A 72,089-nucleotide genomic window follows, 5' to 3' on the forward strand; every position below is an offset into this window, starting at 1 on the left:
TTATAATATGTCACTGTTCCCCCTGTATGTGTGGGTAGCTCTATTAGATGCTTCAGGGAAAGAATACAGGAGCACATACATGCTGTTCGGCCAAGGACTTTGGATACCCACATTACAACTTAAAGCATGCAGACTAAGATGACATTAAGATCACTTGTCAAGTCCTGGGAATGTTGAAACTGCAGAACGTGGTGGCAACAGGGCAGCTTTGTTACGTCAAAAAGAAGCAAAGTGGATCAGATTAAGATGTTGACCATGGTCTTAATTTCAATAGGAAATTGCATGTTTTGTTGTCAGTTCATTCAGCTCTGTTTCTCTTCACAATTGTATTTCTATGGTGAAATCATTCAAATAGGATTTGTGCTTCTGCAGGGCTGAGTTAGTCGAAGAGCCAGATCCGCAGGTCTTTCTTCAACTCTTGAACTCTTGCAAAGTGAGCGATGTGCTGAAGTTGAGGCCGCTGCAGGATTTGGCTGTCAAGTGTGAGAAGACGCTGCCACCACCCCTGCTTCTGTGAATGTGGGGAGAGGGGACGAGGAAGAGGGATGAAGAGCTTAGCCTGGTAGGCTGGTGAAAATTTACCCTGTGGTCGAGGTAGACCGGGCCCTTGCTGTGAAGGGCTTCATACGTGTGTGAGCAGTTGGAAATGGCATCTTTTTGTGATGGGAAGCCAGAGTAGGGTTTTGAGGTGAGGAGAGATGTGGGTCCACCTCGGGAAATCGAGGATGAGCCTGGCTACTGCTATCTGGATGGTCTGGAATCCTAGAGGAAGCTGCCGTAGTCTAGGTGGCTGGTAATGAGGGCCTGGGTAACGGTGCGTCTGCTGTGGACATGGAGCCATTTGAAGATTTTTCTGAGCAGGCACAAGGTGAGAAAACAAGTGGATGAGACAGGATTGATCTGCTTCCTCATAGAGAGCTTGCTGTTTAGAATTATTCAAGGCGTCTTGTGTGTTCTGTAGATCTGGGTGCCGGGCCGAGGTCCTTTGGTCACCAGGAGTCATCTCATAGGGTTTTACTGTTTCCAAAGATGAGTATTTCAATTTTGTGTGAGTTGAGTTTGAGGCATCTGCTGTGATTCCAATTTGGTCATGCACCTGTGGAAGATGGCTTTAGAGTTGGGTCTGTGGAGAGTGATAAGACGAGCTGGGCGTCATCTGCGTAGGAGATTATGTTCATGCTATGGGATCTGACTATGTTGGCCAGAGGTGCCATGTACGTGTTGAAGAGATGGGTGGGCATAGAGAGGATCCTTGTTGTATGCCACAGATTGTGTTTTTTGGTCCTGAGGTGACAGGAGGGATGTGGTTGCTTTGGGCTTTACGGTAGAGGAAAGAAGAGACCCATTCTAGAGCTTTAACTTGGATACCCATTTGGTGAAGACATTGCAGGAGGGTGTGGTGGGACACAGCGTTGAATGCAGCGGCGAGATCAAGGAGGATTGAGTGCAGTCTCTCCCCTGTCTAGGAGGGTCCTGATGTCATCTGTGGCTGTGAGCAGGGTGGTCTTGGTGCTGTAGTTTGAGCAGAACTCAGATTGGGAAGGATCTGGAAGGCTGTTCTTCTCCATGTGAGCAGAAAGTTTGGAGGTTTATTGCCTTCTCTAGTACTTTTGCTGGGAAGTAAAGTGGGAAGATGGACCAATAATTTCTGAGGTCTTTGGAGTCTGCAGTTTGATCTCTGCATGTTTTCAGGCTTCAGGGAAGGAGGCAGATGTGATTGAGGTATTGATGATTGTGGTGTGCTCTTGGCTGATGGTGCTTTTTCCAAGGTTAAACATGCGGTGGGGGCAGGGATCCTTGATGGCTCCCGAGTGGATGGAACCCATGGTGGTGGTGGTTGTATTGACAGAGAGAGGCTCCCAAGTGTTTAGTGAGCTCTTGTGGGGTCAACATTTTTGAAAAGTCTGCTGAAACTGGACATGGGGATGTTGAGGTTTTCAAAGATGGTAGCGATTTTGATGTAAAAGGAAACTGTGAGGGAGTTGCAAAGCTCCTTCTAGGGGTTGACTGTGTTCTCAGTGGCTGTGGGGTTGGAGAATTATTTGATAATACAGAATAGTTCTTTGCTAATGTTTGAACTGGTGTCCAGGTGACATGCCAGGGCATTTTTTGGGCAGTTTTGTGTTGGTGGTGGTACCTGTTAGAAAATAGTTTTAACCCCTTCACTGCGGCGGCTATTCTGCCGCAGTGCTAAGGGGGTGGGGGGGCCGCGCGGCGGTCCCGTGCTCGTAACGGAACCGCTCCGTCACTGCACGCGGGTGAGCTGTGCTTGTGACGGAACCGTTCTGTCACGGCCCCGCCCACGCTAGAGAACGTTAGAACAGGCGCGGAATTCACGCTGCGCAGGCGCGGCGAGAGGGCCGTGACGGAACCATTCCATCACCAGCACAGCCCACACGAGGCTCGTGACGGAACAGTTCCGTCACGAGCATGGGAGGGGTTAAATTGTTGCGGTCATTGTTAGTTTTGCTGGTGCACCAGATCCTCTCAATTTGCTTACAAGAGCGCTTGTGGGATTTCAGCTCTGGTGTGAACCAGCTGTGATGTTTAGAGGATCTGATAGATTTGGTAGGTTTGAGGGTGGCGATATTGGCAGGCTCATGTGCTGATCCATGTGTTGAAAATCTCGACTGCCGCTTCAAGGTCAGTGGTGATGTTGTGAGGGGAGGCTTTGAAGGAGTTGTCCAGAGGTCTTCTGTTACTTTGATTCAGCTCCTGTTAGGGGTGTTAGGGGCAGTCAGTATGGAAGAGAGGGTTGTGATGTAGAAGTGGTTGATGGAGTGGTTGGACCAGGTGTTCTCAGTGACATGATTGTATCTGAATCTATTGATTGCTGAAAAAATTGGGTCAAGAGTTTGTCCAGCGATATGGGTGGAGTCAGTGACTGGTTGGGAGAGTCCCAGGATTTCCATGCTTTCAAGTAGTTTGGTTGTGTTGGTGTTGTTGCGGTCTTCCAGGTAGAAGTTGAGGTCACAGAGGATGAGGACATTTTTGGAGTGGAAGGCCAGAGGGGTGATGAATTCGGATATGGGCTCACAGAAGGCGGGACATGGTGCGGGTGGTCTGTAGTCAAGGGTGCCTCTGACCGTTGTTTTGCAGTTGGTGTTGATCTGGCAATTGAGGTGTTCCATTATGGGGCTGGAGTTGTCAGTGGTGGCTGTGCAGATGATGGACTATTTGTGAATAATTTCTATACCACCCTTGTTTGTTGTTGCGGTCACAGTGAATTCGCTTGTAACTGAGGTGTGGTGGTGGCAATGTCGGGTGCTGATGCTGGGTTGAGCTTTGGCTCCGTGAGAAGAGTGATGCCTGGCATGCAGGAGGTGATGTTGTCCTAGATTTTGTGGCGTGCTTGTTTAGTGATCAGGTGTTGATCAGTAGGCACTAGAGTTGATCTGTGAAGGAGGCATTGGGTGGGTATTCTTGGGCTGTTGGTTCTATGTGGAATGGGCAATAGAAAGGTCCTGCTGTTGTTCACAGGGAGGCAATTGCTGTTGATTTGACCAGGGTTGATGGCTAGAAGCTTGATGCATGTGTATCTGTGGATGGGGGACCAGGAGTACGGGTGCTGGGCATAGTCCAGGCATAGATGGGCTTGCATTTGGCATGCGGCCTGCATGCCTGATGCGCTTGGCCACTACAATGCCAGGCTGAAGCCTCCATTAATTAGGTTACCTGGGAGGGGATTGGGCCACAGAGTGGGGTTGAGTGGGGGGCAGGAAGTAAGTGATGGAACAGCTGGGAGGGAGAACGGGAACAGCCGGTGAAGCACTGAGAGGGAGAGCATGGAATAGGGCAGCAGGAACAAGAATCTGAGGAGAGGAAAGCACAATTTGGATGGGAATCGGTGGAAGAATTCAAAAGAATTAGATGGGATGCTGTTGAAGAAAACAAAAGATAAGAGGGGAATCAGTGAAAGAAAATGAAATAATCAGAGAGGGATCTGTGGAAGAATACACGCAATTAGAGGGGAATCTGTGGAAGAAAATTAAAGTTTATAGGGGACTCTGTGGAAGAAAACTAAAGAATTAGATGGGAACCTGTGAAAGAAAAAGAAAGAATTAGAGGGGAATCTGTGAAAGAAAGCAAACATCTACTCCAGATATAGTGAATACACCTTGCATCCATATTGTATTCATATTGCATTTAATTGTGCAACTGAGGACACTGTACTTTCTTTAATTTGCAAGTGCCTACTATTCCTTTGGCTATCTTTCTGTGACTATGGATCTGGCATTATTATGGAAGTTTACATCTTCCCTTTTCCTTAGCTGTATCCTTTAGATCTTATCATTCTGGTACTGGTCTTGTATGCCCCTTAATCAGATAGTTATGGGTGCATCTGTTCCTATTATGAATAAAAACCAACCAATACCACCCCATTATGGGCTAGAATCTATTCACACTTAATACCGACATTGCAGCTTTACACCTTCTCTTTTGCTAAATTGCGTCCTCAGATCTTATCGCTATGGTATTGGTCTCTCAGGTCAGGTGGTCATGGTCGTACTTCTTATTATAAATGGTCACCCTCTAATACCACCTAGATGTCTAACTCACTCAAGACTAATAGTAGCAGGTGACTACAGCAGCACTTTTGAGCCTCTTGTCGAAAAAGACCTAACAGGTTCCGAGACCGATGACCTTAAATGGGCTGTCTACTCCCTAGTCTTTCCCCCAGTTAAAAAATGGACACATATGGCGCTTCAAGTGAAGGCCTTTAATGATGAGTACGGCCTGAGGACTGTAAATGGAAGAACCCCTTCAGACAGTCCGGGTGATAATACATATAATAGAGCAGTTGTCCCTCTCATATCGACTACATCCTCCTTGATGTGAGTGTCTGGAGAAATCTGAACGATATGAATGTGGGTGTTACAGCAGACAGCGACCACAAGCCCCTCTGCCTCAGCATGAAGCCCCTGTGGGAAACCTCTTACTACTTGTTAGACCTGACACCCTTGTCGTGGTTTTTCCCCCATCTTTTTGCCTCTGCCTCCTGTATTTTTGATGCTGTGCTGGATTTTGTTTTTGCTGGTTTAGATGCTTTGGACACTCTGCCTCTGCTGATCAGTGCCAGAGTGTAAGTGCTCCCTATGTAAATTGTCATATTGATTGGGTATACCTGATTGGCATATTTGTATCACCATGAAGTCCATAGTAAAGTGCACTGTGTGTTCCAGGGCTGGTGATGACAGATGCTGCTAGTGGGCCTGCAGCGCACATTGCGCCACCCACATAAGTAGCCCTAAAATAGTGTCTCAGGCCTGCCAGCGCAGGGCCTGTGTGCAGTCAGTGGACTGCCATGTCTGTCTGGCCAGTGTCCCCTCTGGCTGGGCCTAACCCTTCCCTGTCTGTGCACATCAGTCACCCCTATGGAAGGCTCAAGGCACCCTCCTGGGCAGGGTGCAGTGCATGGGTAAGGTAGAGCATGTACTAGTGCAGGTAACATGCTTTGGTAGTGAGCAGCAGCCATGTTGTGTGCTCACTGCTGCAAGGTTATCTTGCTCCATAGATTACCATGGGGGAGGCTGGTCCCAATGGATACCAGCCTATCTTCCCATAGGAACAAGATGGGACATAGTGATTGATATCCCTGAACTCAGAATTTAATAACACATCTTTTAGGAAAGGTTGTTTTTAAATTCTGTGTTTGAGAATAGTACTTTTAGAAAGTGGCTGTTCTCTTGTCTAACCTTTCTGTGTGCCTGGGACTGTTTGTGGATTGACTGTGGTTTGAGGGTGATAGGGGCTGCAGAGCCCCCAGGAGGTTGTCTGAGTAAGCCCGTGGATGAAAGGCTGCATCTGCTGCCAAGGAAAAGGGAGGAGATAGCACCTGGGAGTGCCTAGGAATGTGCCTGCCTGACCACAATGCTGGCTCCAACTCCCGCTGGGGGACTGTCACCTCTGTCCCTGATACTGAAAGTCAGAAGGAAGACAGGAAAGCCCCAGTGCCCCAGCAACACCCAGAACTGGTTTAGACCGGGCTCAGGGCCCACTTGCACAAAGACTTCAAAGAACTTCAAAGACTTTTAGGGGTATAAGAGAAGGACGCCTGACAACAGAAAATCAGATTCTACAATCAATAGGAACCTCTGCTGGAAGAAGTACTGCTGGAGAACTGAAGGAAGATTGCCTTGCTGTGTGCTCTAAGGGCTGACCTGTTCTGCTGACCAACTGAAGCTGAGGAAAAGGGGGACTTTGATGTGTGCTGTGCCCCTTCTTACTTGAACTAAAGAGACTTTGCTGTGTGCTGTGTCTTCAACTTGAATCTCCAAGGGCCTGAGAAGAGCTGGCATCCAGTTCCTGAAACCCAGGGTTAAAAGGTTCCTAAAGAAACCCCAAGGCGCTTGAAAGATCGTGCTGTTTTGGCTGATTGCGGTATTTAATTCCAGCTGCTGATCGTGGGCAGAGATTGGTGTGCTCATCGGCACATACTCTATGAAAGGTGGGGGTCTGTGGTGCCTCCCTTCGTGAGCTCTGCCCTAAAGACGATCTTGTGGCCGTGAGGGCGGGCTTATTGTGACCTGTGCCCTCGTAAATCCCTTTGCCGCCTGTTCATCGCCGCGGCCCGTGGCCAGCAACACCTTCGAAAGTTTGCCGTTCTTAGCGGGAGCTGCGGGAACGGAGAACGAAGCCGCCGCGCTCCCATTGGCCAGGAGAAACGAGCCCCTCCAGTAATGCTGCGTCATCGCCGAGGCCGCACACTGGTTGGTTGCCGGCTCAGCATCATCAGGGGCTGGTCTAGGGAGCCGCACTGCCATTGGCTGACTCCCGGGTGCACACGGAGGCTCGTCGGAAGTGCCGCGACATCATTGGCTGGTCCGGGGAAGCCTGTTGAGGATCGGCGGAGCCGCACCCGAAGCGAGAAGAAGACCTGACCTCTAGACCCATCCTCGCCGCTGGAGCAACGCGAGTGCTGACTGCCCCTGGCCTGTGTCCCGAAGAGCTGTGCTAGCTCCCCGCCGCTCCAAGGAAGTGCTGAAAGCAGGTGGAGAGCAGAAGGGACCAGCCGGGGCAATAGCAATATACAAGCTTATACTATTAACAATACCCCTGAATTCATAGGGATTACTAGAAACTATAACTAATGGCTACGGAATTCTAAATTCTACATCACACTCATACCTTATAGTCTCGCTGCAACTCAGGCCCAGACTATGCTACCTTCCTCTTCATAGTGAAGGGGGCAGTTCTGATCACTTACCATTACACACCGACCTCAATCAGTGCTCACGCAAGCCGCAATCCTGCGGGTATACACATCGCTTCCTCCCGATGCTCTGACTACTGCCACAATCAGGTGGCGTTAAACACCGTATCCTCCCAGTGCTCGCGCTGCCGCCACAATCGTGTGACGATAAACACCGTATCACTCAGGTGCCCTCACATACGCCGCTACACAACGGCGATCACTGTCCTATTGATACCTTCAACTTTCTCTCTCTCTCTGTTGGGAAGTTTCTCTATATATCTAATATCTACTGGGGATGTCTCATACACAATATTATCCCTTATGTGGCAGATAGGAAGTCCAATCCTCTCACACGAGAATGGCCAAATTACAACATGCAAAGGTTATTCTCGGATTTAGGCGCTCCTTCTTCCCTTTATTTGGTTACCACTTACCTGGATGGGAAATGCATCCGTCCATATAGGAGCATCCGGCTAGAAGAAAGTTTAGTCTTATCATGAAAAACAACACCTGCACAGTGGTTCACTAAGAACTGGGGTCTCCTTATTACACAATAGCAAATTATAATAACGATATAACACTGCAATATGACATATAGCCTGAAAAGCAAAGGAAAGAATTAAGATATGGATGTGCGCGCTAATAAGAAAGGGTCGGCGTCACCTTATGAGTACGAAGTCTGGACTTAGTTGTCATCTGGGTTCCCTTCTCGTCTGTGCATTGGCTCATCCTAGGATCACCCCTGCAATCAAGGACACACATCTGCACCGTTATGCTCTGTCTCCTCTGCTCCCCTCCAAGTCACTGGAACCTCTCTCTTGTTCTCTGTTTCGTCTGTTTCACTCTCATCGTTCTGCACTACTCCTCTCTCCTCTCTGTCACGGACTATCTTCACCTTCCAGCTTCGATCTTATAATTCAGTTTCTGCCGCTCTAGTATTCGTACACTCCACTTACTTCTTCACTCTGCATGCTCTGATCTCAGTATCAAAGCTCACCAACTGCTCCAATTAAAGTAACTTCAATCTTTCTGGGAGATCATCAGCCTTCGGCCTTTTCAGACTTCAAAATGGCGACTGTCTGCTCCAAGTTGATTAACTGCAAAATGCTAAAGTCTAGCTGCCGTCTACTAACTGACTAAATGACCGCTCCTCCTCTCTATACTTTCGCTAATATAGAACCCTCTTCATGCATGGAAATTTCCAGCCAGTAACCTCCCGCCCACCAAATTCTTGTACCACCCCGTCCCAAGGACACGCTCTCAGCCGGCCGGCCTGATGTTGCGTCTTCGACACAGAGAAAAATACAGTCTTTCGATAAGGGCCAGCTCGAGCCGGTTCTCTCCAAGCGAATAACACCTTATAACTAAAACATCACATTTGACCTACAAGCATCTCAAGCAGCCGAGGCAGAAAGAAAGATGGAGTCTCTCTCGTTCGGGGCCTACAAGGCCTCAAAGTAAGCAGAAAGATGAATAACTCTATCAGAATATACTAATAACCTTATAAAAGGATGATATAATAGCAATACTAAGGAATCTATCCCCTAACATAAGCTTAAAGGCCGTAAAATAGAGAAAAGAATAGGGAATTATGTCAAGATCAATGGATTCATCTTGTAAATAGGCCAAATCTAAGGCTCTAATCACTCTATTAGAATGATAGTAGGCTAAAGTCACCATCACTCAAATATAGAACAAAAACCCGGTCAGAACACAGGCCCACTAGCAGCATCTGTCATCACCAGCCCTGGCACACACAGTGCACTTTACTAGGGACTTCATGGTGATACAAATATGCCAATCAGGTATACCCAATCAATATGACAATTTACATAGGGAGCACTTACGCTCTGCACTGGTCAGCAGTGGCAGAGTGTCCAAAGCATCTAAACCAGCAAAAACAAAATACAGCACAGCATCAAAAATACAGGAGGCAGAGGCAAAAAGATGGGGGAACAACCACACCAAGGGTGTCAGGTTTAACATGTGTCCCCTCCAGCTGAAAGTGGGGAGAACTACACAACCTCTTGGGAGTCCTCATCACTAATGCTGAAGAATCTGGACAGGCCATCAGCATTGGCGGGTTCTGTACCAGGGCGGTGCTCCACCGTAAAGTCCATCCCCTGTTGGGAAATGGACCACCTCAACAGTTTTGGATTCTCACCCCTCATCTGTATTAACCATCTGAGGGGCCTGTGGTCGGTCTGAACATGGAAGTGAGTCCCAAACAGGTAGGGCCTAGCTTCTTTAGGGCCCAGACCACAGCGAAAGCTTCCCTTTCAATCGCACTCCATCTCTGTTCCCTGGGGAGTAGCCTCCTACTAATGAAAGCCACTGGTTGGTCTCCACCCTCATCGTTGATCTGTGAGATCACTGCTCCCAAGCCTTGCTCTGAAGCGTCAGTTTGCACAATGAACTCACTGGAAAAGTCAGGTGCCTTAAGCACCGGTGCTGTGCACATGGCAGTTTTGAGGGCATCAAAAGAAGTTTGACAGGCCCGGTCCAATTCACTTTCCTGGGCTGATTTCTAGATGTCAGTTCTGTCAAAGGGGCTACAATGGTGCCATAACCTTTGACAAACCGTCTGTAATACCCGGTGAGACCTAGAAAGGCTCTCACCTCAGTCTGGGTTCCCAAGCCAGAATGGTATCAATCTTCGCCTGTAGGGGCGCCACCTGTCCACTCCCCACCTGGTGTCCCAAGTACACCACTATCCCTGCCCTATCTGGCATTTACTGGCCTTGATAGTGAGGCCTGCCTTCTGCAGAGCCTTCAACACTGCGCAGAGGTGTTGCAGGTGTTCCTCCCAAGTGGAGCTGAACACCGCAATGTCATCCAGGTACGCTGTGCTGAATTCCTCCAGCCCTGCTAATACCTGGTTGAGCAGTCTCTGGAATGTGGCAGGAGCATTTTTCAACCCAAAGGTCATGACACGAAACTGAAAATGCCACTCTGGCATTGATCTTCCCTTGTCCCCCTCAGTTAAGGCAATCTGCCAGTTACCTGAAGTCAAATCAAAGGTGCTCAGGTACTGGGCAACTCCCAACCGATCCACAAGCTCATCAGCTCTGGGGATGGGGTGCACGTCAGTCTTGGTGACCGCATTGAGCCCACGGTAGTCCACGCAGAAACGGAGTTCTGGGGTGCCACCAGGTGTTGCACCTTTCTTAGGCAGTAAGACCACTGGGCTAGCCCAGGGGCTGCTGGAGGGCTCAATTACCCCTTGCGATAACATCTTGGAAACTTCTTCTTTGATGCTAGCTCTGACCTTGTCAGCCACCCTGTAAAACTTCAGTTTCACAGGCAGACTATCTCCAGTGTCCACATCGTGGACGCACCAGTTGGTGACACCTGGGGTCAGGGAGAACAGGGGGGCGAACTGACCCAAGACCTGGCGACAGTCCTTCTGCTGCTCTGGGGTCAGGGTGGGTGAGAGTATCACACCATCCACTGACCCATCTTGCTCTTTGGTTGCCAGGAGGTCAGGGAGAGGATCACTATCCTCCTCCCCTCCAGCATCTGTAGCCATGAGTATATTCACTTCTGACATCTCAAAGTGGGGTTTGAGGCGGTTCACATGCAACACTCTCAGGGGCTGCCTGGGAGTCTTCAGGTTAACCAAGTAAGTAACCTCGCTCTTGCGCTCCACCACCTCATATGGCCCGGTCCACTTGTCACGGAGCGCACAAGTCTCCACGGGTGCCATCACCCACACTTTCTGACCAGGGTGGAACTCAAACAGAGAGGTGTTCTGGTCTTACCATCTCTTCATTTCCTCCTGGCTAGCCTCCAGGTTCTCTTGAGTGAGCTTCCTGAAGCGCTTGGTCTGGTTGCGGATGGCCAGCACATAGCTGAACACATCCTGAGGGGTTTTCCCACGGGATTTATCCCACCCCTCCTTCACCAGAGTGAGAGGCCCTCTGACAGGGTGGCCATACAGCAATTCAAAGGGACTGAACCCTAAGGATTTCTGAGGCACCTCCCTGTATGCAAACCACAGGCATGGTAACATCGTAACAAGATGCCCCACTTCCTCCTCATGGGCTCCTCTTGGCCCATAATCATGCCCTTCAGTGTGCGGTTGAATCTTTCAACCAACCCGTTTCCTTGAGGGTGGTAAGGAGTGGTGATCTGATATGTCACTCCACACTCCTCCCACAGAGACTTCATGTCCCTAGAAATGAAGTTTGTACCCCTGTCAGAGACCACCTCTCTGGGGAATCCCACACGGGACAAGATCCCCATTAAGGCCCGGCCCACCACGGGGGCTGTGACTGTCCTGAGAGGGACTGCTTCAGGGTACCGGGGGCATGGTCCACCAAGACCAGTATAAACCTGTTGCCTTAGGGTGTCTTGGGGTCCAGGGGCCCCACGATGTCAATGCCCACCCGCTCAAAAGGGGTGCTCACCACAGGAAAGGGTTGGGTGTGACGGGCTGATTCTTAGGCTAAGAACACGCTGGCATTACTGGGGCCATTCATTTAAAGAGCTGATTGGGGATAAGTCTGTAGTGTTACTTTTACTACTGATTATAAAGAGACTTGAGACTATTTTTGTGAATAAAATCTTCCTATTTACAAGTGCAACCACTAAGATTACGTGCAACCTTTCTACAAAGAAGCAACCATTGTGTATTGTTTTATTTTTCTTGCTGAAACTAGATAAAGATATATTTTTATAAATATACTTACCTGTGTGGTCTCAGTGTGTGGTGGATGGGGGATCATTGCTTGTGTTAAGTGCATCTATTATACATATTGCCTTGGGGATAAGCCTGCCTGCTCGCGCCAAGCTACCTAGAAGGGGATCAGGGGTTATCTACTGTGTGTATTCCTTCACCCTGACTAGAAGCAAGGGTCCCTACTTGGTCTAAGGTACTTACCTCTGCCAATTAGAGACCCCCAGATCTAACACTACTCTAAGAGCAATTTACTCACAAATTACTCCAAGGAGATCTATCCCTCCAATGACAGGTGATCTCTCAAATGGCGAAATGTAGTTTTACAAGACAATAAAGGGGAGGGCATATAACACAATCTGACAGTAGGCACCCTTGAGCTTCAGTCCTTGGCCAAAAGTATAAACGGAGTGGCTGATGTAGTCATGGCCCACATGCGAACATTTGACCAACTTAGGGCCATATGCATGAACACATTTTTCCATGGACATAGAAAGGGCAAAACCCTGTGATGCATCTGGCCCTTAGTTCATATTTTGTAGCTCCAAAGCTTGATCGAAAGCCTAGCATCTCATCAGGAGGAGTGTACTCATGGTTATGTTGCAAATAATACGAGAAAACCACACACCCAGGTATTTAATGTTGGAAGGGCACAATGAAAAGTTATTATTTGCAAACATATATTTATGACAGAAGAAATTTAGTGGTAACATTTCAATTTTGGAAAAGTTGAGTTTGTATCCAGAAATGTTAGAGTATTAATTGGTACCTTGTAAAAAAGGGTTTAAGGAGGACAGGGGATTCGAAATGAAAATAGGAACATTATCAGCATAAGCTGAGAGCTTAGTCTCAAGGAAATTGTGTTTAAACCTGCAGATAAGTGTGTTAAAGCTAATGCACTCAATGAAGGATTCTAGGCAAAGAATAAAAGTAAAGGGGACAACCTTGCCTGGTGCTTCTATGTAAAGTAAAATAGGGAGAAAAATGACCATTAACAAACACTGGCATGAGGGTCAGACTATAATATTTTTATGTATGAAATACATTTATGGCCAAAGCCGAATCAATGGATAGTAGTAAACATAAATTGCCAATTGATGCGGTCAAATGCATTTTCAGCATCGAGAGATAAGGCTGCAAGAGTGGTATGATGTTTCTTAGCCCATGCAAGAATATTAGAAAACATTCTGACATTGTCTGCCAATTCTACGCTTAATGAAACCAGATTGATCAGGTTTGACAAGGAGAGGCACAAACGTTTCTAGGCAAGATTCTAGGATTTTGGCAAATCTTTTTGCAATCATAGTTAATCAATGAGATGAGTTGATCCTTTTTACAAATGGTGGAGGGATAATAACAATCAGGGATTCCAGAAAAGAGCCACTTACCATCAAATTCAAATGAAAAGAGTTCAAAACCTTTAATAATTTTGGGGCAACACGATGAAAAGGAGGACATTAGTTCAATAGAAAATCCGTCTGGGTCAGGAGCTTCAGTTTTTTTTTAGGGATTTGATGGCATCTATAAGTTCTTGAATAGTTATGTCAGCTTCTAATGCTTTAAAGGTGTCAATTATAGGAGGAGGATTAGGGAGACCTATAAAAATGTTTTTTTATCAGGTTCTAAGAGGATGGTATCTTCCGTATATAATGATTTGTAGTAAGCTTGAAAAACATTGAAAATATCAGAAGTCACAGCAGTGTTAGTGAGTTAATTGTGAATGGGTCCAATATTTTTACACTCTTATTTAATTTTTAAATAATTTTAAGTAAATAAAATGGCATTTTACTGGATCTGTGGTAGCAAGTTTATTGAGGTAAGATGTGGTTCTAATTAATTCATGTCAATGAAGTAAGATTTAGAGAAGAAGTAAATATGATCAAATGTTTTAATTTGCTGAAGTGATCTAAGGTATTAAGAATTTAGGACCTCATTTAGGGGCCTCTTCTGGCACTTTTGCACAGCTGGTACATCACTTTTCCGAGAAATCGTAAACCTGGGAATGCGTCAGAATCTAAGATCATTCAATGTATAGCATTAGGGAGGAGCAACGAGAGAAATGTATTCATTTCTCCTCTTTTATTCCTTTTTCTATGTGTGCTGCATTCTGCCATATCATATAGATAGAAACCATTTTTGCTCTTTTGTTTTGACACAGGGCAGCGCGGCAGGATTCCTTGCAATTCTGACCTGTGCCAAAACCTCATAAATTAGGACCTTCATTTTTTTCCTTTCAGCTGAATAAGCTATAGTAAACGCCCGAAAGGAGGATGTGAAAGCATCCCAATTATTAAAAATGGAAGTGTCAATGGATGATTGATTTGAAAATATTCTATAATAAAAGCAGTGACTTCTGTAATAAAGTTATGATCCGATACAATGAGGTATTGAATCTTCAACAACCAGATTTGGAGGTATGGAGGGATAAATCAAAGAAAGATAAAACCGGGGCATGATCTGAAATAAAAATGTAACCAATTTCTGAGGATTCAATAGAAGACAGTAAGTACTTAGTAGCTAAAATATAGACAATTCTGGACATGGTATGGTGTACATTGGAAAAAAGTTAAACTCACATGTATCAGGGTTACAAGTCTTCAAGACATAAAATAATGAATGAGTGGTAATGGCTGATTTAAATGCCTTATTGGACTTATAAGGATTGAATTTGTTTTAGATTTCCTGTCAGTCAAGGGTTTAACCATTGATAGATTAAAATCACCTACAATAATGTTAGGATTATCAATGGTAGCAAGGTTTATTTTAATGTTATGCCAGCAATCAGGATCAGGCTTGACAGGTCCGTAGATATTGAATAAAGATATGTTTTTATTATTAATATTGTCTGTAACTAATACCCTCTGTCCATTAGTATCGCATTCAATTGGTAATCCTGTCAGTTAGTGTTTTCTGCCATAGAATCGCCACACCACCCTTCCGATCAATGGCTGGACAAAAAACAACCTGGCCAACATTTTGGTGTTTCAATTTAAGTGATTCTACATAATTACAATGGGTTTCCGTTAAAAATTAGTGAATACAATTTTGACAAATGAGAGCGTACGTTTTGTTTTTTGGCTGGATGTCCCAGACCACAAACATTCCATGAGACAATGTTAAACATATTGGGGAATATGAATACGCAAAGAGGCACATGGGTGACAGGCTGCAAACATAAAAAGGGAGACAACATTACACCATTTATGAACAACAACCTAATGTGTAAGCAATGAAAACATCGTAGTAAGTAAAGACATGCAAGCACTCACATGATCACAAGAAAAAGAATGAAGGAACAGACCCAGGATAGAGACCCAGATCTCAAGAGAAGCGCATGAAAGATGAGCATGAGATGTGTCAGCACCAGAGCAAGAATAACAGCAGGGAGATTAAAAGTAAAGTATAATGAAGAAGTCTTTTACTCAAGAAAATAAGGAAGAAACTGAAAAGACATTCTTAAGAATTTTGAACATTAGCATCTCTAGATGAAATTAATTATTCTGAATAAAAAAATGAAATTCATCAAGTCCATCAAAGGATCGAGAAGCGCTTTCATAGGTCATTTTGCATAAACATTAGTGTAGATGACAAAACAAAGGATGTATGACGTTAAAACGCATACTTTTACATCGCATGCCATTACAGCGCGATTATTACAACGCAGGATCCTTTACAACGCATGCCTTTACAATGTATGTCATTACATAGCAGATGCTATTACAACGCATGCCATTACAACATAAGTATAGGTAAGTATATCTTTTTTTAAAAAATTGTAATTAATAAATATTTAATTAATTTAATTTAATTAATTTAATTTAATTTATTTAAAGTAGTTTTATAAAAAACTTAACCCTAAAAATACCCCTGTACCCCATAACCCAAACCTAGCCCTGAACCCTAAAAATACCCCTGTACCCCAAAACCCAAACCTAGCCCTGAACCCTAAAAATACCCCTGTACCCCATAACCCAAACCTAGCCCTGAACTCTATAAATACCACTGTACCCCAAAACCCAAACATAGCCCTGAACCCTAAAAATACCCCTGTACCCCAAAACCCAAATTAAATAAATGTTTTAAAAAAGATAAACTTACCTATACGTACATTGTAATGGCATGCGTTGTAATAGCATCTGCTATGTAATGTCATGCGTTGTAAAGGCATGCGTTGTAAAGGATCCTGCGTTGTAGTAGTTGCGTTGTAAAAGTAGTTCATTGTAACAGTTGCGTTGTAACTGTTGTTTCCCCAAAACAAATATTGAACTGTCTCATTTGATGTCTCAGGGCAAGGAACACCTTTCTTCTGGTATTTGTTGCATTAGAGAGGTATTGAGAGATACAAGGTGTGTGGCCAGACAAACTGAGATGATGCTTTTCTTTGACGGCTTTCAAGACACGTAAACAATCAGTAAATTAAAAAAACAGCATGATGATACCTCAAGGTCTACAAGAATGAGGTTGAGGATGACCAAAATGGTGTGACCTTTGAATGTTAAGAGGAGTAGTATTCAGAAGACCAATAAGACCAGGTAGAAATTTCCTAGGAAGACCAAAAGGTCAGGACGCTCAAGGTTCTCCTGTAATCTGTATATGCAAAGATTATTCTATTTCTTTTTTCACAGTCCTCAGTATGCAGTCTAAGTTTTTGGGTTTCGTGTTCAAGAAAAGAAATTTTAGTGACCACATCTTTAGCATTGGCAACACTTTGCTGCATTTCAAACATTTTACTCTCCATACTCATCTTCTATTTGTTGAGATTTTTCATAAATAGCACACATGAAAGGTTTTAGACCCCTCCCCTCATCGAAGATAGTGTCCAAGACAGGATTGTGAGAAGACATAATAGGTGATAAAGGATTATTTTGCACCCTTTTAGGTTTTGTGCCAGAAGAAGTCAGTTTAGCAATCGAAAGAAGATCACTAGCCATGTTGATGTAGTGTATAGAATGATGTGGAATCTTCTGGAATGGCCTTGTCCTACCCTTACGAAGTGAAGTTGGCGTAAACAGAAAGTGCAGTCAATAAAACGTAGCTCAGCAACCTCAAAAAGTGTGTAACAGCATTAAAACAGAATTCAATAATCCAATTGGAATGGTGCACTGGGGAGAGTATTTTCATCCAAAATGTTTCCCAACAATATTTATAAACAGTACTCTTGATTTATTTTATCCTTCCTTTGAAATCCATAAATGTACATATATCATCCAGCCAACGCATTTCGTTCAAAACGTCTCTTTTAAACTTCATCAGGGCTCATACATATCATATTAAAGAATATTCTTATCCCATATTCAAAGGACTCTTATGTTATTCCTGTTAATATAAATGCTGTTACTTGATTCAATTCCGTCTAGAAATGGCTCATATTGGTTCCAAAAGCACTTTCCAGCACCTTTGTCCGTCACTGTGGGAACGAGAATTACGCACCTGTCACTGATACCTCAATATGTCTCATATCCCACCTCAGGCTTCAACCAGCCCCCGAGGAGGGAATATGAATGCAGTGTCAACATATACATATTGGCTGGATGATGCTTTTTACATGAGCCCCAGTTGCATTACACAAGGACACATTCATTTTTGTTAGGCATTGGTAGATTAAGTCATTTGCCCAGAGTCACGGATGTTGAGCGCCCTTGCCGAGACTCGAACCCAGTTCCCCAGATTTGAGATTGACCACCCTAGCCGTTAGGCCACAAACTCTCCCTTTAGATTGGAGTTAATAATAAAAATATATAAACTCAATTTAACAACATTTTTGTAAACAATATTTAAGACTTTGCATTTTAATACTCTGGTAAATCTCATCTGCTCCAAAGACATTTTTCTACATGTATGTCAATAACACTTGGCATATGTTTAAGCTAGAAACAACTTTCGACAGATACACAATTTAATATGCATGAGTGTTCTGGGGTAGAATGGGGAGCGTATGGCAGAAGATATATGCAGATCTAACTGGTTTGATGATGATAAACATGAGATATGACCTCTAGAGATAATCCCACCGGCCCATGCAGGTTGGAATATTTCCGATTTCCGATTTCCGAAAGCACAGTTCACAATTTGTCTTTAACCATTCAGCGATTTCTCACATTTCAGTCTTCATTACATGTTCGTTTTACATGTGCAATCTGAAACGGGCTGCCCCTTTATTCAACGGCAAAGTGAAAAGACATGCGTTTTCACTTAGCACAGGCTCACATCTAGATTATCCTACTTCCCTATATCTTGACCTGCCTAGTTAACTTTTACTCTGTATCCATTGCTTCGAAATGAAGTAATCAGGTTAGTGACAAAGGCAGGTCATCTTCCATCCTCTTTTCAGTACCTTACAACAGCTTCCAATAAAGATCAGTTATCCTTCAAAGTACTTTGTACCGACAGTAGGCACTATTCAGATGTTCCTTTACATTCATTCACAAGATCATTGTTGCTTATTTACGTGGACACCATGACAATCTGACTCATTTCATTTGCTGACTTTACCTTAGTTCAGATGCGTTTGCTTGGGAGATCAGAGTCTTTGTTTAAGTAGCAACCATAAGGATGCAACTACCTGCTGGGGTAGTAATATCCCCTACAAAGTGTACAGGTGTGTTCTTCTGCCGTTAGTGCCCTACGAAGTGTACCTGATAATCTTTTAAATGTTGACCCTGGTGTCACACTAATCTAGCGTGTGCACAGAGGCCTAGGCGTGTTCTTTGACATGAGTAAGTGCTAGTTTTGTCTTACGAACTCGTTGGGCACACCATGCTTGCCCTCATTAACTGACAGGGGGCTACTGTTATTGTCCTCGTTTAACACAAAAACAGATTTGGTGGCATACTACATTTTGGGAATCCATATTTCTGATCCGATCTTTTTATCTGTGTACTTGGAGCAGAGATCTACTGGCCCATAAATGTAAAGTTCTGCTTTGATTTACTTTCTTAGTTCATTGCACTAACATATAGAGTATATGTTGTGAGTGTGAAAGTGTCCAGCCTGTGTGGTACATGATACTGTTCGAGTGAGCCGGAGGAATGGCGGCCTGTACGATACATTTGGATACTCATGATCTGGCATTTGCTCAAGGTGGAGAAGGTGTCATTTTTCAAACAGTGGAAGTCTTGATATTCATCAAGGTGAAGGAGGAGACCTAGGCACTGTGAAAGAAGAGATGATGCTTCTTTAGATATTCAATAAGGCCTTTTGCTAAGCAAGGAGCTGCTGGTTTATCTACCTGAACAGCATCCTTTGATCGATGGTAAGGGCAAGGGAATGGTGGTGGGAATGCAGGCTTTATTTTCTCAAGGTAAGTAATCTTTTAGATAAGGTCTGCCCTTGATTTTCCCTGACCATTCCTCCAGTTTGCTATTGAATGCCACGAGCAATAACCTCACACCTGTTCCTCTGTTGAGTGTGCTCCAGGTTGGGGACATGCTTGTTTTGAGGACCACAAGTTGTGGTCCACAACTCTACACAAAGCTCTGCTTGGTAGCAGCTAGGAAAGTACACTTGAAAGAAGAACCGCTCCCAAATCAGTTCTACAGATGCAGGCGACGGATACACAACGCTTGTTTAATTTTATTGTATAAAAGTGGCACCATACTATCCCCACGTATTGTTCCACAGAGCAATCATAGGACTGCTGTGCAAGAAAATATGCTGCCACAAAATCTTGCAAAACTACGCAAAGTTTGCAGTGATATTAACTTTACACCGCAAATGTTTTTTGCACTGGAAAGCTGGCATTTTGTAGCACAAAGACTGCTTTCTACTTCTTTGCACTACATTGCTGGTTCTTGGCATTTCCGCACTAACACCCATGACTTTTGATGCAAATTCAAATTAGCAAAGGTTGTCAAACATGGCTTTGCATCAAAAATTGTGCCTTCTGTAAGCAGCTGCAAAGTCAAAGAAACGTTTTAATTTATACTAATATTTCATTGGAAATGTGAAAAAAATTGCGTAAGCATAAGACTTTTGAGTACAAAGCCTGTGCTACACAGCACGCATAAAACCTTTCCACCATGGTGTAATGATAAGTTTGGTGCTTGGCAGCCTGTTTTGGCACCAGCTCATGGGACAAGACTCGGAGCAGGTGAAATGTGACTCTGTGCTGCTTCATTTCTCTAGCACAATGGAGCTCAGTATCTTTGGCTGCTGTGCTACATTGCACGATTTTCTTAAGTCTGCCCCTCAGTGGTTCTGATTTTTGTTGGGCTCTCACTACTCGTCCCATCCCCTGATGTGCTGTTGAGCCAACATCCACACTGTAAAGACCAATGGACTAGAGTCATTTTCAGCTATGGCTAAATCAGAGCCTTAAACATTGGTGTAGATAACATTGTACAGAGAAATGTATCTGTGCTACTAAACTATTCAATATGCCTTATTGTATTTTTTAAATATGAATATCTACACTTGAACTGCTCATGATCTAATTACGTCTTATACTAAAACTAACAACAGCATCCCCTTATTTAAATATTGTTTTTTCTTTTGTTTTTTTTTAATCAGGGAGTTTAGAGCTGCAAGAGCATTACATGGTGAGTTTTTATTAACAAAACCATAAAGTTATGTTGTGATAATGTTATATTCCACACAGTAGTTTTCAAGCCTATACCATGCTTCAAAAGAACCTTTCATTCATTCACAGAAATTGGAACACAGGGTAATTAGATGGATTCTGCTATGTGTGAGATGACAAAGAAGCCTCTTGATATATAATGATGCTTTTTTGGGCTCGGCCTGATCCAGCACGTGCGCAGTATGGCCGAGACATTTAGTAGCTGCTTTGAAAAGTGCTACTTTCCCGGTGACCAGCTTACCTTCACGCGCACAAGAGTGTGTGCGCATGTGTGTAATAGCAAGCTGGTGGACGGCAAAGTAGCACACTACTAGCGTCACCACTCGTGTTTTATAAAATTTCATTTTGTGGCCGTGCGGCTTCACTTTTACGGCCGCGTGGCCAGTGCTTGTTACTAAAAAAGAATGCTTGTTTCCTTTTGTCATTTACTGTCATTGGGGTTTGTCAGTTTACCAGCACAATTGTCTGTCCCCTTCACTGCAACACTTTATATCAGAAGAGTACGACTGTAAACCGCAAGATTTGCAAGGTATTCCACTTCTCTCCTCCAGTCTCTGATTATTTCCCTGGGCAGACTCTCCCACACGCACTGTCCCTGCACACAGGCTGTCGATCCAGCTTTCAAGAGCGTCTAGGCGACGCCTTCCTGTTGTCTTGACTACAGATGTATGCACATTGTGTGCGTCAGCCGGAAATAACTGGAGAAATGTCGATAATTAAAGGAGACTGCTGCCAAAAAGGCAGCACAACTGGTGTATGGTTTTACCATTTTGTGTTTCTTGCGATTTGCTGAAATAACACATACGGAGCATAAAAATAAAACAAAGGTTTTAAAAAAGCCACTTTTCACAATGCTTTCACCTGACATTGGTTTGCTTATATACTGTATGGTCCACACACAACAAACATCAACAACAATTAAAGTAGCAATTATTAGCAGAGCCAAATAGTTCTGTGCTCAGTGTGTTAATATATACAGAGCAAACACAAATTTGTAGAACGTCTTAAGTGAAATGTCACTGTTTATTCTGCTGCATGGGGCACAATCGTACTTAACGTCTCATAGTGAACCAAGTTGCATAAAGATTAGCACATATAGTCTATGCAAATCAGTACCAGACTGTATTTACAAATGTTAGTACATTAATGTTAAATCGATTTGCTTTGCCAGTGATTATTTGTTTTCTCAATGAGGCGCATCCGTGCAAAGGTGGCATTTTATGTCTTGTTGTTCGTACAGTGGTCACAATTGTGGTCTATGCTATTGTCCCTGCTTGCTACCTACTTATTGCTGCTATTGTCGTAAGTATGTATCATGGTGACAGCTGTGGTCACTGTCCAGTTCTTCTGTGGTAGCTGTTGCTGCTGCTGTGCTAGCAGGTGACATTTATCCTGTGGTCCCTGCTTCGTTTTCAGCTGTGGGATTCTATTCCCCGCTGCGTGTACAATGTTGTCTGTGAGGTCGCATGAGAGAATTGTTTGTGGAGAAAGTGGTGTGGATTTAAATGTGAGAACTAATGGGAGGAGTGTAAGTAAGTAAGTAAGTACATTTTATTTGCATAGTTAATTAAAACCGTTGCAATACAGAAAAATATATGTATTCATTAAAAGATCTGCCATGTGCATGCATAAAACGTGTTCCTTCATAATGCTTATATCTTTAAAACCATGCTAATAAAGCTTGCTAGTTTTCTACAATTATAGCAACATGATGCCTTATCAGTTTTTGTCTCCTAGTTTATAGGTTAATATGTCTTCAAAGCTGCCTTGCACATTAGCTTATGCTTTTTCTGGCTGCGTTCTTGATGTTTCCATTTCTGGCATTTTACTTCCACACAGACTCAGAAACTTTACTGCCCTGTAGTTAATTTGTGGATCGCTAGGTGCGAAGCATGCCAACAGGGCTTGCCTCCTTGTTCAAATCCCTCGTTGGTTAAACAATTGTTTCAACAGTTTCTTTTGTTCTTTGAGGAGTTCTTTACAGGAGCATAGTAAATGCAGCAGATCTTCCTGAGCTGTTCCACATAATCGGCACACAGAGCCTGCTTTATTCCTTAGCCATGGTGGAAGATGCTGGGTGCAGGAGAGCAGACCAAATCTGTGTTTCATGAATGCAATTTTTATATTTTTGTCATATCCCAGATTAAATAAGCTTGAGCACCCGGCTTTGTGTATGTATTCAAAGTCATCCATCCATGGGCTCTCTGTGAAAATGTGGCTTTATCCTCCAGCCATGACAGTAGTTTTATCGTCTTCCACTCTGTTTGTTTTAAAGATTAGGGTGGTTGTTGATTTTTCCCAAAGTTGAATTAGCCCCAATTTGTCTAAACTGCTGTGAAGATATTTTGCGGCTGGCAGTAAAGTGTACATTTGTAGCTCTTTCCACAGCTGTTCATTTAACATTCCCTGAGGAGTTTTTCGCACTTTATCCCATGCAGTGACGAAGACCCCTTGTCTGGCAATTGTTTGTTTCAAGATGCCAAACTCGAGTCTGATTTTTGCAGGTGAACTATATTTCGGCAGCCCAAATGACCGTGTATGCAGTTGTAACATGGCGTTGAGTATTTCCGCGATAGATGGGCCAGATAATTTAGAATTTAAAGTTTTTAGTGAAGTTGCCATTATTAAACCTTTTTGCCTTATGCTGTTCTTCTGCACTAAGGAATGACCGCCGGAATCCAGTTTCACGCCAAGGAATTTGTATTCTCTGGTACCTTCTAATCTGGTCTTTCCCCAAAACCAGGCTGCAGTTTGTCGCCTTTTGTTCCTGATTATCATTGTTCTTGTTTTGCCTGGGATGATCGTTAGATCATTTGCTTGTGAATAGTCCCACGTTGTATTTAGAAGATGTTGTAACCCTACTTTTGTTTTGCTGATCAGGACTATGTCAACTGCATAGAGAAGACAGGGACTTGCTGTGTCTCCTAATTTCGGGGCATGTGAGTTACACCCAATTAGCAGCGGAACTAAATTGGCTGTATACAAATTAAAGAGAGTCGGTGCCAAAACACAGCCTTGTTTCAGGCCTTTATCCGTGGGAATGCGCTTTGATAGGAAGGTTCCATTAGCCAGCTTCACCTGTAGCCACGTATCCGTATGCAAGTTTATGATCAGGTTGAGTAGAGGCTGAGGGAGTTCCCAGTGATGTAGTTTGGACCAAACTCTGGTGCGGTTAACATGATCAAAAGTGGCCTTGTAATCGATAAAGCAAAGGTATAGTGACGATCATGTAGCTGCTGCCTTGTCCATCAGCATTGCCACCCTTAATATGTTGGTTGTTGTCCCCACTGATTTTGTGAAGCCAGTCTGTTGGAGAGGAGTCAAGTCAAGTCAAGTCAAAGATCTTTATTCGGATTAAACATCCATAAAAGTATAAAAAATCACAATGATCATCCAAAACACATAGTACAACGGTCTTCTTGTTTTAAAAAGAGCTAATAAAATCACATAATAGAATCATCCAATTCATCGTGATCTGAGTTTACAAATAACTACAAGAATAAAAATATCAGCAAATTTTAAGTACACAATGAAATACACAACAATTACGGACAGTTCAAATTCATGTCTATAATATGTGCAAAGGACAACTACTTGTACAAAATGAGCAATGCGTAAACTATGCAAATAAAGTGCAAAACTTTTCAAGCCATGTTCAATGACGCTCTTGAGCGGACAGCAGACTTGAGGAAACAACTGACTCTAAAAATTACTTCATCAGAGCTCAACCTCAATAAATCACCAAAGGCTAAATTAAAATCAGGCTGGGCAGTTTTACGAAAATATGGCATTAAAAAGTGTTTAGTATATTTTACATAAAAAACACAAAAAAGCGTAAAGTGTAAAAGGCTTTGTTTGCCGCATGGTTACAGGACAGTTTAGGTTTTCTAAGTTTCTGTTAAATCCTATTGGGAAGCATAATAGGTTTTTAATGCTCCCATCCCGGAACTGAAACAGCAGGCTCCTGTTCCATTTACTCATCTTTCTACACAGGTAGCCTTCAGGTAAGTTAAAAGGCCTGTCACTAGATACCAAGAGGGTTAAGTACCTTATAGTGGCTGGTTTTGTAAGATCTTTCTTTTCCTTTCGCAGTTATAGAGATTGTACAGAGCCCTTTTTACTAAATTTTTGTGTGAGCAGTCTATTATGTGGGGAGATGTAAATAAATGCCCCTGCTGCACACTCACTAGACTTTTTTCCACCGCCCCGAGCCATGGTATGTGGCTGGCCCGATCACATTTTAGACAATCCATAATGATGTCACGGGTCAGTGACACGGCTGGGTTCATCCATAGTTTCAGCCAAAACAGAGCAGGTCTAGATCTTATAAAATCCTCTGTGTACTTAAGGCTCAATTCACGGTGGCACAAAAAAGTTGGGGCAGAGATAACCCCCCAAAATCTTCCTGCAAAACCTGTTCTCCACCGTCTGTATGTTGATACAATTCGTGTAACCCCATACCTCAGCGCCATAGGGTCCTGTGAGTAAGCATTGGGTCCTATAAATTTGTAACATTGATATAATGACCTCAGCATTTTGGGGTTGACGAAGAGAGGTAACAGAATTTACAGCTTTGCTCAGTTTATTTCTTCCCTGGGCAACATGCGGTTGTCATGAGCCAGAGTCAGCGAACAACAGGCCTAGGTATGGAAAAGTGCTTGTGCATTTTAGAACATTATTCCCTATTAAAATATGATTAATCTTATGCTTTTTGGGGCCACAGCACATTATAAATGATTTGTTAAAATTTGTACAGAGGCCAAGGTCTGCCATATACGTAACAAAGCCTGAAAATAAAATTCGCAGTGCATTAGGTGTGCGGGCCATAAGTACCGCGTCATCCGCATAAAGGAGAGCGGGAAGCGGTCTACCATTGACTTGCGGGACATCAGATGTTAATTTACAAACAAAATTACTTAGTTCATTTCTGTACAAAATAAAAAGCAGGGGGGCCAGTACGCAGCCCTGTCTGACCCCCCTGCCGATAAAAATATCACTGGAGACTTCACCAAGGGTGTTCAAACGGACACGAGCTCTCAAATCACTATGCAAGTGAGCCAGGAAGTAAACCAAGGATTCATCTAAACCATAATTCAACAAAACTGATTATAAACGGGAGCTGTTAACAAAATCAAAAGCAGAACTTAAATCCATAAAACCTAAATAAAGAGGGGATTTTTTTGCAATAGTATACTTTGCCATTAATAGATTTAGATTTTGGCATTGTTCCACATTGCCTACATGGCTTCTGAAGCCTAGCTGGCGTGGGTGTAGGATGGAATTATCTTCCGCCCAAACTCTGATCCTGTTAAAAAGGACCCTGCCTAAAATCTTTAAGGTATTGTCGATGAAGGATATCGGACGATAGCAGGCAGGGTCCGATCTGTTGCCTTTTTTAAAGATGGGCACGATGGTACTATTTGACCAATTTACTGGCGGTGGGGTGTGGGATAAATGGTTAAAGATGTTACACAATAATGGTGCCCAAAAGTCTGGTTTCGATTTAATTTGGTCGATGGATAGGCCATCGAGCCCAGGAGCTTTGTTCCCCGCGCTTTCTGAAATGGCATCTTCTACCTCCATTAGGGTGATATTCAATGAAGTTAATGGAGGGGCAATGCCCGTGAGGTTAAGGGGGGCCTCATACATTTTCGAAAAATGTTTCACCCACTCATCCCCCGGTATATTACAATTTATGGGGGTGATATTAGTTCCTATTGATCTTAAACTCTTAATTTCACTCCAAAACCCAGTGGCATCCCTCAGTGACGCAAAGCACACGAGAGAGTCCCAATGCTCTCTTAGTAACTCCTCTGTTCTTATTTTGAGTGGGTGTTTATAACTAGCCCTCAGTCTCCTCACAGCCGACTGATCTCGTGGGTCCGCTGTGAGGGCAGCCCTAAGTTCCCAATTGGCTTTAGAGCATAGGGAATTGAACCACCGCGGTTGTATATGATTAGTGGTACAAGCTGGTTTAGAAATCTCCATTTTTATAGCCTTACAAAGGCCCGTAAAGGCTTCGATAATAACATGTTCGGGAGTGTCGGTGGATAGACAGACTGACACTAGTTGGGGGTGCTTCTGAATGGTGCGAGTTAAGACTCCCTTATTATCGACCCCCCTCCAAACCACCCTAAGTTTGTCTGTGGAAGCTACTAAGTTTTGTTCCCCAATTTCTCTCTTGTTCCCCTGTTTTTTGATGGATTTAAGGCTGATTAAAATCGGATAGTGGTCACTATAGGGAACGTTAATCACCTTGGCCTTTAAAAGGAGATGTCCTAAGAGAGAGGATAAGAATGCATAGTCTATTGTGGTTGAGCACCCTCGCCCTACATAAGTGGCCACAGGTTCATCAGTCCCATTGATATTTGCCTTCTCCATAGCGTTAACTAAATCGCGTGGGGCTAAATGGTCAAGCAGTTCGACTCCTCTTTTACAGCTAGGGGTTCTTGGATAAATATGGGCATTAATGTCACCCCCTATACAGATGCCATCAAAATTGCCATATTTGTGTCCCTCCACAATTTCGTCAATAATATCAAATAATCTTATAAAATTGGGATTAGGGTGAGTTGTGAAGTCGTTGTTATAAAAATTGATTATACATAGCTTTATCCTACTAGTATATATCAACGCATGAAAGCCCTTATCATTAACAGGTAATATTTTGGTTTTAACTCCTGCCGTGATCTTAGCCCAAATTGATAGTCTCCCGCTAGGGCGGCCCATGGCCGGGGCGAGTGCAATCTGATTATGACAACTGTACCCTTCCTGAAGTAGGGGACTAGTACACCAGGTCTCCTGGAACATCAGGACATCAAAATTAATAACCCACTCTGTCCACTCCTTAATTTGTGTTTTAGCGTTAAGACCAGCGATGTTCCAGCTCAGTATGCTCAGATCGTCAGTGGGTGTGGGGATATTGATGCCCTGGAAAGATGTTAAGGGTGTAATTGGTAATGCAGGTATTGCTGGATCATTGGGCACGGATTGGTGTCAGTACAACGCGGATTTTTACATCGCATTCCGTTACAACGGAATTTTTACAACGCAGGATCCATTACATCGGATGCCATTACAACACATGGCATTACATAGCAGATGGTATTACAACGCATGGCATTACATCGTAAGTATAGGTAAGTATACCTTTTTTAAAAAATGTTATTAAGTTAATTTAATTAATTTAATTTAATTAATTTAAATAAAATACATTTTAAAATAGCCATTAATTTAATTTAATAAAATAATATCTATTTAATAAATGTAATTTTAATAAAAAATGGGAATAATTTAATTTAATTAAAATAATAAAATTAACTTAATGTACATATTGTTATAATTGATATTAAATTAAATTAATTGAAATAAATTATTTAATTTAATTAATTTAATTTAAAAATGTAATTAATGAAATAAAATTAATTTAATTTATTAAATATATTTTAATTAATTTAAAAATGGTAAATATAATTTAATTAACCCAAAACACAAACCCCTGTACCCCAAAACCCAAACCCTGCCCTAAAACCTAAAAACACCCCTGTACCCCAAAACCCAAACCCTGCCCTAAAACCTAAAAATACCCAAACACCCCAAAACATATACCTCAGTACCCCAAAACATATACTCCTATACTCATACTTATTAAAAAAATTACTTAAATTATTACATTTAATTTATAATATTTAAAAACATAAATAAATATTTTTATTTATTTTTATTTATAATTAATAATAATTAAATCAATTATATAATATTAAATAAAATAAAAAAAAATTATATACTTACCAATACTTACGATGTAATGGTATGCGTTGTAATAACATCTGCTATGTAATGCCATGCGTTGTAATGGCATCCGATGTAATGGATCCTGCGTTGTAATAGCTGCGTTGTAACAGCATTACGACGTAAAAGTTGCGTTGTAAGTGATACACACCTTGGGCACCATTATATTAAGGCAAATAGGCGTTTCAGCTATGGATCAATTATATGCGGCTGGTCATTGTGTGTTGTATCCAGGGGGATTGCTGGTGGTGGTCATTCAAAACTACTCTACTCCGATAAAACACTGAATCTGTTAAACAGGGGATAAGGTGATGGGGCTTGATTAAATGATCTTTGGGGGGCCCATAATAGCCTAATGGAAGTAGAGTTATGATAGTTGATGGGCCAGGGTAGGTGTTATTGTTATTGAGAATGTATTTGGCTGTCCCAGGGTGGTGGAAATGAATCACGATGCAGTCGCAGTTAATGTTCTTAAATAAGGGGCCAACCCAACTTACTCGGCGTGCTGACAAGATTTCATTGGAAATGTCATGGCCTACCCCTTTATGTTTACACAGCCAGTCTATACATTTATTATTTAACTGGACCCAAGACTCACCTTGGTCTTTTTTAAGTGGTGGGACGCCTGCTAGAACTAAGACGTAAGGACATGCATCTGGTGGTAAATGCAGGGTAGGTCCCAGAGATTTTACAAGCCATGTTGTCGCAGCAGGCCACTTATCAGGGGCAGTGGTGGTTAAAGCCCCTGATCTAGGATAGCAGGAGTGGGGACATCCTTTAACGGGCCGCTAACTGTACTAACAGTACTGGTAGTTTTGGAGGGTCGAGCTGCCATGACCGGGTTGTGCTGTGGTTCGTGACAGTTGGGGTTTTCCCTGCAGTATTACTCCTTGGTGCAGCAATAGGTGCGGATATGCCACTGCTGGGAGTCTTGGGCCCTTTACCCATGTTAACCTTACAAGCAGACTCTATGTCTTTCACTAGACGATCTCCCTTCAGTAGGTCAAGGCTGATCTGTCCCTTCATTTTTACATCTTCCTTTTTTACAAGATGTTCTAGCCTATCTAATCGTTTTAAAATAGTATTAAATTGCTTGATCATTTGACTTTCCATTTGTTTAAAAATAGTGTCTACAATAGTCTCAATAAGATTCCCATTAGTCTTTGGCTGACTGATGCTATCGAGTAATGACTCAGTCTGTGTACAGGCAGAGGTATAGCCATCATTTACAGGGGTTGTTGGGGATGCAACAAGAACCACGTCATCAAGAGGTGTTGACTCGTTTGTATCAGCGCCACCCCCCGGTAGTTCTTTATTCCCTTTGGACCATATGCTCTGGGGAGTTGGCTGGCTCTTGTTGCGAGGGGGTTGTTTCCTCTTGTTTCCCGTTGGTTTGGAGTCACCTCTTTTTCTTTTCTAACCTCCAGGTTTGTTACTCGGGGTCAGGGGAACAACTGAATCTGGTAGGGATTCCATAATGATGGTAGAATTGCTCCCACCTGACAGTGGTTCCAGAGAGCTAGCTGGTAGTGATGGTTTCATGACTGTGACTACAGGTGAGAGCGGGAGGGCGTTATTAGGGTTTGCCAAGGGTGTTTCAGAGAATGAACTTGCAAGACCCATTGACATCCTCCTCTGGGTGTTAGCAATTTTGTTTGTTACCATGTTGAAGGCATTTTCTAACATGCTTTCCAGAGAGGGTTGGGGTACTAAGGGTCTTTCATATGCTTGTGCCGTGTTGTTAATATTTCTTTTCACCATTGTAGGAGTTAGTCGTTCGGATTCACCTATTACAGTAACTTAGGGAGGTGGCCCAGCCCAGCCTCCTCTGGCCTTCGAGGGCCTAAGAAGGGCCTAAGAGGGCCCACCCTTTGCCCGGCAACCGCCCGTGCGCGTCCCGCGACGCGGGGTGAGCGTCCGCGGTAAGTAGCGCCTCCGGGCGCGCTGAGGGCAGGAAGCAGGAAGTGGCCGAAAGGCTCCCTGCGAGCTGTAGTCTCCAGCCGCGAGATTGCGCGATACTGCAGCGGCGAGACCACATCGTGTGGGACCCAGGAGCGAGTGTCAGGCCAGCAGGTAGGTTCTCCGATCACAGGGTCGACTGAATGGCCCCCGGCTCTACCGAGTGAGCGTCCACGTTAAGTAGCGCCTCCGGGCGCGCTGAGGGCAGGAAGCAGGAAGTGGCCGCAAGGCTCCCTGGGAGCTGTAGTCTCCAGCCGCGAGATGGTGCGATACTGCAGCGGCGTGACCACGGCGTGTGGGACCCAGGAGCGAGTGTCAGGCCAGCAGGTAGGTTCTCCGATCACAGGGTAGACTGAATGGCCCCCCCTTTGGAGAGGAGTAAGTAAGTGATTAAGTAAATTACTTACTTACTGTTGGAGAGGAATTGCAGATGTTTCTTTCCCCAAGCCTGAAGGTCCTCCAATAACAAGCCTGCAAAGAATTTTGCTTTGTTGTCTAGTAGAGCTACTAAACAATAGTTTTGAGGTTCCAGCTTGTCACCAGATTTATACATTGGGGAAATGATTGATCCTCTCCATGAGCTGGGCAAGATGTTCAACGATCTGATTTCTCTGAAAAGTGGGTCCAGTGCTTCTGCCCAGAAAGTTGCCTCCTGTTTGTAAAGTACTGGTGGAATTTCATTTGGGCCAGGAGCACCTTCTCCTCTCCTCTTTCCTATCTGCCTTTTGATGGCGTTGATTTGTATTGTTTGATGGCCATTATTTGGTGGGTCTGGCCCTGATTTCCCAGAGACGACGCAATTGATTTTGACCCAGGCCTTGAGTGTCGTTTGAAAGTCGGGTTCAATTTGACAGGCTTGGCGCTACTCGCTACGTTCAGTGCCATGTTGAAAGTGAAACCCAAGATATTTAACCCAGGCTTCTTCTGTAATGTTTGAGAGACGCCGTCATGATTATGGTAAATTAACTGGTTTATGGTACCCCAGAATCTGGTGCTAATGGGAGGAGTGGCATGAACTTAAACATGAGAACGTGAGCAAGCATCCTCCAAATACATCTACGGTCTCACCTGCTTTACTGAATAGTTTGACTGTTGTGGCCCTTGCTGTGCTTGCAGCTGTTCCAACTGTGGTGAAATTTGTTGACCCTACCTTTTTGGCATCTCCTCCTGTCTTTTCAGTAGTGGCACATGCTCGGTTTCAGCTGTGGTGGAATCTGTTGTCGCAGACGTTAGAAGTGGTTTCTGTTGTGCTTGAAGGTGTTGTTGCTTTTGTGATGGTGGCTCTGGTTATAACTGTGATAGAAACTACTGTTACTGCTGTGAAGGTATCTTGGTTAATACGATACTTTCTTCTTCAGTTATAGATGGTGATTGTTGCTCTGACGGACGCCCGGTCATTGCTTGTTATTAAAAAAAGAATGCTTATTTCCTTTTGTCATTTACTCTCATTGGGGTTCGTCTGTCTACCAGCACAATTGTCTGTCCCCGTCCCTGCAACACTTTATATCAGAAGAGTAGCACAGTCACATGCGAGATTTGCAAGGTATTCCGCTTCTCTCCTCCAGTCTCTGATTATTTCCCTGGGCACCCTCTCCCACACGTGCTGTCCCTGCACACAGGCTGTCGATCCAGCTGTCAAGAGCATCTATGCGACGCCTTCCTGTCATCTTGACTACAGATGTACGCACATTGTGTGCGTCAGCTGGGAATAACTGGAGAAATGTTGATAATTAAAGGAGAGTGCTGCCAACTGGTGTACGGTTTCACCATTTTGGGTTTCTTGCGATTTGCTGAAATAACACATACGGAGCATAAAAATAAAACAAAGGTTTTAAAAAAGCCACTTTTCACAATGCTTTCACCTCACATTGGTTTGCTTATTTACTGTATGGCCCACACACAACAAACATCAACAACAATTAATCTAGCAATTATTAGCAAAGCCAAATAGTTCTGTGCTCAGTGTGCTAATATATACAGAGCAAACACAAATTCTTAGAACGTCTTAAGTGAAGTGTCACTGTTTATTCTGCCACATGAGGCACAATCGTAGTTAGCGTCTCCAAGTAAACCAGGTTGCATAAAGATTAGCACATATAGTCTATGCAAATCAGTAACCGATTGTATTTACACATGTTAGTGCATTAATGTTAAATCGATTTGCTTTGCCAGTGCTTCTATGTTTTCTCAATGAGGCGCATCCGTGCAAAGGTGGCATTTCATGTCTTGTTATTCGTACAGTGGTCACCATTGTGGTCTATGCTATTGTCCCTCGCTTGCTAGCAACTTATTGCAACTTATTGCTGTTATTGTTGTACGTACCTATCATGGTGATAGCTGTGGTCACTGTCCAGTTCGTCTGTGGTAGCTGTTGCTGCTGCTGTGCTAGCAGGTGACATTTATCCTGTGGTCTCCGCTTCGTTTACAGCAGCAGGATTCTGTTCCCCGCTGCGAGTACAATGTTGTCTGTGAGGTCACATGAGAGGAATTTATGTGGAAAAAGTGGTGTGGATTTAAATGTGACAGCTAATGGGAGATGTGGCATCAACTTAGTCACGAGAACGTGAGCAATCTTCCTCCAATTACATCTACGGTCCCACCTGCTTTACTGAATTGTTTGAATTTTAACAGCTGCTGTTGTGGTTTGTGCTGTCATGACTGCTGTGGCCCTTGCTGTGCTTGCAGCTGTTGCAACTGTGGTGAAATTTGTTGACCCTGCCTTCATGGCATCTCCTCCTGTCTTTTCAGTAGTGGCACATGCTCGGTTTCAGTTCTGGTGGAATCTGTTGTCGCAGAAGTTAGAAGTGGTTTCTGTTGTGCTTGAAAGTGTTGTTGCTTTAGTGATGGTGGCTCTGGTTGTAACTGTGGTAGAAACTTCTGTTCCCGCTCTGAATGTATCTTGGTTAATGCTGTACTTTCTTCTTCATTTATAGATGGTGATTGTTGCTCTGATCCTTGACGTGGTGGAAAGAGTGGTCAATGCTGTACTCCTTTTTAGGTTTCGCCTGGGCCGGAGCACTAGCTCAGCCCAGGAGAAATCTTTTGTTACCAGTATGGATGTTCGTCCTGCCTGTGTTTCCCATTGGCTAGCTCCATAAATGGAGGCTAGCCATTGGCAAACAGAGGCGCCCGTCTTTCAGCGAGGCGATTGGTGGGCGTTCCAGGTGAGTTTTTCTCATCCCACCCCTTTCCCTACGTCATGCGGCGGTGGGCGGTGTTTTTTTTTTCTTTTTCAAGCCGTTTTTGTCATTTGGTTGCCTGTGGTCTCCATGTTATGTTGTGCTCGGCTCGTGGCTGTCGTCTCCGTCTTCCGTCTTTGCCAGGTATGTATGCTCCGGTTATCGTGTGTGGCTGTCGTCTTTGTGCCCCCGCCCCCCCCTCCCGCTGTCCGTGTTTAATGCTTGTTGTCCTGTGCTGAGACGTCAGGGTAGCACTTTATCATATTCATTACACCAAGATTGATAGCGGCAGCAGACATGGTCATAGAACAACTCCGAGGGCAATGAACGGCTGAGCCCATCATGCAGGATTCCTATTCGTAGCATAGAGGTTACACGCAGATCGCTGCTGCGTGGGCGTTAACCCACTGAGCTGTCTCCGGGGCTCAGTGGACGGCCAAGTTTAGGTCATGTCAGGGGCAGTGTATGTGGGTTACAGGCGAGTTTCAGGTGGCCCCAGAACACATCTTCTCCTCTCTCCCGAGGCGAGAAGTGGCCTGAGACACCCCAGCCCTGGCTCGGTGTTCAGGGGGGAAGCAGAACACGCGTGCCCCACTCTTCCGCAAGCGTGCTGCCGTTTGAGGGACCCAAGCTGGTCTAGTGCTTAGAGGTCTCCAGACAGTACTTATATATCCCAGGAGGCTGCCGTCTGAAACAGCGGAGAGATGGCCTAGTCCTTAGGGGGTCTCCAGTGCACATGTACCCCACTCCTCTGAGGGGTACTGGTGAGTGAGACCGCCCAGCCCAGCACGGCGGTTAGGGGAAGCCCAGCACACATGTACCCCACTCTTTCGAGGGGTGATGCGGCAGCCAGAGCTGGCCCTGGACGATGCGGGCCCCATGGCACATGTACCCCACTCTTCCAAGGGGATGCTGGCCGGTGCACTGCATGTTTGTCCCTAAGCCCCCAATGTGCACTGCTTGAAACACACGCTCTTCAGTGGGAACACATGTGTTGGAACATTCGGAGGTGCCTGATCGGGTTTCCTGCCTGTACTCCTATCTCTGCCCGCCCCAGACCCTGCTCCAGAGCCCCCACCCCCTCAAGAAGGAGTCATTTAATAAGAAATGTGCAGGTTTTATCGCACCAGTGGGGCTTTAATCCGACTATACGAGCTGTCTCTAATCAGCCCTGCGGGGCAGTGAAAATATGGGGTTCTGCGCCCCTCAATTGTAGTGTTTTCAGTATAACCGTGAGGTCTGTACAGTGAGCCTCCGCTGGGGTGGTCTGTGGGCGCAGTGCTGGGACCAAGGCAGGGCACACGCGACCCGTTATCCTTCGAGGTAGAGAACTCGAAGCCTGTCCAGATGTGTAATAACACACACCCTGACATCATGACATGTTCACCGGGCGCAGATGCAATCCTATGACTGCAGGCGCTTTAAATGAATAGCGCCTACCTTTAAGTAACATGGAACCCCTAATCCACATAGTCACAAGGTGCCTGGAGGACAGCAGCGAGCGCTACTAGAGAAATCTAAGCTCCAACCCCGGCTTACTCATTCCCTCATGTATTAACTCTTTCAGTCACAGTGAATCGTGCACCCATTCTCTGGAAGCCCACTCAGTTCTCGGAATCCCGTTCAGCCGCACAAAACTAATTCAGGCATTCAACCTTTTCTCTAACATAACGCGCGCGCACACACAGTCACCCAGACCATTAACACACACCTTCACTCATCCATATTCACTCACATAGCGCCAGTCACGTTGTTTCAGCCAGTTATACCCCCCCTGCTCTTCTTGATTTAATGTTATAATACATTTTAGTGACTTGACTTGATTTTGAGGTTGATAGCTTGTTCACATGTTTTAATTGCATCCTGTGTGACTTGTTGCAGGTCTTTTGCCACCTAGTGGCCTGAGGGTGCCATGCAGCGTGAAGGGCACGGGTGAAGCACGGTGGGGTCATCATCTCTGGGATGCGGGGCTTCACTCCTTGTGTGTTTTTTTGTGTGCAGATCAATGTTTGAAATGGAGGAATAGAAGTGCAGGTACCCTGTACAAGAGTGCCAGCTTGTTTCTGAGAAGTACTGGTACTCTACAATTATAAGTATTGCGACTCTCTTGAGAAGAGCAAGCACTCTCCCTCTCAAAATAGAAAAGTGCTGGTACTCAGTACTGGACAGTACCAGCCTATTTAATTCACTGGCTTCAGATTTATATAGCGCAAACTCGACCCGAAGGTACTGGAGCGCTTTACATGAGCACCAGTTACGTTACACAAGGACACGTTAATTTGGAGGTTGCAGTCAGCCACGGACTACGGGAGCACGAGCTGTCCACACCCACCACCAGCCCCATGTGCATGACGCGCAGGGGAGTAGCTTAGTCAATAAGATTGGGGGTGTGTGCTTCAGGTTTCCCAAGTAGCGCTGGGACATCTTGTTAAAACACAATAAATGAGAAGCAGGACATGGGAGGAGGGGGTGGAGGCTTAAGGGGCCATGGTAAGAGAGAGTAGGGTGTATTCTTCGGGACATTTTTTTATACTACTTTCTTAAGGCCTTCAGGACAGAAAGGACAGAGAGAGTGTGTGTGTTTTTGTCAAAGTGGGTATTTAAAAATCCCGGGTGAAATCCGACATACGCTTCATCATACCTAACTGAAAGTCCTGGTACCCAACTTCTCACTACAGAATATATTTTTTAGGGGGGTGTAACCCCCCAAATACCACCCTGAAGCCACGCCCAGGGACTGACTCTCCTAAACCACACCACCCACAGGCCTGTCCTGTCCATACGTCTCACCCCCTTTTGTACTGCTTTGTTCACCATAAGTTGGCAGGGTATGCTCAAACATGAGTCCCTTGCTCACTTTGCCACTGGATTCAAGCAAGCCGGGGTGAAGACGGCTGGAATGCCAGAAACCGGTCCTTGGAAAGCTTGTTTCTGGTCCAGGGAAGACATGGCTTGGCAGCTCGGGCTGGACTGTTCCCATGAGGCACAGGGTCAGACTGATTTGCATGTGGCCATGTCTGAACTGGAGTGGCAGAGTGGGATAAAGAACAGTGATGGATTAAACCCAGATCTGTTGACTGGGTGTGAGTGTTTGATTGGTACAGATGCTCCGTCCATCACCACCCCCTTTTGTACTGCATACATCTCACACCTCCTCATCCTGACAGTGTACCCCTAGAACCCACACTCGACTCCTCACAGTCAAAACCCCAGTGACTAGGGAGTGCTAGGGAGTGCTAGAGAGTGCAGAGTGACTAGGGAGTGCTAGGGAGTGCTAGAGAGTGCATAGTGACTGCAGAGTGACTGCTAGGGAGTGCTAGGGATTCCAGAGTGACTACAGAATGCTAGGGAGTGCAGAGTGACTGCAGAGTGACTGCCTAAATTAAGCTAATGGCAATGTAAATGACAATTCCATTTATTTATCTGTTTTCAAAACCAACACATAGATACAAATTTTGTCATTTACAATGCCAATAGCTCTTACTTTTCCAAAGGCGAAACCATTGCATTGTAAATGCTTGTTAGCTTTAGCCTGAAGCAGCACATCCGCTGTAACTTACGTGGGAACACTTTTTTGGAACTCTGTCTGCCATATTCAGTCACCAACTTTGACTCCGTTTGCCTTTTATGGAATATTACTTTTTTTGCCATAAACTATAGAACGATAAAACTCAAATTCAGGACAAATGTTATTTTTGATACATGTATGAAAGAGATTGACCTGGAATGGCGTGGAACACACAACACCCCGCATGACTTCCACATCAGGGGTTGTTGCTCCTTTTAATTGGTTGAGATTTGTGTGATTATTTTTATTTTTAGGTGTTGGATAGTTAAGATTGTGTTTGATTAATAACATTAGTTGTGTTTGATTTAATCTTGTATTTATATATGTAGGATGGCCATATAACTCCATGTCATCGGCAGAGTGGATTTGTCACTTTATGGTCTTTGCTTTTATAAATCAAAATTGCCAGGTCATAGTCCATATCGGTCATTTTCAGTTTTGTACAATAATTGTAGAGGCATCTCTCTAATTTCCGACCTCTCGCCTGATAGATTTTTTTTTTTGAGGCAGCCAAGCCAATTCTTGTTTTTTGACATAGTTGTTTTGGCCATGTGGTTCTTTCGATGTATGTTTTGTGCCAGATGTACCAAATGCTGCGTGATTTCTTGCATGAGTTCTACTAGAATTGGTGCTACGGGTGTTAAATCTCATTTAAACGCTGACATTTTTCAAGGTGAAGTGTAGGTCGGGTAGAAGTGGGAAAGCTGTATTTTGAAAGAAGACCATTGCATCCCACATAGAAGGCCGCACAAACGCAGGGCGGTGTGAGCTGCTTCACTTGCTTTTCTTTTCCCGGGAGGGTGAGGGTGCCGGAATCTCCTCCGGAGAAGTACAAGCCACATCTGTGCTGCACAGACCGCTTCAGCAGTTCCTTTGTTAATGCTCACCCTGCAGCAGGACCTAGTGTACGCCCTATAGGTTGCCTCGAATCCATCCCATACTCTACTTTCCACCCTCCACTCTAACTCGATTTTGCTTCCTGTTGAGATATCCTGATTACACAATTACTTTACAATGGATTCATTGTAATTGCTTTGAAGGGGTTTGAACGAATTCTGAGACTTCTTTCTTTTTCTTTTTTATACTTTTGCCCCTTCACTGCGGTTCTTTGAAGCCAGCTGAACTAGTAATGTGCCCCTCTTTACAGAGTCTAACATTAACTAGTGACCCTGTTGCCAATTCACACAATATTAACCCTGAAGCGAAAAAGTGCAGACCAATCCTTAACTGACCAGAGAGAGGTGGGGGGTTTTACTGACAACAACTTGCCATCCGAATGGGCGCTCGATTTAACAGCTCAGATACAACTAACGAGTTGATTGTGACACAGAGTTAAGCAATCAGCCCCACTGCCTCAGCATTGCTTTCCCGAAGCAGATCTCAGTTCGCACCACTACAATCTGTCTCCTAATTCGGCCGCCAACTCCTTGGGCGTCTCGCTGCTTACTACCCTGGAAGTGGGTCCAGAACATAGCATGACAGGAGCTGCATGTGACCTCAGATGCTTTCTAGTGTTTTCAGTTACAAGCATAAATGGATTCTAAGGAGAGTAACTCTCGGGATCTGCTTGCTAACGCTGTAATCTGGACTATTTAGTATTTCCCTACAGTATGGAACCAAGGGCCAGGCTAATTTGCAAAGCAGCTTTTAACCCCTTCGCTTCTAGGCCTTTTCCCCTCCTGTGCTAAGCCCTTTTTTGGCGATTTGGGGTAGTGCGCGCTTAGGCCCTTGTAACTTTTTGACCACATAAGGTATCCACGCCAAATTTGCGTCCTTTTCTTCCAACATCATGTGGATTCTAAAGGCGCCCAGGGTTTGTGGATTCCCTTGGAGGGGTCCCAGAAATTAACCAAAATATAGTGAAATTTTTGTTTTTTTCAGAAAAATGGGAAAAACGGGCTGCAAATGAAAGCCTCTGGGTTTTTCCCTGAAAAAGTTATCAAAAAAAAGTTTGTGGGGCTGAAATATCAATTTTCTCAGCTTTTAGGGAATGACAGTCTTTTGTCAGAGAACCGACATTTTTCACACAGTTTTGGCATTTTTCTGGGACATAGCCTATTTTTGCTATTTTTGGAGCTTTTCACCTCCTTCCAGTTAATGGTAGAAATGAGTTTAAAAGCAATAATGGATCCTGGAAAGCTGTACATTTTCGAAAGGTAGACAAAATTCTGAATTCAGAAAGGGGTCATTTGTCTAAATCCATGAAGGTTTATTTATAGAAACTAACAGTGAAATATTGGAATAATTGAAATTTTGTTGAAAAAACAGCCTTTTGTCTCAACGTTTTCACCTATAACTTTTTCTAATTTTGACAGCTCTTGGAAAGCAATATACCGTTACATTAGTTACATCTTCTTGGTTGTGGGGATATATAGGACTTGTAGTTTCACCAAGAACCCAACGAACCCAGATCCAAAAACTGAGCAGCAACTTGCAATGGTATTTTTTCATTTACTGGGTATAGAGCTCTTTGTCTTGGAAAATGTATACATGGAAAAATCTGTATGAAAGACACCTATGTATTTCTGAATTGGGTACAAATTATAGAGTTCAGAAACAGTATATAATTGCACATTTTCAAAATTGGGAATACTCATACTAGCATGAGAATTATTGGTCATTTTTCAAAAATATTTGTTTTTTTACGCAATGTCTTTCATTGAAAGGGAGAAATGCATGAAAGCTCATTTGGTAATAACAGTTGATTTACACATCTGAATTACCCCAAGTCTCCCGATAAAAACGGTACCTCACTTGTGTGGGTCGGCCTTGTGCCAGGGACAGACTGATTTGCATATCGCCAGGTTCTGAGCTGGGATGGTGCAGTGAGATAAATACCGGTGATGGATCAAGCCCTGATCTTTGGACTGGGTAAGAGTGGTCTGCTTAATTCAGACACTCTGTTCATCACCACCCCCTTTTCTGAATCGTTTTTGGCCACTATAGGTGTGGCAGGGTATACTCAGACATGAGTCCCTTTCTCACTGCACCATCAGGATTCAAGCAAGCCGGGCCGAAGACGGCTGAAATGCCAGAAACCGGTCCCCGGTAGCTTGTCTCCTTTCTGGTGAAGAATTGGCTTGGTAGTTTAGCCTGCCCTGTTCCCATGATGCACTGGGCCAGGGACAGACTGATTTGCATATAGCCAGGTTCTGAGCTGGGATGGTGCAGTGAGATAAATAACAGTGATGGATCAAGCCCTGATCTTTGGACTGGGTAAGAGTGGTCTGCTTAATTCAGACACTCTGTTCATCACCACCCCCTTTTCTGAATCGTTGCGACAGGAAACGGTGCAAAATGCAACGTGGTCACACCTAAATTTAGCAGTTACAAATTGACCCTTTTTTGGCAAAGTGCCTACCTGTAGTTTTGCACCCTAGCTCTACCGGCACCTAGGGAAACCTAGCAAACCTATACATTTTTGAAAAGTAGACACCCAGGGAAATTCAGGATGGGGTGACTCGACTGCCTACCACCAGGTTTTGTTACCAAGAATCCCTTGCAAAGCTAAGAAATTGACAAAAAAAAACACATTTTCCTCACATTTCTGTGGAGGAAAGTTCTGGAATCTGCGTGGATCAACAAATTTCCACCCACCCAGTGTTCCGCCAGTTCTCCCCCAAAAAATGGTACCTCACTTGCGTGGGTAGGCATAGTGGCTGCGACACGAAACAGCGCAAAACGCAACGTGGTCGCACCTCAATTTCCCAGTGAAATCTTGCGCTCTTTGGACAAAGAGACTACCTTTTGTTTTTGAGTCCTAGCTCTGCCAGCACCTAGGGAAACCTAGCAAACCTATAGATTCCTGAAAAGTAGGGAAATTCAGGATGGGGTGGCTCGACTGCCTACCACCAGGTTTTGTTACCCAGAATCCCTTGCAAAGCTAAGGTTTTGACAAAAAAACACATTTTCCTAACATTTCTGTGGTGGAAAGTTCTGGAATCTGCGTGGATCAACTAATTTCCACTAACCCAGCGTTCCCCCAGGTCTCCCGAAAAAAATGGTACCTCACTTGCGTGGGTAGGCATAGTGGCTGCGACATGAAACAGCGCAAAACGCAACATGGTCGCACCTCAATTTCCCAGTGAAATCTTGCACTTTTTGGACAAAACGACTACCTTTTGTTTTTGCGCCCTAGCTCTGCCAGCACCTAGAGAAACCTAGCAAACCTATACATTTTTGAAAACTAGACACCCAGGGAAATACGGGATGGGGTGACTCGTCTGCCTACCTCCAGGTTTTATTACCCAGAATCCCTTGCAAAGCTAAGATTTTGACAAAAAAACACATTTTCCTCACATTTCTGTGGTGGAAAGTTCTGGAATCTGTGTGGATCAACACATTTCCATGCACCCAGCTGTCCCCCAGGTCTCCCCAAAAAAATGGTACCTCACTTGCGTGGGTAGGCATAGTGGCTGCGACATGAAACAGCGCAAAACGCAACATGGTCGCACCTCAATTTCCCAGTGAAATCTTGCACTTTTTGGACAAAACGACTACCTTTTGTTTTTGCGCCCTAGCTCTGCCAGCACCTAGAGAAACCTAGCAAACCTATACATTTTTGAAAACTAGACACCCAGGGAAATACGGGATGGGGTGACTCGTCTGCCTACCTCCAGGTTTTATTACCCAGAATCCCTTGCAAAGCTAAGATTTTGACAAAAAAACACATTTTCCTCACATTTCTGTGGTGGAAAGTTCTGGAATCTGCGTGGATCAACACATTTCCATGCACCCAGCTGTCCCCCAGGTCTCCCCAAAAAAATGGTACCTCACTTGCGTGGGTAGGCATAGTGGCTGCGACATGAAACAGCGCAAAACGCAACATGGTCGCACCTCAATTTCCCAGTGAAATCTTGCACTTTTTGGACAAAAAGACTACCTTTTGTTTTTGCACCCTAGCTCTGCCAGCACCTAGGGAAACCTAGCAAACCTATACATTTTTAAAAACTAGACACCCAGGGGAATTTAGGATGGGGTGACTCGTCTGACTACCCACAGGTTTTGTTACCCAGATTCCCTTGCAAAGCTAAGATTTTGACAAAAAAAACACATTTTCCTCACATTTCTGTGGTGGAAAGTTCTGGAATCTGGGTGGATCAACAAATTTCCACCTACCCAGCGTTCCCCCAGGTCTCCCAAAAAAAATGGTACCTCACTTGCATGGGTAGGCATAGTGGCTGCAACATGAAACAGCGCAAAACGCAACATGGTCGCACCTCAATTTCCCAGTGAAATCTTGCACTTTTTGGACAAAAAGACTACCATTTGTTTTTGCACCCTAGCTCTGCCAGCACCTAGGGAAACCTAGCAAACCTATACATTTTTAAAAACTAGACAGCCAGGGGAAATCAGGATGGGGTGACTCATCTGCCTACCCCCAGGTATTGTTACCCAGAATCCCTTGCAAAGCTAAGATTTTGACAAATAAAACACATTTTCATGAGATTTCTGTGGTGGAAAGTACTGGAATCTGCGTGGATCAACAAATTTTTACCCATCCAGCGTTCCCCCAGGTCTCCCAAAAGAAATGGTACCTCACTTGCGTGGGTAGGCATAGAGGCTGCAACATGAAACAGCGCAAAACGCAACATGGTGGCACCTCAATTTCCCAGTGAAATCTTGCACTTTTTGGACAAAAAGACTACCTTTTGTTTTTGCACCCTAGCTCTGCCAGCACCTAGGGAAACCTAGCAAACCTATACATTTTTAAAAAATGGACAACCAGGGAAATTCAGGATGGGGTGACTCGTCTGCCTACCCCCAGGTTTTGTTACCCAGAATCCCTTGCAAAGCTAAGATTTTGACAAGAAAACACATTTTTCTGACATTTCTGTGGTGGAAAGTTTTGGAATCTGCGTGGATCAACAAATTTCCACCCACCCAGCGTTCCCCAAGGTGTCTCAAAAAAAATGGTACCTCACTTGTGTGGGTAGGCATAGTGGCTGCGACATGAAACAGCGCGAAACGCAACATGGTCGCACCTCAATTTCCCAGTGAAATCTTGCACTTTTTGGACAAAAAGACTACCTTTTGTTTTTGCGCCCTAGCTCTGCCAGCACCTAGAGAAACCTAGCAAACATATACATTTTTGAAAACTAGACACCCAGGGAAATACGGGATGGGGTGACTCGTCTGCCTACCTCCAGGTTTTATTACCCAGAATCCCTTGCAAAGCTACGATTTTGACAAAAAAAACAAATTTTCCTCACATTTCTGTGGTGGAAAGTTCTGGAATCTGCGTGGATCAACAAATTTCCATGCACCCAGCTGTCCCCCAGGTCTCCCAAAAAAAATGGTACCTCACTTGCGTGGGTAGGCATAGTGGCTGCGACATGAAACAGCGCAAAACGCAACATGGTCGCACCTCAATTTCCCAGTGAAATCTTGCACTTTTTGGACAAAAAGACTACCTTTTGTTTTTGCACCCTAGCTCTGCCAGCACCTAGGGAAACCTAGCAAACCTATACATTTTTGAAAACTAGACCCCCATTGGAATTTAGGATGGGGTGACTCGTCTGCCTACCCCCAGGTTTTGTTACCCAGAATCCCTTGCAAAGCTAAGATTTTGACAAAAAAAACACATTTTCCTCACATTTCTGTGGTGGAAAGTTCTGGAATCTGCGTGGATCAACAAATTTCCACCTACCCAGCGTTCCCCCAGGTCTCCCAAAAAAAATGGTACCACACTTGCATGGGTAGGCATAGTGGCTGCAACATGAAACAGCGCAAAACGCAACATGGTCGCACCTCAATTTCCCAGTGAAATCTTGCACTTTTTGGACAAAAAGACTACCTTTTGTTTTTGCACCCTAGCTCTGCCAGCACCTAGGGAAACCTAGCAAACCTATACATTTTTGAAAACTAGACACCCAGGGAAATTTAGGATGGGGGGACTCATCTGCCTACCCCCAGGTATTGGTACCCAGAATCCCTTGCAAAGCTAAGATTTTGACAAAAAAAACACATTTTCATGACATTTCTGTGGTGGAAAGTTCTGGAATCTGCGTGGATCAACAAATTTTCACCCACCCAGCGTTCCCCCAGGTCTCCCGAAAGAAATGGTACCTCACTTGCGTGGGTAGGCATAGAGGCTGCAACATGAAACAGCGCAAAACGCAACATGGTGGCACCTCAATTTCCCAGTGAAATCTTGCACTTTTTGGACAAAAAGACTACCTTTTGTTTTTGCGCCCTAGATCTGCCAGCGCCTAAGGAAACCTAGCAAACCTATACATTTTTAAAAACTGGACAACCAGGGAAATTCAGGATGGGGTGACTCGTCTGCCTACCCCCAGGTTTTGTTACCCAGAATCCCTTGCAAAGCTAAGATTTTGACAAAAAAAACACATTTTTCTGACATTTCTGTGGTGGAAAGTTCTGGAATCTGGGTGGATCAACAAATTTCCACCCACCCAGCGTTCCCCCAGGTCTCTCAAAAAAATGGTACCTCACTTGTGTGGGTAGGCATAGTGGCTGCGACATGAAACAGCGCAAAACGCAACATGGTCGCACCTCAATTTTCCAGTGAAATCTTGCACTTTTTGGACAAAAAGACTACCTTTTGTTTTTGCACCCTAGCTCTGCCAGCACCTAAGGAAACCTAGCAAACCTATACATTTTTAAAAACTAGACACCCAGGGAAATTCAGGATGGGGTGACTCGTCTGCCTACCCCCAGGTTTTGTTACCCAGAATTCCTTGCAAAGCTAAGATTTTGACACAAGAAACACATTTTCCTGACATTTCTGTGGTGGAAAGTTCTGGAATCTGCGTGGATCAACAAATTTCCACCCACCCAGCATTCCCCCACGTCTCCCAAAAAAAATGGTACCTCACTTGCATGGGTAGGCATAGTGGCTGCGACATGAAACAACGCGAAAAGCAACATGGTCGCACCTCAATTTCCCAGTGAAATCTTGCACTTTTTGGACAAAAAGACTACCTTTTGTTTTTGCGTCCTAGCTCTGCCAGCACCTAGGGAAACCTAGAAAACCTATACATGTTTGAAAACTAGACACCCAGGGGAATTCAGGATGGGGTGACTCGTCTGCCTACCCCCAGGTTTTGTTACCCAGAATCCCTTGCAAGCCTAAGATTTTGACAAAAAAACACATTTTCATGACATTTCTGTGGTGGAAAGTTCTGGAATCTGCGTGGATCAACAAATTTCTACCCATCCAACGTTTCCTCAGGTCTCCCAGAAAAATTGGTACCTCACTTGCGTGGGTAGGCATAGTGGCTGCGACATGAAACAGTGCAAAACGCAACATGGTTGCACTTCAATTTCCCAGTGAAATCTTGCACTTTTTAGACAAAAAGACTACCTTTTGTTTTTGCGCCCTAGCTCTGCCAGCACCTAAGGAAACCTAGCAAACCTATACATTTTTGAAAACTAGACAGCCAGGGGAATTCAGTATGGGGTGATTCGTCTGCCTACCCCCAGGTTTTGTAACCCAGAATCCCTTGCAAAGATAAAAATTTGACAAAAAAAACACATTTTTCTCACATTTATGTGGTGGAATGTTCTGGAATCTGCGTGGATTAACAAATTTACACCCACCCAGCATTTCCCCAGGTCTCTCGAAATAAATGGTACCTTACTTGTGTGGGTAGGCATAGGGGCTGCGACATGAAACAGCGCAAAACGCAACATGGTCGCACCTCAATTTCCCAGTGAAATCTTGCACTTTTTGGACAAAAAGACTACCTTTTGTTTTTGCACCCTAGCTCTGCCAGCACCTAGGGAAACCTAGCAAACCTATACATTTTTAAAACCTAGACAGCCAGGGGAATTCAGGATGGGGTGACTCATCTGCCTACCCCCATGTATTGTTACCCAGAATCCCTTGCAAGGCTAAGATTTTGACAAAAAAAACACATTTTCATGACGTTTCTGTGGTGGAAAGTTCTGGAATCTGCGTGGATCAACAAATTTTCACCCACCCAGCGTTCCCCCAGGTCTCCCGAAAGAAATGGTACCTCACTTGCGTGGGTAGGCATAGAGGCTGCAACATGAAACAGCGCAAAACGCAACATGGTCGCACCTCAATTTTCCAGTGAAATCTTGCACTTTTTGGACAAAAAGACTACCTTTTGTTTTTGCACCCAAGCTCTGCCAGAACCTAAGGAAACCTAGCAAACCTATACATTTTTGAAAACTAGACACCCAGGGAAATTCAGGATGGGGTGACTCGTCTGCCTACCCCCAGGTTTTGTTACCAAGAATCCCTGGCAAATCTAAGATTTTGACAAAAAAAACACATTTTCCTGAACTTTCTGTGGTGGAAAGTTCTGGAATCTGCGTGGATCAACAAGTTTCCACCCACCCAGCGTTCCCTCAGGTCTCTCGAAAAAAATGGTACCTCACTTGTGTGGGTAGGCATAGTGGCTGCGACATGAAACAGCGCGAAACGCATCATGGTCGCACCTCAATTTCCCAGTGAAATTTTGCACTTTTTGGACAAAAAGACTACCTTTTGTTTTTGCGTCCTAGCTCTGCCAGCACCTAGGGAAACCTAGCAAACCTATACATTTTTGAAAACTAGTCACCCAGGGGAATTCAGTATGGGGTGACTCGTCTGCCTACCCCCAGGTTTTGTTACCCAGAATCCCTTGCAAGCCTAAGATTTTGACAAAAAAAACACATTTTCATGACATTTCTGTGGTGGAAAGTTCTGGAATCTGCGTGGATCAACAAATTTCCACCCACCCAACGTTCCCTCAGGTCTCCCAAAAAAATTGGTACCTCACTTGCGTGGGTAGGCATAGTGGCTGCGACATGAAACAGCGCAATACGCAACATGGTTGCAACCTCAATTTCCCAGTGAAATCTTGCACTTTTTGGACAAAAAGACTACCTTTTGTTTATGCGCCCTAGCTCTGCCAGCACCTAGCGAAACCTAGCAAACCTATACATTTTTAAAAACTAGACACCCAGGGAAATTCAGTATGGGGTGACTCGTCTGGCCTACCCTCAGGTTTTGTAACCCAGAATCCCTTGCAAAGCTAAACATTTGACAAAAAAACAAATTTTTCTCACATTTCTGTGGTGGAAAGTTCTGGAATCTGCGTGGATCAACAAATTTCTACTCTCCCAGCATTCCCCCAGGTCTTCCGATAAAAATGGTACCTCACTTGCGTGGGTAGGCATAGTGGCTGCGACATGAAACAGCGCAAAATGCAACATGGTTGCACTTCAATTTCCCAGTGAAATCTTGCACTTTTTGGACAAAAAGACTACCTTTTGTTTTTGCGCCCTAGCTCTGCCAGCACCTAGGGAAACCTAGCAAAACTATACATTTTTTAAAACTAGACACCCAGGGAAATTCAGTATGGGGTGATTCGTCTGCCTACCCCCAGGTTTTGTAACCCAGAATCCCTTGCAAAGATAAAAATTTGACAAAAAAACACATTTTTCTCACATTTCTGTGGTGGAAAGTTCTGGAATCTGCGTGGATCAACAAATTTACACCCACCCAGCGTTTCCCCAGGTCTCTCAAAATAAATGGTACCTCACTTGTGTGGGTAGCCATAGTGGCTGCGACATGAAACAGCGCAAAATGCAACATGGTTGCACCTCAATTTCCCAGTGAAATCTTGCACTTTTTGGACAAAAAGACTACTTTTTGTTTTTGCGCCCTAGCTCTGCCAGCACCTAGGGAAACCTAGCAAACCTATACATTTTTTAAAATTAGACACCCAGGAGAATTCGGGATGGGGTGACTCGTCTGCCTACCTCCAAGTTTTGTTACCCAGAATTCCTTGCAAAGCTAAGATTTTGACAAAAAAAACACATTTTCCTGACATTTCTGTGGTGGAAAGTTCTGGAATCTGTGTGGATCAACAAATTTTCACCCACCCAACGTTCCCCCAGGTCTCCCAAAAAAAATGGTACCTCACTTGCGTGGGTAGGCATAGAGGCTGCAACATGAAACAGCGCAAAACGCAACATGGTCGCACCTCAATTTTCCAGTGAAATCTTGCACTTTTTGGACAAAAAGACTACCTTTTGTTTTTGCACCCTAGCTCTGCCAGAACCTAAGGAAACCTAGCAAACCTATACATTTTTGAAAACTAGACACCCAGGGAAATTCAGGATGGGGTGACTCGTCTGCCTACCTCCAAGTTTTGTTACCCAGAATTCCTTGCAAAGCTAAGATTTTGACAAAAAAAACACATTTTCCTGACATTTCTGTGGTGGAAAGTTCTGGAATCTGCGTGGATTAACAAATTTCCACCCACCCAGCATTCCCCCACGTCTCCCGAAAAAAATGGTATCTCACTTGCGTGGGTAGGCATAGTGGCTGCAACATGAAACAGCGCGAAACGCAACATGGTCGCACCTCAATTTCCCAGTAAAATCTTGCACTTTTTGGACAAAAAGACTACCTTTTGTTTTTGCATCCTAGCTCTGCCAGCACCTAGGGAAACCTAGCAAACCTATACATTTTTGAAAACTAGACACCCAGGGGAGTTCAGGATGGGGTGACTCGTCTGCCTACCCCCAGGTTTTGTTAACCAGAATCCCTTGCAAGCCTAAGATTTTGACAAAAAAACACATTTTCATGACATTTCTGTGGTGGAAAGTTCTGGTATCTGCGTGTATCAACAAATTTCCACCGACCCAACGTTCCCTCAGGTCTCCCGAAAAAATTGGTACCTCACTTGCGTAGGTAGGCATAGTGGCTGCGACATGAAACAGCGCAAAACGCAACATGGTCGCACCTCAATTTCCCAGTGAAATCTTACACTTTTTGGACAAAAAGACTACCTTTTGTTTTTGCACCCTAGCTCTGCCAGAACCTAAGGAACCCTAGCAAACCTATACATTTTTGAAAACTAGACACCCAGGGAAATTCAGGATGGGGTGACTCGTCTGCCTACCCCCACGTTTTGTTACCCAGAATCCCTTGCAAATCTAAGATTTTGACAAAAAAAACACATTTTCCTGAACTTTCTGTGGTGGAAAGTTCTGGAATCTGCGTGGATCAACAAGTTTCCACCCACCCAGCGTTCCCTCAGGTCTCTCGAAAAAAATGGTACCTCAGTTGTGTGGGTAGGCATAGTGGCTGCGACATGAAACAGCGCGAAACGCAACATGGTCGCACCTCATTTTCCCAGTGAAATCTTGCACTTTTTGGACAAAAAGACTACCTTTTGTTTTTGCGTCCTAGCCCTGCCAGCACCTAGGGAAACCTAGCAAACCTATACATTTTTGAAAACTAGTCACCCAGGGAAATTCAGTATGGGGTGACTCGTCTGCCTACCCCCAGGTTTTGTTACCCAGAATCCCTTGCAAGCCTAAGATTTTGACAAAAAAAACACATTTTCATGACATTTCTGTGGTGGAAAGTTCTGGAATCTGTGTGGATCAACAAATTTCCACCCACCCAACGTTCCCCCAGGTCTCCCAAAAAAAATGGTACCTCACTTGCGTGGGTAGGCATAGTGGCTGCGACATGAAACAGCGCAAAACGCAACATGGTTGCAACCTCAATTTCCCAGTGAAATCTTGCACTTTTTGGACAAAAAGACTACCTTTTGTTTATGCGCCCTAGCTCTGCCAGCACCTTGCGAAACCTAGCAAACCTATACATTTTTAAAAACTAGACACCCAGGGAAATTCAGTATGGGGTGACTCGTCTGGCCTACCCTCAGGTTTTGTAACCCAGAATCCCTTGCAAAGCTAAACATTTGACAAAAAAACAAATTTTTCTCACATTTCTGTGGTGGAAAGTTCTGGAATCTGCGTGGATCAACAAATTTCCACTCTCCCAGCATTCCCCCAGGTCTTCCGATAAAAATGGTACCTCACTTGCGTGGGTAGGCATAGTGGTTGCGACATGAAACAGCGCAAAATGCAACATGGTTGCACTTCAATTTCCCAGTGAAATCCTGCACTTTTTGGACAAAAAGACTACCTTTTGTTTTTGCGTCCTAGCCCTGCCAGCACCTAGGGAAACCTAGCAAACCTATACATTTTTGAAAACTAGTCACCCAGGGAAATTCAGTATGGGGTGACTCGTCTGCCTACCCCCAGGTTTTGTTACCCAGAATCCCTTGCAAGCCTAAGATTTTGACAAAAAAAACACATTTTCATGACATTTCTGTGGTGGAAAGTTCTGGAATCTGTGTGGATCAACAAATTTCCACCCACCCAACGTTCCCCCAGGTCTCCCAAAAAAAATGGTACCTCACTTGCGTGGGTAGGCATAGTGGCTGCGACATGAAACAGCGCAAAACGCAACATGGTTGCAACCTCAATTTCCCAGTGAAATCTTGCACTTTTTGGACAAAAAGACTACCTTTTGTTTATGCGCCCTAGCTCTGCCAGCACCTTGCGAAACCTAGCAAACCTATACATTTTTAAAAACTAGACACCCAGGGTAATTCAGTATGGGGTGATTCGTCTGCCTACCCTCAGGTTTTGTAACCCAGAATCCCTTGCAAAGATAAAAATTTGACAAAAAAAACACATTTTTTTCACATTTCTGTGGTGGAAAGTTCTGGAATCTGCGTGGATCAACAAATTTACACCCACCCAGCGTTTCCCCAGGTCTCTCAAAATAAATGGTACCTCACTTGTGTGAGTAGCCATAGTGGCTGCGACATAAAACAGCGCAAAACACAACATGGTTGCTCCTCAATTTCCCAGTGAAATCTTGCACTTTTTGGACAAAAAGACTACCTTTTGTTTTTGCGCCCTAGCTCTGCCAGCACTTAGGGAAACCTAGCAAACCTATACATTTTTTAAAAATAGACACCCAGGAGAATTCGGGATGGGGTGACTCGTCTGCCTACCTCCAAGTTTTGTTACCCAGAATTCCTTGCAAAGCTAAGATTTTGACAAAAAAAACACATTTTCCTGACATTTCTGTGGTGGAAAGTTCTGGAATCTGCGTGGATCAACAAATTTCCACCCACCCAGCATTCCCCCACGTCTCCCAAAAAAAATGGTACCTCACTTTCGTGGGTAGGCATAGTGGCTGCAACATGAAACAGCGCGAAACGCAACATGGTCGCACCTCAATTTCCCAGTAAAATCCTGCACTTTTTGGACAAAAAGACTACCTTTTGTTTTTGCATCCTAGCTCTGCCAGCACCTAGGGAAACCTAGCAAACCTATACATTTTTGAAAACTAGACACCCAGGATGGGGTGACTCGTCTGCCTACCCCCAGGTTTTGTTACCCAGAATCCCTTGCAAGCCTAAGATTTTGACAAAAAAACACATTTTCATGACATTTCTGTGGTGGAAAGTTCTGGAATCTGCGTGGATCAACAAATTTCCACCGACCCAACGTTCCCTCATGTCTCCCAAAAAAATTGGTACCTCACTTGCGTGGGTAGGCATAGTGGCTGCGACATGAAACAGCGCAAAACGCAACATGGTCGCACCTCAATTTCCCAGTGAAATCTTACACTTTTTGGACAAAAAGACTACCTTTTGTTTTGGCGCCCTAGCTCTGCCAGCACCTAGGGAAACCTAGCAAACCTATACATTTTTAAAAACTAGACACCCAGGGAAATTCAGTATGGGGTGACTCGTCTGCCTACCCCCAGGTTTTGTAACCTAGAATCCCTTGCAAAGCTAAACATTTGACAAAAGAACACATTTTTCTCACATTTCTGTGGTGGAAAGTTCTGGAATCTGCGTGGATCAACAAATTTCCACCCACCCAGCATTCCCCCAGGTCTCCCCATAAAAATGGTACCTCACTTGCATGGGTAGGCATAGTGGCTGCGACATGAAACAGCGCAAAACGCAGCAGGGTCGCACTTCAATTTCCCAGTGAAATCTTGCACTTTTTGGACAAAAAGACTACCTTTTGTTTTTGCGCCCTAGCTCTGCCAGCACCTAGGGAAACCTAGCAAACCTATACATTTTTGGAAACTAGACACCCAGGGAAATTCAGTATGGGGTGATTCGTCTGCCTACCCCCAGGTTTTGTAACCCAGAATCCCTTGCAAAGCTAAAAATTTGACAAAAAAAACAAATTTTTCTCACATTTCTGTGGTGGAAAGTTCTGGAATCTGCGTGGATCAACAAATTTCCACCCACCCAGCATTCCCCCAGGTCTCCGGATAAAAATGGTACCTCACTTGCGTGGGTAGGCATAGTGGCTGCAACAGGAAACGGTTCAAATCGTACGGTGGTGAATTTACAACACCCAATTGCAAAACAACCTTGATTTTGGGGGGGGCACCTGAGTTTTTGGCCCGGGGCTCGGTGGTATTCTTTGGAAAGTACCAAACCGAAACAGTTCTGAAAAGTAGACACCCGGGGGAGTCCAGGGAGGTATGGCATGCGTAGGTCCCCCAATGTTTTCCTACCCAGAACTCTTCGCAAACCTTAAAATTAGGTAAAAATATCACTTTTCCAAACTTTTTTGCGTGGGATCTAGGTACTGGCAAAAATGCCCTACCACCCAGCGTTCACCTTGTTCTCCCGAGTAAAAGGATACCTCACTTGTGTGGGTGGCCCAAAGCAGAATAGTCCGAAAATGAATTTTGAAAAAGTAGTATTTAAGTTTTACAAGTTAAGCCCCCCTGCCTTAGTCACAGGCCTTGGGCCCACCCACACAAGTGAGGTATCATTTTACTCGGGAGAACAAGGGGAACACTGGGTGGTAGGACATTTTTGCCGGCACGGAGATCCCACGCAAAAATGTATCGAAAACTGTTTTTTTAACCTAAATTTATGGTTTGCAGGGATTTCTGGGTAGGAAAACATAGGGGGACCCACGCATGCCATACCTCCCTGGACTCCCCCAGGTGTCTAGTTTTCAGAGCTGTTTGGGTTTGGTAGTTTGCAAAGATGCCCGCCGAGCCCCGGTCCAAAAACTCAGTCCCTCCCAAAAAAAGAAGGTAATGTTGCTATTGGTTATTGCAATTTCTCCACCGTACGATTTGGACCGGTTTGGTACTTTCCAAAGAATACCACCGAGCCCCGGGCCAAAAACTCAGGTGCCCCCCCCCTCCCAAAATCAAGGTTGTTTTGCAATTGGGTGTTGTAAATTCACCACCGTACGATTTGGACCTTTTCCTGTTGCAGCCACTATGCCTACCCACGCAAGTGAGGTACCATTTTTATCGGGAGACCTGGGGGAACGCTGGGTGGGAGGACATTTGTGTGAGCCCAGTGATGCCACGCTTTCCCACACAAAAAAAGTGTGAAAAAACTGTTTTTTTCAGCAAAAAAGCCCCTGGGTGTCTACTTTTCAGAAAAGTGTGGGTTTGGTAGGTTTCCCTAGATGGCCGTCTAGCACGGGGCCAAAAACCCAGGTAACCCCTCTTGCAAAAGCTGGTGGTATTGACATTCAATACAACCAGCTTTTACAAGAGGGGTTACCTGGGTTTTGGGCCCCGTGCTAAACAGCCATCTAGGGAAACCCACCAAACCCACACATTTCTGAAAAGTAGACACCCAGGGGCTTCCAAGGAGGTATGGCTTGCGTGGATCTTCCAACGTTCCTTTACCCAGAGTCCCTTGCAAACATCTATTTTTGCTGAAAAGTCAGTTTTTTCACACTTTTTTGTGTGGGAGAGCGTGGCTTCACTGGGCTCACACAAATTTCCTCAGACCCAGCGTTCCCCCAGGTCTCCCGATAAAAATGGTACCTCACTTGCGTGGGTAGGCATTATGGCTGCAACAGGAAACGGTTCAAATCGTACGGTGGTGAATTTACAACACCCAATTGCAAAACAACCTTGATTTTGGGGGGGGGCGCACCTGAGTTTTTAGCCCGGGGCTCAGTGGTATTCTTTGGAAAGTACCAAACCAAAACAGTTCTGAAAAGTAGACACCCAGGGGAGTCCAGGGAGGTATGGCATGCGTAGGTCCCCCAATGTTTTCCTACCCAGAAATCCCTGCAAACCATAAATTTAGGTTAAAAAAAACAGTTTTCCCTACATTTTTGCGTGGGATCTCCGTGTCTGCACAAATGTCCTAACACCCAGCGTTTCCCTTGTTCTACCGAGTAAAATGATACCTCACTTGTGTGGGTGGGCCCAAGGCCTGTGACTAAGGCAGGGGGGCTTAACTTGTAAAACTTAAATACTACTTTTTCAAAGTTCATTTTCGGACTATTCTGCTTTGGGCCACCCACACAAGTGATGTATCCTTTTACTCGGGAGAACAAGGTGAACGCTGGGTGGTAGGGCATTTTTGCCGGCACCAAGATCCCACGCAAAAAAGTTTGGAAAAGTGATATTTTTACCTCATTTTAAGGATTGCGAAGAGTTCTGGTTAGGAAAACATTGGGGGACCTACGCATGCCATACCTCCCTGGACTCCCCCGGGTGTCTACTTTTCAGAACTGTTTTGGTTTGGTACTTTCCAAAGAATACCACCGAGCCCCGGGCAAAATCACAGCGAATCCAGGGTAGGGAGAAAAAATATGCCCTTAGATCAGGGGCTCTCAAAAAATATGATAAATATTGGAGTGTGTTCGAAGTTTAGATTTCTCTTGTTATTACTTAACCTGATTTATGCTTTATTGAAATTATTTATTAGTCTATCACGACGGTTCTACCTCCGCACGCTGCACTTTAGAACTTAGCTTTGGAAAATTAAATGTGAAAACGTTTATTATATATGTATGCTATGTACTTTTTCAATTCTAAACAAAATCTTTTGGTTATTCGAACTAGTTTACTAATTGTCTGCTCTTACACAACTTTGCACTTTATAACTTAAATGTTAAAACAACAATTTGTATGAATGCTTTCCAGTATTTTCCTTCCTCGTACTATATTAATTGGATTTCAATTGTATTGTATTGCTATATTTGAACTCTCAATAAAAAAAATAAAAAAAATAAAAAATAAAAGAGTCCCTTGCAAACATCAATTTTTGCTGAAAAATCAGTTTTTTCACACTTTTTTTGTGTGGGAAAGCGTGGCGTCACTGGGCTCACACAAATTTCCTCCCACCCAGCGTTCCCCCAGGTCTCCCGATAAAAATGGTACCTCACTTGCGTGGGTAGGCATAGTGGCTGCAACAGGAAACGGTGTATGCAAATAAAGGAGGGGGTACCCCTGACTAGAGTTCCTAATTCGGGATATACAGATACGTTTGAAAAAACAGGTAATTAGGAACATTATTTAACTAATGGACACAACCTGACATCGGACAGTAATAAATCTGGTTAAACACCATGCATGGTACAAAAATATATATTTTATTTTATTAAGGATTTCTTCATAATTAAAAGGCACACAGTTTAATGTCTCCTCTGTACATGTGATGTTTAATCTACATATGTCATATGCTATACTGTTTTGTTCATTTCTATTTTCCAATACAGTTTATAACATTTCATAATTTGGAGACTGTGATGGTGATGCTATACAAACTGATCATTTGCGATCTAAAAACATGGCTAGATGTTACAACAACTATGCGCGTTTGGGCTGAGAGCCTTCATCAGGGAGCCATGAAATTCCCAAATGAACCTTTATTTAATCGGATTCAAAAGTTGAAAAGACCTCGGGTCACGGTGGTCCAAATGAGACTGATTAAGTTAATGGAGATTCTGGATAAGTGGTCCGTCGCAATGGCCCGTACTAAGAATTTAGTATTCTCGGGGATGGCCCGGAAAGGAAGGAGATTGCAGTGAAGTTAACTTGAGTGCCTGATGCGGCAGTCCGTCAAGAATGTTAGTAATGGGGATCTGAAGGTCGGGTACTTCTTTCAATACGGTGCATCCAAAGCAGTGTCCATGTTAGAGTAATCTTGAAAAAGAGTCCCGCCTGCCTTCAAATTGTGGAGTCTTCCAGTGTCAGTCGGTCGGACCCGTTTTTTCATACTTTTTTTGTGTGGGAAAGCGTGGCGTCACTGGGCTCACACAAATTTCCTCCCACCAAGCGTTCCCCCAGGTCTCCCGATAAAAATGGTACCTCACTTGCGTGGGTAGGCATAGTGGCTGCAACAGGAAACGGTTCAAATCGTACGGTGGTGAATTTACAACACCCAATTGCAAAACAACCTTGATTTTGGGGGGGGGGGCTGAGTTTTTGGCCCGGGGCTCTGTGGTATTCTTTGGAAAGTACCAAACCGAAACAGTTCTGAAAAGTAGACACCCGGGGGCGTCCAGGGAGGTATGGCATGCGTAGGTCCCCCAATGTTTTCCTACCCAGAAATCCCTGCAAAACATAAATTTAGGTTAAAAAAACAGTTTTCCATACATTTTTGCGCGGGATCTCCGTGTCGGCAAAAATGTCCTACCACCCAGCGTTTTCCTTGTTCTCCCGAGTAAAATGATACCTCACTTGTGTGGGTGGGCCCAAGGCCTGTGACTAAGGCAGGGGGGCTTAACTTGTAAAACTTAAATACTACTTTTTCAAAATTCATTTTCGGACTATTCTGCTTTGGGCCACCCACACAAGTGAGGTATCCTTTTACTCGGGAGAACAAGGTGAACGCTGGGTGGTAGGGCATGTTTGCCGGCACCGAGATCCCACGCAAAAAAGTTTGGAAAAGTGATATTTTTACCTAATTTTAAGGTTTGCGAAGAGTTCTGGGTAGGAAAACATTGGGGGACCATTTGCAAGCCATACCTCCCTGGACTCCCCCGGGTGTCTACTTTTCAGAACTGTTCCGGTTTGGTACTTTCCAAAGAATACCACTGAGCCCCGGGCCAAAAACTCAGGTGCCCCCCCCCAAAATCAAGGTTGTTTTACAATTGGGTGTTGTAAATTCACCACCGTACGATTTGAACCGTTTGCTGTTGCAGCCACTATGCCTACCCACGCAAGTGAGGTACCATTTTTATCGGGAGACCTGGGGGAACGCTGGGTGGGAGGAAATTGGTGTGAGCCCAGTGACACCACGCTTTCCCACACTAAAAAAGTGTGAAAAAAATGATTTTTTTTTGCAAAAATTGATGTTTGCAAGGGATTCTGGGTAAAGGAACGTTGGAGGATCCACGCAAGCCATACCTCCTTGGAAGCCCCCTGATTTTTTCAGCAAAAAAGCCCCTGGGTGTATACTTTTCAGAAATGTTTGGGTTTGGTAGGTTTCCCTTGATGGCCATCTAGCACGGGGCCCAAAACCCAGGTAACCCCTCTTGCAAAAGCTGGTTGTATTGAATGTCAATACCACCAGCTTTTGCAAGAGGGGTTACCTGGGTTTTTGGCCCGTGCTAGACGGCCATCTAGGGAAACCTACCAAACCCACACATTTCTGAAAAGTAGACACCCAGGGGCTTCCAAGGAGGTATGGCTTGCGTGGATCCTCCAACGTTCCTGTACCCAGAATCCCTTGCAAACATCAATTTTTGCTGAAAAAATCATTTTTTTCACACTTTTTTTGTGTGGGAAAGCATGGCGTCACTGGGCTCACACAAATTTCCTCCCACCCAGCGTTCCCCCAGGTCTCCCGATAAAAATGGTACCTCACTTGCGTGGGTAGGCATAGCGGCTGCAACACGAAACGGTCCAAATCGTACGGTGGAGAATTAAGTTTTCAATTTGAGAGCGTGTGATTCAAGGAAATTGTGACAGACAATTTCAAGTTTGCAGGAGATTCTGGATAAAAATCAACAATAGAATTCACCAGAAAGACATGACCATATACTTCCATGGTTTAACAATAATAACTAAATTTAGTAAGTTATTTATAGCTATAATGTACACCGTAACCGAGTTACTCAAAAGTCAAACATTCAAGGCACGGCTAACTATTCCTCAAAGACACACACATACAGGTTGGATTTGGCACGAGGGCGAGTGATGGTTCAGTACATAAAATTTTATTAACAAGATATTTCAAAAAATGAAATGCTCTGTCAATAAATAAATGCATAAAAACAAAAACCGAACCAGTGACTCGCAACTCGTGAGCTGTAAAGCCACAACAAGGCACCAACCGTTTTACAGGCGATTCACGCACCTTTTCATACCTGATACAAACCAGACCATTGACACCATCCGGAAAGAACAGCAACACATTACAACAATCACAATAAGGGACAAGGTACACCCTACTTCAGAAAGAGATAAAAGACAAACATTACTGCACAGCCATCTAGACCACAAGCACATACACATTCTGGTTGGATTTGGCATGAGGGTGAGTGATGATTCAGTACATACAATTGTATTCGCAAGTAATTTAAAAAAAATGAAATACGCTGCGTATAATTGAAAGTATGATAAACTGAACCACTGACTCACAGCTCGTGAGCTGTAAAGCCACGTCAAGGCACCAACCTCTTTACAGGCCATTCATACACCTTTCGTACGTGTGACACATACAAAACATTCACACCGCCAGCCGCGGACCCATCACATTTCAACACTCACACCAGCAGACAGCGCCATTCAAGGGCCCATCACTTTCACACGACCACATTTCTGACATTGCAACAACACAAAATGATGGACTGCGTGGAGTGTCACTCACCTAGCAGTGTGTGTAGTGACCAACAGAAAGTAACTACTCACACACTGCCAGCTGAGCGCCAGTCCACCGACACCACCATCCAAGCACCAGACCATGCACACCACTAGCCAAACACCACTCAGCGCACACCGACAGCCAAGTACCACTCCACACACACCGCCAGCCAAGCAACACTCCACGCACACTGCAAGCCAAGCGGCACTCCACACACAACGCCAGCCAAGCACCACTTCGTGCACAGACAGCCAAGTACCACTCCACACACACCGCCAGCCAAGCGCCACTCCACGCGCACCACCATCCAAGCACCGGACCATGCACACCGCCAGCCAAACACCACTCAGCGCACACCGACAGCCAAGTACCACTCCACACACACCACCAGCCAAGCACCACTCCACGCACACCCCAAGCCAAGTGCCACTCCACAAACACCGCCAGGCAAGCACCACTCCGTGCACAGACAACCAAGTAGCACTCCACGCACACCACCAGCCAAGCGCCACTCCACACACATCACCAGCCAAGCACCACTCCACACACACCACCAGCCAAGCGCAACTCCACACACACCGCCAGCCAAGCACCACTTCGTGCACAGACAGCCAAGTATCACTCCACGCACACCACCATCCAAGCGCCACTCCACACACACCACCAGCCAAGCGCCACTCCACGCACACCACCAGCCAAGGACAAATCCAAACACAACACCAGGCAAGCGCAAGAGCACGCACACGGCCAACAAAACACCAGACCACGCACACCGCCAGCCAAGCACCAGTCCACAGGCACCGCCAGACAAGCACCAGTCCACAGACACCGGCAGCCAAGCGCCAAACCATGCACACCATCAGACAATGGACACTACACGCAAACCAACATCATACTTTATTTTTTTTTGAAAATAAAAGAAAAACAAAAACAAATTGCAAATTGATATAAATCTACTAACTCAACAACTAAACTAAAAAGACTACACAAATGCAAACTTTGAAACTAAACAACAAGACCAACCAGTTCATTTTACCACTCATTGATACTCCCAAAAATTCTTTTGCGTGTGGTACAATCTAAAACAAGCAGGTACACACAGCCCGGGGTTTGAAGGGCAGTCAGGGCAGTACATACGAACCTCCTTCCACAAACCTCTTCACCAACAGACTCTACATCTCCGACTGGGAAAGTCTTTTGAGGTTGTAGGAGGAATTGTATCAGGAAAGTGGCGATCTTTCATTCTGGCAATATCCTCCACCACTCCAACTCTAGGAACACTTGCCTGTTCCACTAAAACAAGGCTGCCTATTACAAACTCCTGAAACTTTTCAAAAGACAACTTTGACTGGGGACAAGATTTCTGGAACACAACAAAAGCATTAAAGGTTGCCAAGTGGAAAAGATGGATAGCCAACTTCTTGTACCAAATGTAAGCCTTACGAAGAGCAGCATACGGTTCCAACCTCTGATCTACTCTGTCAACACCACCCATGTACTTATTGTAGTGCATTATGCACACAGGTTTGCGCACTTCTGCAACCTGACCCCAAACAGTCACCGGTTCAGTGCTTTCATCATGTATTGTAGTCAACATGTAGACATCTCTCCTGTCTGAAAACTTCACAGCTAGAAGCTCCTCACAACGCAATGCACTACACTGTCCCCGAGCAAGCTTCTGACAAACAAGTTATTTTGGGAAACCTTTACGGTTTGAGCGGATTGTGCCACAAGCAACAGTGTCCACTTTGCCCAATTCCCTGAACAACCGCACACCAGTGTAGCAGTTATCAACATACAAATGATGGCCTTTGTTAAAAAATCCACAACCAAGTTCCCACACAATTTTCTCAGTCACTCCAAAAGTCGATGGACAACCAGGGGGGTTAATCCTGGATTCCTTACCAGTGTACACCCTGAAATTAGAGAGATATCCAGTCTCACTGTCGCACAGCATATACAGTTTGATTCCATAGCGTGCCCTCTTACTAGGAATGTATTGCCGAAATACCAAGCGACCTTTGAACAACAGCAAAGACTCGTCCACTGCAATTTCTTTCCCAGGATAAAAGATCTCAGAAAATCGATCAACGAAATGATCAATGACAGGCCGAATCTTGAAAAGACGGTCACAATCAGGGTGATCTCGTGGCAAAGCAAGACTATTGTCAACAAAATGCATCATCCGAAGCAGAAGCAAATACCGATCACGACTCATGACTGCCGGAAATATAGCTGTTGCCATCAAGGGACTAGTAGACTAATATGAAGCCTTTGATGGTTTCCTAAGCAAGCCCATCAAAAAAGTTAAACCCAAAAACTTTTTCATCTCTTTCAAATTAGTGGGAGTCCACCGGGTAGCTCTAGCATGGGGCTTAAGGCTGGCACTGTTCACCCTCAAAAAATTTTCAGCATACAAATTAGTCTGCTCTACAATCTCTGCCAAAAACACATCATCCATAAACAACTTGAAAAAATCAATAGGCAAAAAGTTTTCAGTGTTCACCCTACACCCTGGAACACCAGTAAATTCAGGCAATGCCGGCTGCACCATGCCTGGTGCAACCCAGAGGTCAGAACTTTCAACGTCAAGTCTTGCAGCCGCAGGCTGCCGCCCAGCTGCCTCTCGTCTCACTGCACCAACTGGAAATCTAGCAGCCCCAGGCTGCAGCCCAGATGTCTCTTGCCGCACTATTAGCACAGGAATGTCCTCCGCAACCACAGACACAACAATGTCCTCTGCAACCACAGGCGCAGCAATGTCCTCCGCAACCACAGGCACATCATCCACACCAAAAGTAGCTTCATCAGCACTCAGGGTGTCTTCATCATCAGATGAAGCCATGTGTAGAGAAAACTCACTACCTGAATCTTCACCTACCACCTCCCACCTCTGGATCAGAATCAGAATCAGAGTCAGACTCTAGACCATGGTCAGAGGAAGAATCAAAAAGCAATCCAACAACTTGCTGAGCAGTAATCCGGCGACTAGCCATTATCCTTACAAATAAAGGAGTCTGCACAAACAACTCAACAATCCCAACACTGCGCAAAGTAAGATAAAAAATGTAAGCCTTTTTCAAAAAAAACTAATTTAGAAAATATATACAATTCACTTACAAGACACAACTACACTGACCAGCACCTACTCTGCAAAGACACAGCAAAGAGGCAACGATATCCCACTAGAAAGAAGAAGAAAAAAACTTACATCTACAGAAGGACACATCAAAAACAAATGCAAAACATGTTTTACAATCACAACAAACAGAAACAAAACATACTCGTATTTTACTACACACTTTGCAAAAAAATACAATTACAGTACAATTGAACAAAAAAGAGGTCTCTTACCAAACACATACAACTACAGAAACAGCAGAACAACAGAACCACCAGTAACGGAACCGCACACTGCAACACTCTAAAGAGAAAAAACAATACACATTAGAAGAAACAAAAACAACACACATTACAACAGGCTATGTCACAAATGGGGGGTCTGTCCCCAAGGGGGGAAGATTATAAATCATTATAAACGTGGGCCCCCTGGAAGCAACCCTACGGAGGGCAGAGAGCCCAAATAAAGACACGGCAGAACATACTTTTGAAATGGGCACAAGGAAGCAACCCTTGGCCAAGGGGTCGCTCCCTATAAAAGAAAAACCCCTGAAGTCTAGTGGGCTTTTCTAACCCCCCCCTGGGTCCAGAAACGGTAAAAAAAAACAGTCGAGGGGGGGCAGAACAGTCTACAATATTTATAATGCCCCCTGGAAGCGACCCTTCCCCAAGGGGTCGCTTCCTTTTCAAATGCAAACAAATCCCTGGTGACTAGTGGGCTTTTCTGGCCCCCCCTGGGTGCAGATCGGCCAAAAAACGGAAAAGTCTGAAAAAATATGTTATCCCCCTAAGGAAGCGACCCTTGCCCAAGGGGTCGCTTCCTTTATAAATATAACCCAATCCCTGGTGTCTAGTGGGCTTTTCTTCCCCCCCTGGGTCCAGATGCGGCCCAGAAAATGGCCAATCAACCCCCAATCAACCCCCAGGGGGGGGCAGAAAAGTCTAAAAAAATATTAGGGCCACTAGGAAGCGACCCTTCCCCAAGGGGTCGCTTCCTTTTCAAATAAAAACAAATCCCTGGTGACTAGTGGGCTTTTTTGCTCCCCCTGGGTGCAGATCGGCCGAAAAAACGGCCGATCTGCCCCAGGGGGGGCAGAAAAGTCTGAAAAATATTGTATGCCCCTAAGGCAGCGACCCTTGCCCAAGGGGTCGCTTCCTTTATAAATAAAAATCAATCCCTGGTGTCTAGTGGGCTTTTCTGCCCCCCCCCTGGGTCCAGATGCGGACCAAAAAACGGCCAATCTGCCCCAGGGGGGGCAGAAAAGTCTGAAAATGTATTTGCCCCCAAAAGGAAGCGACCCTTGCCCAAGGGGTCGCTTCTGATTTCAAAAAACAAAGTAATCCCTGGCTCTAGTGGGCTTTTCTGCCCACCCTGGGTGTAGATCGGCCAAAAAAACGGCCGATCTGCCCCAGGGGGGGAAGAAAAGTCTGACAAATAATTTGGCCCCAAAAGGAAGCGACCCTTGCCCAAGGGGTCGCTTCCTGCACAGTATAACATCGCCAAATACACTCCCTGGTGTCTAGTGGGGCATTCCTGGTGCACGATCGCGACGCTGTGCGCGATCGTGCACCAGGAATGCCCTGCATTGGGACATCAGGGGAGAGGAAATACAGTTTCCTCCCCCCAGATGCCTCAAGGCACCGAAAACCACCCCCCCGCCCCACCGGAGCACCAAACACGCACCTGTATCCTGGACGCGCTGGAAACAAATGGCTTCCAGCGCGTCCAGCGCTTCCTGATGACGTTGGCGCGCGCTGTGCGCGCTGACGTCACCAGGAAGCGTGGGGGGCCAGGGGGTGGCAGCGGAAAGTCTTTCGCTGCCACCCCTGCAAAAAAAAGAAAGATCACTGCTCAGGGGGGGGAGCGCCAGCGCTCCCCCCCAGGGCTGTACTGATGACGGAGCGGTTCCGTCATCAGCACAGCCCAACCGATGCTGATGACGGAACCGCTCCGTCATCAGCATCGAAGGGGTTAAAAGGTGAATGTTGATGATGGACTTCATTAGTGAAGCATTACTGTTAGTTAGAAGTTGACTTCTTCTGCATTTTGGATGAACAAAGGTAATGTAGCATAGATGGCATGATCAATATTATCAATATTTTGAGAATGGTATACTCAATTGCTCCACTTACACACATGCATGTAAAATTCATCAAACAGGAGCAATTAAAAAAAAACATGGCTAACCATTAAAAGATGAATTGGTAATGTCAATAGGTCTGGCTTATGAATGAAAATGCCGTCTGTGCCATTGATGGGTTTAGGTACTCAATACATTATCAAACATATACTGTGTCAATCATATTTGCACTCATGCATCCATTCATCCACCTACTGACTTATTCATACATTCATCCTTTGACATAGCCACAATGAAACACAAACTCTACAACCAATGCAAGATAAGGTAAAATAACATAAGTAAACAAGCATTGGCATAGCCAATAGGTCTTGCTTTTGAGACCTTATAAGTATTTAGTTGTGCAGCACAATATACTTGGTGCAAGAACATCAACAGTTGCATGGCTAAACACTTATAAGGTCCCCAAGGCAAGGCATATTGGCTATGCCAATGCTTGTTCAAATTGAGAAATCTCGATGCAGATTCCACAAATGTTAACAATTCCAGAGGTCAGACTGGATCCTAAACCATTTCCATAGTACCTTTGAGAACCGGCTCCGTACTGAGGTCCATACTGAGGCTATTCCGCTCTGAAAGTCATGTGCCGGCATATATAGGCACCACTCCAACATGCTGATGTCAGTTCCTTTCATTACACACTACCAGACACAGGTCCAGGGCGTCTCTTGTCTCTCAGAGACCCTTTATTCATTATTTTTCTTTGTAAAAGTATCCAGTTTGCAAGAGATGTCCCCCCTAAGATAACAGGTTTTAAACTCTGTAAGGACTGCCAAAAGAATATGTCTTTAACAGATCTCTACCAGATTTGACTGTGGTGTCAGTGGTTGAACCACATCTCTAAGACCATCTGCTACTGCATATCGATGAACTTGAAGGAAATCAGAGAGCATGAGGTGAAGCTTAGTCACCAAGCATAAGAAGATGCAGTATCAGGAATATTCCAAGTCTTGCTCTAAATCCAAGACTCTATCCCACTCCAGTTCCTGGAGTCAATGTAGCCACTCTAGAGGTCAGTTTTTGTCACAGTCCAAGTACACCAGTAAGCACAGAAACACAAGAAGTCTAAGTGGAGTTCTGTTACTTTGCACCACTCCCACTCTCATTGACAAAGAGTGTGGTTGGTGCCAACTATCTTGTCTTGGTCACACTCTTGAAGTCGCCTGACTTTGGATTCAAACCTGTTGCTAGTTTGAGCCCAAACCATGTCACTGAGGATTTCATCAGTCCTTTGTCTGATTGGAGAGTTTGATGCAGCTTCATTCCTGCTCTTTATTTTTCTCTACCCATTTTCTTTGGTGCTTGGAGCCCTTGGTGCTAGGTGGACCCTTCAAGCCACTTCTGTCATAGGCTTCATTTTCGATGCCACCCCTCACCTATACCCATGAAAGATATGTTTACATCGACGTAACCTCACCACCCGAACAAGTAGTCCAGTTGTCCTATCCGGTGCTGAATCAAAACCAGTATGACTTCAACCAGTGTTGCACCCAAATCCAACATGATGCCTATTTCCACATTGGTATTACCACAAGGCAGGGAACATACTTTACATTGCCTTTTTAGGACAGACTGTTAGCGACTATGACCAGGGTGATAAGTTTGTTCACCAAATACTGAGGACAATTGTTATGAGGACTTACAGAGGTCAAGATACCTCCCCAGAGACAGCCCTTTCCACCCAATCAAGTCCCTACTATGGAAGAATCTGGCTCCTATGTTATGGTTATGTGTTATGGTTATGCAAAGGGCAGCTGAAGGCCTTAACCTCCCCACCATGGGATAAAAACAAACATATTGACTGAGCTCCTGCAACTAGGCCAGACTGCTTCTGAGCACCTCCTCCCTTTCAATGAGGCGCTAACTGATACCCTCCTTGGGCTAAGCCTTGCACTGACCTCCCAGTTAACAGGCACATCACTAGGTGCCATTACCTTGCTCAGGTGACCCTGCCGATTTTTTGTGCCACTGTACAGCAGAGAGCCTCATGGTGCACGACTCCACCAGTCGGACCAACCCACAAACTGTCCCTACCACTGCACCTATCAGGGAAACAAAGCAACTGGAGACATTTGAAAGCACCTATTCTCATGAGTCAGTTTGCCCGGTGATTGGTCAATGCCTTCTTTTTGTTGGGAAATAACACTTATGCTCTCTGGGACTCAGTGGCACAAGTCCTTGGTGATTTTCCAGAAGACCTCCACGTTGTCCTTTCCCAGGAGATTCATGATTGTTGTTAAACCACCAAGTTCTCAATTTGTTGTGTATTGGACACCACCGACGCTGTCAAGTGAGCCATAGTCACCAGGTTTGCCATTCATCGCTCTGCGTGGCTACAATCAACAGGGTTTCTCGAGAATTGTCCAGTCTTCTTATATAGAAATGGCCATCCATGTTACTCCTCTGTTTGGAGACAATGTTGACTCTGCCCTTGAATGCTATAAGGAGATAAGGGCAGTTACACCCAGAGGTGGCTCAAGTTCTCTTCAGCAAATCAGGGGAGCATTGGCTTGATCTGTTTTTCCAAAGCCGAAAATGTGCAATGTCAGCATGTCTGTGCATTAGAGTTTCCAAAGCGTCTTTTGCTCACAGACATGTTTTGCTTTGTGTGGACTTGGGACTCCTGTATGCCTTTCTGAAAGTACACCTCCTGCCCTGAAATCTCGAAAACACAAGGGCAGAGTCATCCTACTGCCTCAGATTGGGCATGGAGATGTTGGTTCCAGTACTCCTGAGTTTAGGCATCTGTCCTTTGATCACGCTGCCCCTCTGGGAGGATCTGCTTTTTCAGCACAAAGGTCAGATTCTTTATCAGGGCCCTCACAATTTCCACCTCCATGCATGGAGATTGGCCTACGCCAGCTGAATGTCTTGAATCTTTCCCGAGATGCAGTAGATTAAATCTTGGCAGTCAGGCATCCCTCGACAAAGACTGTATAAGGCTGTCGCTGGGACAAGTTTATGGTATAGTATGGCATATGATCAATTGACCCTCTCCAGGTGCAACTGTCTAATAAATTGTTGGTTTTTCACTCTCTCAACCAGGAAGGCTTTGCTTTGAGTTCTGCCAAAGGTTATCTTTCATCCCTTTCAATCTTCCTGCGGTTCCCTAGTGATCCATTGTTATTTAAATCAAAGGAAGTGCTGTGTTTTTTTTAAAGGGCTGCAGCAATCACCGCAGCACAGCGAGTGAGTGAGCTTCAGGCTAGATGTTCATCTATCATATACCATTTTCTTGCTAGATAAACTGGTTCTGGACTCAGGCATCCTACTTGCTGACAGTTGTGACACCATTCCCTGTAGGTCAAGCCATCACCCTGCTGGGGTTCTATGCACAGCCTCACCCCTCTAAGGAAGAGTAGAGACTCCATCGCTTGGACCCCAAAAGAGCACTCAGGTCCTACATCAATCGTACCAAAGAGCACTGAGTGGACAATCAGTTCTTTTGGGGGTTCCCCTTAGCAAAAAAGAGCAAGACTGTACAGACATGTACCATATTATGCTGGATCATCCTTTACATTAAGATCTGCTATGCACTGGCAAAGAAATACCCTCTAGGAGGGCTGCCAGACAATTCCATCAGGCCCAGTTGTCTACTGCTGTACTAGCATGCAGAGTCCCTTTCTGAGACATTTGCCAGGCAGCTACATTGGCATCCCTACATAAGTCCATGAAGCACTATTGTCTGCATATCTATGTCAATTGAGATGGACACTTTGCCTGCTTGGTCCTGCAGGACTTTCTCTTTTCAGTCCATTCACATTCTACATCCTATTAGCTACTGGTTTAGTATTGAATCAAAAGGTGAGGAATCTGCGGCTAGAAGCCTGTTTCTATCAAATGAACAATGTACTGGCCATTGGTATTGCTCTTTTTGGTAGAGACATTTGTCTAGCCACAGATTCCCCACTGACCCTCCCATCCACCCCTTTCTGTGGTTGGGTTCTACCCACTAATAAGATTCCAAGCCAAGGAATCTGTACACTGCTCCTACAATTAGCTTTTGGTCCTACACAACTGGGGTACCAAACAGTCTTGAAAGAAACTAGTGTCAGCATGCAGGAGTGGCACCTATATATATACCTCACACCACATCAGGAGCAGAATGGCATCAGTGTGGAGCCACACAACACTTCCTTTCACCAACTTCTGGTTGGTGGAGATGCTATGGAACAGTTTCCAGACCCAGTCTCATGCCAGGTCAATATTCAAAAGGTCAGAAATCTGTGGCTAGATATAGTCGCTATCAGAAAGATCGTTCCAGAAGGTAAGCAACTTGTTTGTTACATACCAGTGATCTTTCTGCCCCAATTCTTTATTTTCCCAGTGCTTACATCATGCTCTAAATTAATACTCCATAGACAGACATCTGACGGCCTAGGTGAACGAAGGCTTCTAAAGAAAAAGACAAACTCAAGCTGCACTTGGTGGGGAGGGTAAAAGGCAAGAGTCACACATATTTCTTAAACTTAGCAACACTGGTGGTGGATTGTTGCACTTAGATCAAAAGGGTGTTTTGAGAGGCAGGAATATTTTCGATCTTACTAATGATTTTATCGGAGCTATTGATCTCGCTTCTACCTTTTCAGTACCCCTTGCTGCAATGACACTTGACGCCACCAATGCTTTTGATAGGGTCACTGCACCTATCTCTTGTCGGTTTTGGAGAAGTTGAATTTTGGGGAGAAATTCCGTAGAGTTATTCAGCTTATATATAGTGACCCATCAGCAAGACTTTTAGTTAATAGTAAATTTACCAACCCGTTTGAGATTACCAGGGGGAACGAGACAGTGCTGCCCCCACTCTCCCCTCCTATTTGACATGTACATCAAGCCTTTTGCTCAGCATCTTAGAGAGGAGATAGGTATTGCACCATTCAAATTTGGAGTATGGGAGAGGAAAGTAGCCTTTCATGTGGATGACATCTTGATTCTCACATCTGATGTAGAGTCTTCCATCCGTCATGTTATTTCATTGGCACAAGTCTTTGGACGGGATTCTAGCTATGAAGTCAGTTCGGAGAAAACCAATCTTATGTTGTGGCACCTGCCGGGGTGTCAATACCAGACCAAGAGGGATATACAATACTTGGGGGTTAGGATTGTTGAACATATAGATAAGAATTCAGAGATTAATCTAGCAAATGTCTCCAAGGAGTGCCAGAAACTCATGAATTCATGGACCCATCCCCCACGGACCATTTTGGGTAGAATTAATTTGATCAAAATGGTTATACTACCAAAAATCACCTTTCTTTTCAAAAGTATTCCTTTGTATTTTGAAAAGCATGCCATTGAAAAACTTCAGCAAGTTATCAATTCATTTGTGTGGGCTTATAAAGCTAAGAGGATTGCTTGGAAAAAGCTAAGGCCTAGAGAGAGAAAGGGGCCTTACACTTCCGCATCTCCAATACTTTGCCACGGCCTTCCAGTTAACACACTATATAATGCTGCTAAAATCCCCAGATTCATCAGATAGGGGGGTCATGTCATTTTTAGTATGGTGACCAAACGTTTTTCAAGAAGATCCAGCCTAAAGTCCTCTTGGGAATTGCTCGAACATGGGCCCGAATCAAGCAATGTACTGGCTTAAACTATTTTTCAAGTTTGGCTACTCTGTGGATCTCCCCGGGGGCTCCGAACTGCTTGAAAGATAAATTGGCAGTCCCACTCAAAACAGCTGGGCTTTTGGTTTGAGGCGAAATGGCTGACAATGGTTCACCTTTGTCTTGGGCATTACTTGACAATACATTAGAGGAAGGCAAGTCTTGGTTTAAATATTTGCAATTGTGAGTAGGTCCCTGACTCTTATAAAATCTGTAGGTAAAGGGAACACTCTAAAGAAGCAATTGGTATCAAGGCAGGTGGGGAAGAAAAAGGTGTCCTTTTTATATTGGGCCATGGAGGAAGTTATCAATGGCGATTTTAAATTAGCTGAAAAATTGTGGGGAGCTTCTATACCAGGTTACGACTGGGAAAAGTTGTGGCAAACCTCCTTTAACACCTTGTTTACTGTTGTAAAGCCAGCATGGTTTAGGAGGAATCACTACTTCACTGTACATAGAGCTTACTTATCTCCTTCTAGACTCTCTAAAATAGCAAATGGCCCTCCCGCCAGCTGTAAGAAGTGTGACTTGGTGTATGCCTCCGACATACATATGTTTAAGGATTGTCCAGTCATTTCTGAATTTTGGGAGAAAGTAGGGGCAACCCTAGTTGATATTGTGGGAACCCCTGTCCAAGTTTCCCTTGCCCTGATTTTCTTTGGTATAGCCAGTGAAGTGATCGGCCCGGCTAGGAGAGTTTTATTCTACGCAATCCGGCTATCTAGACGAGAAATATGCAGGAGGTGGGTAGAAGTTATACCTCCCGCTCATTCAGTTCAGTTCAGTTCAATTCCTTTATTCAGTTTTCATTGATTTGAAAACCATAAAAGTACATTTATAAAACAGAGAGTTTACCATAAAATATAGTTAAAAATATTTCTACACACAGAATAAAAACAGCTTATTAATACTTTTGTTTTCGTCTTATAAAATAGAAATAGGCAATCATCGATTATAAAAGTCTAAGACTAAAAGTTGAAATAAAAAGAGTGGTAATCATAATCGGAGTGTATATTTCACAGGTTACTCCAAATTTAGCCTATGTCTTACTGCAAACTTCAAAAAACTGCCAATCTCTTTTGCAGTATGTTCTTCCTCTAAAAATTGGAGATGAAGAAATGCGGGATGACATCTTTGAAGACTCATATTTATTAAGATGGGAATTATCCAGCGCTATCTTGGTTCAATAAAGAGCTTACAAAACAAAACGGTATGCATTGTGGTTTGATTGGAAAGTTCATCTCAGGGGCAAAATGGTAAAGATTTTGCCCAGTCATTAGTTCGCAGGAAGGTGACAAAACTGTGAAAGTTATTCATCCTAAACCTTGGTAATAATAGTCTTTCATAACATGTTAAATTAAAAGTTAAATATGGTTGAATAGACAGGGTTGTTTGAACTGTTAACATGTGTTGCACCGTTGTTTTGGTAGCCTCCCTAGTCAACCACAACTGGTCTAGATGTGTCATGAAAATTGTTTTAAACGCTTTTCTTGATAATTCTGCATTTGCTGTGGGTGTATAAAAATATTTCGCCATTCCCAGATCAAATAGGACATTTTTAATATAGGCGATCCACCCTATCTTATGAGCGTTTTCTAGAAAGAGACAATCCTGAATAAGGTCTTGGGATAAAATTATTTTGGTTGATGACCACATGCGGTGCCATAAAAGAAGTGGTTGAATTTTGACTATGTCTGTCAGATATGACAGACTCAATTCTATGTGGCACAAATAGGCCAAAGAACCCTGCGGTAAGGCAAGAAGATAACTTAGGAAAGAATTTTTCCACGTTTTGGATGGAGTCTACATTTCCGTAACCCCACACCCGGCCCCATAAATCGCAGAGCTTATACATTTAGCATGATAAATATGTATAAGTTCAGTAGGGGGCCGTTTCCCTTATCTACATGAAAAGCTAACTAATGCTGCTGTTGCCCTCATAAAAAGCAGTTTTCTGGATTCAATTGCTTCTTCCATGTGTGCTTGTTATCTATTATGACTCCTGAATAGGGATAGCTTTTTGTGCTTTCAAGCTTTGTATCGTCTATAAAAATAGGCTTATGTCTCTTTGTTTTAGGACCTGACGACATAACATAAGTTTTTTTAATATAAATTTTCAGGTCTAAGTTTGCCATGAAAGTGTGGTATCTTAAGAGAGCACGCTGCAATTCTAGGGGGGTACGAGCTCAAATCACTGCGTCATCAGCGCACAGCAGGGCAGGTGTATGGCAGTTGTTAATAGGTGGTAGGTCCTGACACCGTTTTACCATGTCCTGTTCAAGACCATTGGTGTAAAGTGGGAAAAGAAAGGGTGCCAGGACACAGCCTGCCTTACACCCCGAAGTCCAAACCTCACTCGTGCTTTTGCATCAGAATATAATTCCCATAGGAAGTTCACTAGAGTTAACTCTACCCCCATTGCTAGTAGGATTGACCATAACTTAGAATGGCTACCGCAGTCAAAGGCTGCTGATAGGTCAACATACGCCATACGTAGACCCCCACCCTTAGCATAAACGTATTTGGCGTATTTGGTCAAAAGGGTTAAGTTGAGAACCTGTTTAGTTGTACCAAGACCCTCTTGAAACCTGAATTGAAGGTCCGATAGGATCTTGTTGTAGTCCGCCCAGAGCCTGAGACCCTCGAGAATGATTCGTCCAGCTACCTTGCCAAAGGAGTCCAGCAACAATATTGGGCAGTAACAGGAGGGGGATTGGCGATCCCCCTTTTTAAAAATTGGAACCAAAATAGATTCAGACCATGAGTCTACCAACCCTACGTCACATGACGCCTACAGAACTCGGGTTAAAATAGGGGTCCATAGTTCCGGATTGTACTTATAGAAATCAACTGGGACCCAGTCGGGGCCAGGA

This window comes from Lissotriton vulgaris, chromosome 3_1 (assembly GCF_964263255.1).
Source record: "Lissotriton vulgaris chromosome 3_1, aLisVul1.2, whole genome shotgun sequence".
Lineage (NCBI taxonomy): Eukaryota > Metazoa > Chordata > Amphibia > Caudata > Salamandridae > Lissotriton > Lissotriton vulgaris.